We start from the raw sequence: 72,089 nt of genomic DNA on the forward strand, positions 1-72,089 counted from the left end.
TGTCTGACTGATAAAAGACTTTGAATAGAGGGAAAATCTTGTCTTTGATTACACAAAAAAATTGAAGTGAGGCACATTTTGTCTAGGTATAGACATAAAAGACTTGAAGTGAGGGACAATCACGTCTATGAATAGACATAAAAGACTTGAAGTGAGGGACAATCATGTCTATGAATAGACGTAAAAGATGAAGTGAGGAAGAATCGTGTCTATGAATAGTAATAAAAGACTTGAAGTGAAGGAAAATCGTGTCTATGAATAGAAATAAAAGGTTGGAAGTAAGGGTCGATCGTGTCTATGAATAGACATAATACAGTAGACTCAAAGTGAGGGACAGTTGTCTATGAATAGACAAAGACTTGAAGTGAGGGACTATCATGTCTATGAATAGACATAAAAGACTCAAAATGAGGGAAAATCGTGTCTATGAATAGAAATAAAAGGTTGTGAGTGTGGGTCAATCGTGTCTATGAATAGACTTAAAAGACTCAAAGTGAGGGACAATTGTCTATGAATAGACATAAAAGACTTGAAGTGAGGGTCAATCATGTCTATGAATAGACATAAAAGACTCAAAGTGAGGGACAATTGTCTATGAATAGATATAATAGAATCAAAGTGAGGGACAATTGTCTATGAATAGACATAAAAGACTTGAAGTGAGGGACAATCGTGTCTATGAATAAACATAAAAGACTTGATGTGAGGGACAATCGTGTCCATGAATAGACATACTGTACTGTACTATAATGAAGTTATGATGAAACAAATTAAACTGTTTTAGAATATTCATCTTAACCAAATTTAATAATCATGGAAAAGCTTAATGTTGATGGTAAGGTACATTTTATACATTAAGATTTGTTTAATAATTTAATTTTTTTTACAGGTTGATGATGAGACGTTTGAAGAAGTGTATAAGACAACAAGAAGAAACATCCCAATGTTGTTTGTCCGTGGAGACGGAGTGATTCTGGTTGCCCCGCCAATGAGAGGTGGTGGTATATAGGTTATGACAGTGCCCTAGTTTCCTATTATATCATAAAAAACCTCATTCATTATATGAATAATTAGTTGCATTATTTTTTTTCATGACAAGACCCCCATTTTATTGTATATTGTACAATTATGTACAAAAAGAGTAAGCTATAAGTAATCTTGGGTTGATTTTGTTTAAGCATTTGAAAAATGTCAGTAACTTAGAATTATTTAAATCCTCCATATTTAACTGAACTTATTTCACAAACTGAAATACATAAACAATAAAATTTTGATGATTTATAACTTTATTTTTTATATAATTCCTCTTGAGGCTCGGGTAAAGTAATCTTAACTTTTACAATGTTTTTACATACAATTCTACAAATATATATGTCTTTATTTAATTTTTCCAAGTGATTAGAACAGTAATAATGAATTATAAGTCACTTATAGTCCTTAATAGATAATCGAGTGTAGCATTACGGTACAATATAGGGTAAGTTGAAAGCATGTTTCGAGCAATAATGTGTGAATTTATCCAAAATGCCGACCTTAAGAAAAGAAGGTAAACAAATGTGAAAAAAAGAACTGGTTTTTCTACCTCATGCAGTGTACTGTTCTGTTTGCAGTGTTCTTTCGAACCCTATTTGTACATTATAACCCTGTAATTTACTTTATGTGTACTTCATAACCATCTAATTTTCAATATTAAACTTACCCGATAATCATGTAGCTGTCAACTCCGTTGCCCGACAGAATTCTATGGAGGGATACGCCAGCTATCACAATACTAGAAGGGGGTGTACTTACCAGCGCCACCTGTGGCCAGGTACTCAAGTACTTCTTGTTGACACCTCCTCAATTATTCCTCTGTCGTGCTTCTGACAAGACGTTCTGGGATACGCTTATGTTCTTGGAGTATTTTCACGACTTTGGTGAAGTATTTCTCTTTGATTTCGGCTGTCGCTTTACTGGAAACTTCTATTTTAGCTTAGTTAGCTTTTGGAATTAATTTGATTAATTTTGGTGACGAAGAGAGTATGAACTCTCGTTCACCTTTCAATGGCCGACCCTTCCCTTAGACGGAAGTGTTGGTGTCTAAGAGAGTATAGACTCTCTTTCTTAATTTTGCTTAACAAAAGTTATAGATTTATTTTATATCTCTCCGCCTCTTATAGGCCTCTTCGATTAACTTCCTTTTATTATAAACTTATTAAAATTAATTTTTATATTTGTTTATATTCGACCTTCCTAATAGTAGGCGGTCTTTTCTTGGTACCGAAGTTAATTTTCGTGAGCCCGTCATTTCGGTTTTACCTGTTAACATATTATGCTATTTTAAGGTCTTTGAAAGAATTTCTTTGATAGTCTCGTACTTTTTCAAAGTTGAACTAACGTTTTGTTTGTCTCGGCAGTTGTTGACGTTCAGAACGTTTCAACTTGCACTCTATCGTTACGATAGAGAAAGAATGTTCACGGTTTCACATTGCAGTAAGAGTAACCGTGTCTAGCGTTTTGTTCATTCTTTCTTAACTTAATGGTTTTGATCCTAATAAGGAACTTTTCTTTTTGGGAAATATTTCAGTTTTTTCCTTTAACAATAATATGTTTTAACGATATATATGATTGGGCTCTTCTCTCAGGTTCTAAGTCAAGAGAGAGAGAGAGAGAGATAGAGACGGAGGGAGAAAGAGGATAAACGTTTCCCTCAAGCCTGCCAGGCGTACGAGTAACGTCGTTATCGTTTTGCTCTTATCCCTAGTCTCTTTAGTGGAAGAAACTAAACGTTTCTAGAGTGATCTAGTGTTTAGTCTCTTTCCAGCCACTGAATTTTCTTTCATTAGATTTTTCTGTTACATTGTAATTCTGTTTTCGCAATTACTAACTTTTGAGAAGGATAGAATTGCGTGTTTCAGGTACAAACCACTTAAAGTTTCGAGTTCAGTGAAATAAGTGCAAACAGAAATCAAAGTGATAAGTGATTGATGTCAGTGTTATGCGTGAGGGTACTTTTGTGCGCGCCAGTCGTCCTCCCAGTCCGGGACCTCTTGCAAGCTCCCAAGCCCAGGGGAGAAGCAATGTCGAAGGGCAAAAGGGTTCGGCAGGCCTTGATCGGCGCACAGAAGTATCCTCGGTGGTTGTGGGCGTGTCTTACCGAGACCGTCACTCCCACCCGCAGACGATTGAGCCCTTATTTTGCTCGTCTGCAGAAGAGATTTAGAGGAGAAAATAAAGGCAGAGTAACGCTGGTCTCAGGTCTCTAGACCTCTTAAACGTAAAGTCCAGACCTATGCCAGACGTACGAAGTAAAGTTCAACAACCCGGATGCAGTCATTGGGTTAGCTCTGACTCTCCTCAGTCATCAGTTTGTCGGGCTGAGAGTGCGCCTACACTCCCCCCCGCCTATGCTTGCTCCGCCTGATCGCAGTACCACCTGCCAGGCGTACGATGTTGTGGACTCTTCTACAGTCCATGCAGCACAGCTTTCGGACCTGATGCGTGAGTGTCGTACTGAGAGTGTTGCACCTCCTCCTCCTCCTGCACCGGTGGTGCACCAACCGCCTGCACCCGTTCAGCCTGTGCTGCACCCGCCTGCACCGGTGGTGCACCAACCGGCTGCACCCGTTCAGCCTGTGCTGCACCCGCCTGCACTCGCTGCACCCAGTCGCAGCACCATCTGCCAGGCGTACGATGTTGTGGACTCTACTACAGTCCATGCAAGCACAGCTTTCGGACCTGTTGCGTGAGTATCGGGCTGAGAGTGTTGCACCTCCACCTGCACCCTTTCAGCCTGTGCTCAACCCGCCTGCACTCGCTGCACCCAGTCGCAGCACCATCTGCCAGGCGTACGATGTTGTGGACTCTACTACAGTCCATGCAAGCACAGCTTTCGGACCTGTTGCGTGAGTGTCGGGCTGAGAGTGTTGCACCTCCACCTGCACCCGTTCAGCCTGTGCTCAACCCGCCTGCACTCGCTGCACCCAGTCACAGCACCTTCTGCCAGGCGTACGTTGTTGAACCTCTTTCTGTGTTCGCTGTTCCCAGTGTTGTTCAGCCTCAGCCTTCTTTAAGGCAACCTTCGGTTTGGGATCAGGAGGATTACTCCACTCTTCCTCCTCCTCCCCTGGCTGCTCCACCGGTGGTGCAACTCTCGGTGGAGGTACAACCTCTTCCACCTGTGAGTCAGTCTCCTCAGCTGCTGCACCGAGCTCAACCCGTGCACCCTGTTCCTGCGCCTCAGACACCTCTGCTTGCTGGAACTTTACCTTGTTCTGCGCAACCTCGGTCTCTTCACGCTCCACTCATACCACAGGAACAGGAACTTTCTGCACCTTCCACTGTTGTTGTTCCAGCTCGTTCTGACTCTGCTGTTCAGCATACCTTACCTCCATTTTCAAACCATGGCAAAAATATGAATCATGAGTTATGAATGTAAGGTAAACATTATGTTGATTTTTAAACCCCATGCAAGCATGCATAAAGCACTCTAGCACTGGTCATGGAATTTCTAAGAATGTTAAACGCCATGCACACGCTCTGCTTTCCTTACAGCAGGCTCTGCTTACAGCAGGCTCTGCTTACTACATGCTCAGCATTCAGCATGCTCTGCATTCAGCATGCTCTGCATACAACATGCTCTGCATACAGCATGCTCTGCATTCACAACATGCTCTACATACAGCATGCTCTGCATACAGCATACTCTGCATTCATCATGCTCTGCATACCTTACCGCATGCTTCTCAACATATCTTGGGTTGTTGCCAACTCACTAGACTGTCAAGCAGTTTCATAACGTTGCCTTCTAGTCTGCTGCTTTTGCACCAGTGAACCCTCACTCAGAGAACTTAGCTTTTCTAGGATAAGGTCCCTGTAGATGAGAAAGTTCTTTTCTCCCTCCTTCTGATATTCCCTTGAGGACTCTGTCATTTGGAGGGAGCCTTTAGCTGCATAACCTCTTATGGACTTTTATTTAAGCATAACATGCTTACAGGGAAGGTAATGGTTCCACTTCAGCCGCTAATCCCGTCTGTTACCACACCTGCTCCCATAGACCTTGAGCTGTGTTGCATGACATGCAGTCCAAGCTTAGTCCTTGTTAGAGGATTTTTTGTTTACGGAGTCAATGTGTCACGGGGAAGACGTTCAACAACCAACAGAAGGGACTTGTTGTGACGCAGTGCGGCAACCTCAGCAACCCGTTAAGGAGTTGTCTGTACGACCCAGATAGTCTAGACAGATTCGGGTTGTCACTGTACTTCCTCGCTTGCCCATGATTGACAGTTTACAGACTGTGCAGCAGTATCATGATCTTGTGTCCGGCTCCGTCAGACGACTGGCTTTTAAGAGCTCCCACAAGTCGTCGCTGTCTGGAGATTTTCAAATGGACTATGGATCTGACCAAGGAACTGGGCCTCCTGGTCAATTTTGAGGAGTCTCAGCTCGTTCCATCCCAGACCATTGTTTCCTTGGGTATGGATCTTCAGAGTCGAGCTTTTCGGACTAGTCCGTCGGCCCCAAGGATCTTCCAAGCCCTAGAATGCATCCAGAGCATGCTGAGAAGGAACCGATGCTTAGTCAGGCAGGGGATGAGTCTAACAGGGACACTTTCATCGCTGGCCCTGTTCATCGAGTTAGGGAGACTCCTCCTCCGCCCCCTTCAGTATCATCTAGCTGCTCACTGGATTTAGGACATGACGCTAGAGACGGGCTCAGTTCCTGTTTCCGAAGAGATGAGGTCTACTCTAACGTGGTGGAAGAACAGCATTCTTCTCAAGGAAGGTCTACCTTTGGCTGTTCAGACCCCCGACCACCGTCTCTTCTCGGACGCATCGGACACGGGCTGGGGTGCGACACTGGACGGACAGGAATGCTCGGGAACATGGAATCAGGAGCAAAGGACACTTCACATCTATTGCAAGGAGTTGTTGGCAGTTCATCTGGCCTTGATAAACTTCAAGTCCCTCCAGCTTAACAAGGTGGTGGAGGTGAACTCCGACTACACCACAGCCTTGGCTTACATCTCCAAGCAGAGAGGGACTCATTCGAGGAAGTTGTTCAAGTTCGCAAGGGACCTCCTCATTTGGTCAAAGATCGAAAGCTCACGCTGGTAACGAGGCTCATTCAGGGCGATATGAATGTCATGGCAGATCGCCTCAGCCGTAAGGGTCAGGCCTTCCCCACAGAGTGGACCCTTCACAAGATTGTTTGCAGCAGACTTTGGGCCCTGTGGGGTCAGCCAACCATAGTTCTATTCGCTACCTCGATGACCAAGAAGCTCCTCTTGTATTGTTCTCCGATTCCAGACCCAGCAGCAGTTCGCGTGGATGCCTTTCTGCTGGATTGGTCCCATCTCAACCTGTATGCATTCCCGCCGTTCAAGATTGTCAACAGGGTACTTCAGAAGTTCGCCTCTCACAAAGGGACACGGTTGACGTTGGTTGCTCCCCTCTGACCCGCGAGAGAAGGGTTCACCGAGGTACTGCAATGGCTGGTCGACGTTCCCAGGACTCTTCCTCATAGAGTGGACCCTCTGCGTCAACCTCACGTAAAGAAGGTACACCCAAACCTCCACGCTCTTCGTCTGACTGCCTTCAGACTATCGAAAGTCTCTCAAGAACTAGAGGCTTTTCGAAGGAGGCAGCCAGAACGATTGCCAGAGCAAGGACGACATCCACTCTCAGAGTCTATCAGTCTTAATGGGAAGTCTTCCGAAGCTGGTGCAAGGCCAATGCAGTTTTCCTCAACCAGTACCACTGTAACCCAGATTGCTGACTTCCTGTTACATCTAAGGAACGTAAAATCCCTATCAGCTCCTACGATCAAGGGTTACAGAAGTATGTTGGCAGCGGTTTTCCGCCACAGAGGCTTGGATCTTTCCTCCAACAAAGATCTACAGGACCTCCTTAGGTCTTTTGAGACCTCAAAGGAACGTCGGTTGTCCACTCCAGGCTGGAATCTAGACGTGGTCCTAAGGTTCCTAATGTCATCAGGATTTGAACCGTTCCAATCAGCCTCTTTTAAGGACCTCACATTAGAAACTCTTTTCCTCGTGTGCTTAGCAACAGGTAAAAGAGTAAGTGAGATCCACGCCTTCAGCAGGAACATAGGTTTCACATCTGAAACGGCTACATGTTCCTTGCGGCTCGGTTTTTTTTGGCTAAAACGAGCTTCCTTCCCGTCCTTACCCTAAGTCGTTCGAGATCCCAAGCCTGTCCAACATGGTGGGGAACGAACTAGAGAGAGTACTTTGCCCTGTTAGAGCTCTTAAGTACTATCTAAGAAGGTCAAAACCATTACGAGGACAATCAGAAGCCTTATGGTGTGCTATCAAGAAGCCTTCTCTACCAATGTCTAAGAACTCAGTTTCTTTCTACATCAGGCTTCTGATTAGAGAAGCAAATTCTCATCTGAAGGAAGAAGACCTTGCTTTGCTGAAGGTAAGGACACATGAAGTGAGAGCTGTGGCTACTTCAGTGGCCTTCAAACAAAACCGTTCTCTGCAGAGTGTTATGGATGCAACCTATTGGAGAAGCAAGTCATGTTCGCATCATTCTATCTCAAAGATGTCCAGTCTCTTTACGAGTACTGCTACACCCTGGGTCCATTCGTAGCAACGAATGCAGTAGTAGGCGAGGGCTCAGCCACTACATTCCCATAATTCCATAACTTTTTAACCTTTCTCTTGAATACTTTTTATGGGTTGTTCGGTCGGCTAAGAAGCCTTCCACATCCTTGTTGATTTGGCGGGTGGTCAATTCTTTCTTGAGAAGCGCCGAGGTTAAAGGTTGTGATGAGGTCCTTTAGTATGGGTTGCAGCCCTGTATACTTTAGCACCTTTGGGTTGATTCAGCCTCCAAGAGGAACGCTGCGCTCAGTAAGGAAGACGAACTTAAAAAAGAGACAAAGTAACGGTTCAATTCGACTTCCTTACCAGGTACTTATTATTTCATTGTTATTTGAGATAACTGTTATATGAAATATGGGATACTTAGCTATCCTTTAATCTTGTACACTGGTTTTCACCCACCCCCCTGGGTGTGAATCAGCTACATGATTATCGGGTAAGTTTAATATTGAAAAATGTTATTTTCATTAGTAAAATAAATTTTTGAATATACTTACCCGATAATCATGATTTAATTGACCCTCCCTTCCTCCCCATAGAGAACCAGTGGGACCGAGGAATAATTGAGGAGGTGTCAACAAGAAGTACTTGAGTACCTGGCCACAGGTGGCGCTGGTAAGTACACCCCCTTCTAGTATTGTGATAGCTGGCGTATCCCTCCATAGAATTCTGTCGGGCAACGGAGTTGACAGCTACATGATTATCGGGTAAGTATATTCAAAAATTTATTTTACTAATGAAAATAACATTTTACCTTCGTTCCCACTTCCTGTCTTCCTTCTTGTTGTCCATCCCCTTCGAACTTTTTCATCATGGTGTAATTAGTGTTTTCCCTCAATTTCTCAGGTAGTAAATAGCTAAACAGTCCCCAACACTGGTCAGTATAGCCCAAAATCATAAACTCAATCCAGTGTCCATTGTAACATGAAAAACAAGGGAGACATCCACCTTGAGAAGTGTTTAAGTATGCATGTGGGTGTTGGTTTTCAGGATTTAGAGTAGGTTCAAGTGACTTATGGTGGTTCGATGAGGTAATGAATTGTAAAGACAAGTCTGAGATGGTGTAAGGAAGGCAATTGCTGTAGCTAGGCACTTACTTTACAATAGCAATTGTGGCAAAAATAGTTGTAAAATTAGAGTTAAATGCTATAAATTTAATTGAACCTTGCCTTAAGTCTGGCTTTTTTTTTCTTATGCTAATTGGCTGTCTGTAATGCAGTAAGTTTGATGAAATGATGTACATATATATGTTAACCCTTTTACCCCCAGGCTCTTTGGAAATTTCCAACCCTTAACCCCCAGGGGTTATTTTTTTTTCAAGCACATTTTGCAGTAATGTATATATTTTTTAAATTGCTCTAACCACCTTAATTTTTGTCATAGAGAGGTCAGGTTGGTCTCATTCTCTTGGAAAATGCCTGAAGTTTCTCAAAAAATTATCAAAAATATGCAATAAAAATTGTAAATAGCAGTTTTTTGCAAGGACGTACCGGTATGTCCATGTGGGTAAAGGGATGTGTTTTGTGAAACGTACCAGTACGTCCTTTGGGGGTAAAAGGGGTAAGATATGAGGATGGTTGCATAGTATTTTAGTAATGGTGAGGGATTAATAAAGGCAAGCCAGATGTAAAGTCTGTTTGGCATACTGCATTGTGACCCAGGTCCCAGTGCTGAAATTCATGAATCCAATTCAATCCGTTCTATTTACTCTGGCATTAAAGTAGTAGCAGGCGACACCGAAAAATGCGTTGTCGCTGGGAGCAGTACTTGCACGTAAAATTAACACGGTTCAGTCAGATGAAGGGATTCTAAATAGCCCTACACCTCGAGAGAAAATTGTCAAAAATATGACGATGCAGCGGGATAGAAGGATCCTATTCATAGAAGTATTTTGTGACCAAAAAAGATGAGTATAAAAGGAATATTGATTGTTTTCTTAGTCTTACTATAATGATGTGATTGTGATGGAAGCTATTACTAATGTAGTAGATTCCTCAGATATGTGAATTGTTTGAAAAGATGTTTGTTCCTACACAAATGCAAACTTGGGTCCTTTAATAGATTATTTCAAGAGCAGTTAAAACCTATAACGAGGTGTCGGCTTTAGACTCTATTGTCCTTTAATAGGAGATTAATTTAAGGGCAGTTAAAATCCTTAACGAGGTGTCGGCTTTAGACTCTATTGTCCTTTAATAGGAGATTATTTCAAGGGCAGTTAAAATCCTTAACGAGGTGTCGGCTTTCGACTATTGTCCTTTAATAGGAGATAAATTCAAGGGCAGTTAAAATCCTTAACGAGGTGTCGGCTTTAGACTCTATTGTCCTTTGATAGGAGATTAATTTGAGGGCAGTTAAAATCCTTAACGAGGTGTCGGCTTTAGACTCTATTGTCCTTTAATGGGAGATTATTTCAAGGGCAGTTAAAATCCTTAACGAGGTGTCGGCTTTAGACTCTATTGTCCTTTGATGGGAGATTATTTCAAGGGCAGTTAAAATCCTTAACGAGGTGTCGGCTTTAGACTCTATTGTCCTTTGATGGGAGATTATTTCAAGGGCAGTTAAAATCCTTAACGAGGTGTCGGCTTTAGACTCTATTGTCCTTTGATGGGAGATTAATTTAAGGGCAGTTAAAATCCTTAACGAGGTGTCGGCTTTAGACTCTATTGTCCTTTGATGGGAGATAAATTCAAGGGCAGTTAAAATCCTTAACGAGGTGTCGGCTTTAGACTCTATTGTCCTTTGATGGGAGATAAATTCAAGGGCAGTTAAAATCCTTAACGAGGTGTCGGCTTTAGACTCTATTGTCCTTTGATGGGAGATTAATTCAAGGGCAGTTAAAATCCTTAACGAGGTGTCGGCTTTCGACTCTATTGTCCTTTAATAGCAGATTAATTCAAGGGCAGTTAAAATCCTTAACGAGGTGTCGGCTTTCGACTCTATTGTCCTTTAATAGCAGATTAATTCAAGGGCAGTTAAAATCCTTAACGAGGTGTCGGCTTTCGACTCTATTGTCCTTTAATAGCAGATTAATTCAAGGGCAGTTAAAATCCTTAACGAGGTGTCGGCTTTAGACTCTATTGCCTTTTAATAGGAGATTAATTTAAGGGCTGTTAAAATCCTTAACGAGGTGTCGGCTTTAGACTCTATTGTCCTTTAGTAGCAGATTAATTCAAGGGCAGTTAAAATCCTTAACGAGGTGTCGGCTTTAGACTCTATTGCCTTTTAATAGGAGATTAATTTAAGGGCTGTTAAAATCCTTAACGATGTGTCGGCTTTAGACTCTATTGTCCTTTAGTAGCAGATTAATTCAAGGGCAGTTAAAATCCTTAACGAGGTGTCGGCTTTAGACTCTATTGTCCTTTAATAGCAGATTAATTCAAGGGCAGTTAAAATCCTTAACGAGGTGTCGGCACACCTCGGCTTTAGGCTAATTATCGGGCAACTAAATTAATCCTGTAATAAAATAGAAAAGATGTGTAAAGATAAATCGTGAAGAGTTATGGGGTCTTTTGACTGGCCAGACAGTACTACATTGGATCCTCCTCTCTGGTTACGGTTCATTTTCCCTTTGCCTACATACACACTGAATAGTCTGGCATATTCTTTACATATTCTCCTCTATCCTCATACACCTGACAACACAGATTACCAAACAATTCTTCATCACCCAAGGGGTTACTGCACTGTAATTGTTCAGTGCCACTTTCCTCTTGGTAAGGGTAGAAGAGACTCTTTAGCTATAGTAAGCAGCTCTTCTAGGAGAAGGACACTCCAAAATCAAACCACTGTTCTCTAGTCTTGGGTAGTGCCATAGCCTCTGTACCATGGCCTTTCACTGTCTTGGGTTAGAGTTCTCTTGCTTGAGGGTACACTCGAGCACACTCTCCTATCTTATTTCTCTTCCTCTTGTTTTGTTAAAGTTTTTATAGTTTATTTAGGAGATATTTATTGTTGTTACTCTTCTTAGAATATTTTATTTTCCTTTTTTCCTTTCCGCACTGAGCTATTTTCCCTGTTGGAGCCCCTGGGCTTATAGCATACTGCTTTTCCAACTAGGGTTGTAGCTTAGTAAGTAATAATAATAATAATAATAATACAGTATAGTAAGAGTGCTAATGTAAGTATACTAAATATCTTAATATACACATATTTAAAATAACCAGTATGAGAGTACAAGAAGTTTAGGTTGAAAACCTATATTTATAGATGATACATGACCCTTTACATCTAAATTCACGAGATGTTTTTTCTTAAACCTAGGTCAGGTCAGTCGAATGTGATCGACGACTATTGCAAAAGTATTAAGCAATACAATTTGAAGTTGCTATTTTCCCTGTTTCCTTTTTCCATTTTTAGTATGACCCCTTAACTTTAACTTTATGGCACAACTCTAAGGTTTCCCTGAGTTTCACATCAACCCTGAATAGAATTGGTAAATGCAATGTGAAGGCTGTTGAGAATGTATGGAACAGATGATAAGTTGTTGAAAGCAGTTGAAAGTTTTATAATAGAGATGAACTGAGTATTGATAATGTAGACAGAAGAGTTCCTTACCATAGTTAAAAAGTCTCTTCTTCCCTTACCAAGAGGACATTAACCACTGAATAATTATGGTACATTAGTAAACCTATCAAGTGTAGAATATTTTTTTTTATCTTATTATTCTCATCATTATTATTATCATTACTGCTATTATTATTATTAGCTAAGCTACAAAGCAAGATGCTATAAGCCCAAGGGCTCCAACAGTGAAAAAATAACCCAGTGAGGAAAGGAAATAAACTGTATGAGAAGTAAATAAAATATTTAAGAACAGTAACAATATTGAAACATCTTTCATATATAAACTATATAAAAGAGACTTACATATTAGTCCAAACGTCTACATATATTTAGGTTGTCTTTGGTATGTTTAAAGAAATGAGGCAGTATTTTTATTCTTCATCTATATATAATAGTTATTTGTTTTTCTTATCCTTCTAAATATTTTATTTTGCTTTCTCTTTGGTAAACTAACAATGTTATAATCGAAGACAATTAAATATTGAACCAGAATGGAAACCCAGGAAAGACAAGGAAAATGAGATATCCAGAATTCAGATATACTTTCTCATGGATCCTGGTTCATGGTTCCTAAGTTTGCGGCCATTCTATTGTATCATGATATAGTTGCAAAGCTTCTAAGAATTTACTTATAAGGGCAGTTAATGAAACTAGACACAAGTATGGGTATATTGCAAAATCCTAGTAGGGATCTGGTTGCATACAGTAGGGCAATGCGAATGCAAGAAGAATTTAAATTGCATACACAAGTAGGGCAATGCGAATGCAAGAAGAATTTAAATTGCATACATAAGTAGGGCAATGTGAATGCAAGAAGAATTTAAATTGCATACATAAGTAGGGCAATGCGAATGCAAGAAGAATTTAAATTGCATACATAAGTAGGGCAATGCGAATGCAAGAAGAATTTAAATTGCATACATAAGTAGGGCAATGCGAATGCAAGAGGAATTTAAATTGCATACATAAGTAGGGCAATGCGAATGCAAGAAGAATTTAAATTGCATACATAAGTAGGGCAATGCGAATGCAAGAAGAATTTAAATTGCATACATAAGTAGCAATGCGAATGCAAGAAGAATTTAAATTGCATACATAAGTAGGGCAATGCGAATGCAAGAAGAATTTAAATTGCATACATAAGTAGGGCAATGCGAATGCAAGAAGAATTTAAATTGCCTACATAAGTAGGGCAATGCGAATGCAAGAAGAATTTAAATTGCATACATAAGTAGGGCAATGCGAATGCAAGAAGAATTTAAATTGCATACATAAGTAGGGCAATGCGAATGCAAGAAGAATTTAAATTGCATACATAAGTAGGGCAATGCGAATGCAAGAAGAATTTAAATTGCATACATAAGTAGGGCAATGCGAATGCAAGAGGAATTTAAATTGCATACATAAGTAGGGCAATGCGAATGCAAGAAGAATTTAAATTGCATACATAAGTAGCAATGCGAATGCAAGAAGAATTTAAATTGCATACATAAGTAGGGCAATGCGAATGCAAGAAGAATTTAAATTGCATACATAAGTAGGGCAATGCGAATGCAAGAAGAATTTAAATTGCATACATAAGTAGGGCAATGCGAATGCAAGAAGAATTTAAATTGCATACATAAGTAGGGCAATGCGAATGCAAGAGGAATTTAAATTGCATACACAAGTAGGGCAATGCGAATGCAAGAAGAATTTAAATTGCATACATAAGTAGGGCAATGTGAATGCAAGAAGAATTTAAATTGCATACATAAGTAGGGCAATGCGAATGCAAGAAGAATTTAAATTGCATACATAAGTAGGGCAATGCGAATGCAAGAAGAATTTAAATTGCATACATAAGTAGGGCAATGCGAATGCAAGAGGAATTTAAATTGCATACATAAGTAGGGCAATGCGAATGCAAGAAGAATTTAAATTGCATACATAAGTAGCAATGCGAATGCAAGAAGAATTTAAATTGCATACATAAGTAGGGCAATGCGAATGCAAGAAGAATTTAAATTGCATACATAAGTAGGGCAATGCGAATGCAAGAAGAATTTAAATTGCATACATAAGTAGCAATGCGAATGCAAGAGGAATTTAAATTGCATACATAAGTAGGGCAATGCGAATGCAAGAAGAATTTAAATTGCATACATAAGTAGCAATGCGAATGCAAGAAGAATTTAAATTGCATACATAAGTAGGGCAATGCGAATGCAAGAAGAATTTAAATTGCATACATAAGTAGGGCAATGCGAATGCAAGAGGAATTTAAATTGCATACATAAGTAGGGCAATGCGAATGCAAGAAGAATTTAAATTGCATACATAAGTAGGGCAATGCGAATGCAAGAGGAATTTAAATTGCATACATAAGTAGGGCAATGCGAATGCAAGAAGAATTTAAATTGCATACATAAGTAGGGCAATGCGAATGCAAGAAGAATTTAAATTGCATACATAAGTAGGGCAATGCGAATGCAAGAAGAATTTAAATTGCATACATAAGTAGGGCAATGCGAATGCAAGAAGAATTTAAATTGCATACATAAGTAGCAATGCGAATGCAAGAAGAATTTAAATTGCATACATAAGTAGGGCAATGCGAATGCAAGAAGAATTTAAATTGCATACATAAGTAGGGCAATGCGAATGCAAGAAGAATTTAAATTGCATACATAAGTAGGGCAATGCGAATGCAAGAAGAATTTAAATTGCATACATAAGTAGGGCAATGCGAATGCAAGAGGAATTTAAATTGCATACATAAGTAGGGCAATGCGAATGCAAGAAGAATTTAAATTGCATACATAAGTAGGGCAATGCGAATGCAAGAAGAATTTAAATTGCATACATAAGTAGGGCAATGCGAATGCAAGAAGAATTTAAATTGCATACATAAGTAGGGCAATGCGAATGCAAGAAGAATTTAAATTGCATACATAAGTAGGGCAATGCGAATGCAAGAAGAATTTAAATTGCATACACAAGTAGGGCAATGCGAATGCAAGATGAATTTAAATTGCATACACAAGTAGGGCAATGCGAATGCAAGATGAATTTAAATTGCATACACAAGTAGGGCAATGCGAATGCAAGAAGAATTTAAAAAGTCCAAACTAACCACAATAGGTTGCCAAAACTGACAATAGCAAGGTGTTATCATAGCTAATTTTAAAGTAGAATTAGTTAAAGGTAAAGATTGAGAATATTATTATTGATTTAATTATGATAAAGGTAAACTAAGCTTAATTACAGCAAGAATAAGCTTAGAAGCTTTGCACCTATCTATGATGCAATAGAGAGCAATTGCGAACCAGGTAATTAAGTTTATTTTACCTGTACCATAAAGAGCATTAATTAAAGATTAAAAATATCATTAGTAATTTATTTATATAAGTAAAATAAGCTTAATTACAATAAGAATAAGCACAGAGGCTTTGCATTATCTATAATCTGATAGTGCCTGCAAACTTATTTTGCGGAGTGATTAAGTTCATTTTACCTATACCATAAATAAAATTATTAATGAAATTCTTAATTATTAATTTTTCCTCATTCTACCTTTAAATCAATTGGATATTAATTAGAATTATACGATCATTGAAGCTGGAAGACAATTATAAGCTCTCCTTAATGAATATGATGTTCCAAACACTTATTTTGAACAAATTTCCAGATTTAAGACGAAAAATAATTCAGGAACAATCAGTTCATCCATATGGAACAAGAAATTCAAACTTAACTCTCCCTTTCATACGTATTAATAGATGCGAGCAATCGTATCTATACCAAGGTATTAAACTTTGGAATACTCTGCCCGCTTATCTAAAGGCACTGCTTAGCGTTCGGTCTTTTAAGAAATCATATACAAATCTCCTGTTATCTGGGTATTAAGCTTTATTAATAAATATTTATACTTGCCTACCTAACCACAACGCAAGTATGTTTCATTGTTTAGAATATTTTTTTATTTGTAAAACTAGTTCTTTTACTGAGTTTTTTGCTTAATATCTACAATTTTTTCAATGTATATACCATTAGCTTTCATATACCATCTTTCCTTATCATATAAATATGCATTTCCATTTGTTTTTAGGCTAAGATTCTCATTTATATGTATCTATTTGTATACATATGATTATGTATATGTATGCGTACATTTTGTATATCTATATCCATATTTACTTTATTTTTTATTTTTACTTAATTGATGATATTATTTTGTTGTATTATTGCCCGAAGAGCTCTGCTCCACATGGGCTTGGACTGAGTCTTTTTTTCTTTTTGTAAATCTTTGAATGTAAATATTTTTTGTCCAATAAACATTATTATTATTATTATTATTATTATTATTATTATTATTATTATTATTATTATTATTATTATTATTATTATTATTATTATAAAGAAAGAAGAAGAAGCCGGTCAGGACTGGCCATTGTGATTGGTGATGCCAGATTATGGGAATTTATCCCTAGATCTAGAGATTTATTCCTAGATTTTGGGATTTTTGGAAGCCTGATGGGGATATTCTGTACCAATTTCTATAAAGAAGAAACAAAGAAAGTAATCCTTTATATTCTCGTAATTAATTTGATTGTTCTTATATGCAGTATAATGAATAATTTTTATATTACTAAACTCTACGTGACTAGAAGAAAATATATTTGAGGAAATGGGGATTTTTGGTGTTGTTTTGGATGTCATGTGGAGATTCTGTGACAATTTTCTATAAAGAAACAAAGATAAGTAAACCTTTATATTGTTGCAATTAATTTGCTTGTACTTATATGCAGCATAATGAATAATTTCTATATTACTAAACACCACGTGACTAGAAGAAAATATATATTTGTGAAAATGGGGATTTTTGTTGTTGTTTTGGGGATTTCTTATCATGAGGTTTAGGGATTTTTACACGAACAACACATTCTGAAGTTGACAGACCATCACGCCTTTGCAATTGCAATATAACTCGTTAATTATCTTCCCTAAGTAAGTATATTACTTTTGCAATATTTCAGTGCAAATTTAAAACAAAACTGATGATAAAATATTAACTAATAGCGAATTGATAGCGTTACTAGGAGTATACATAGTATACTAAGAACAGGTGATTCATTCATGATTACTAGTAGTAGTGTGGGACGTAGTAGGATATCGTAGGAGTGTTTTATCTGTTTTGTGAAGTTGAATCATCATTTTCATCATCATTCTGCATATAGAAAACTGTAAGTAAGGCTTATTTGTGTATATATATTACAGTATACCTTAAAAGTTATCTTAAATTAAGGGTGAGGTGTATTTTTTTGTGTAGATTTATAGATCGATAATTGTCGAAAAAGCATAATTTTTCAAAGTTCTTTAGAGGATTAAAACAGAAACATATTAAAAAAGAAGGTATTTTATGATAGAATTACAATCTAACCTTAAACCTCCCCACCTAACCTAACCAACCCTAAAACAGCCTGACTTTACTTAGCCTACCGGTACGTATATGATTTGGTAAATTTTTACATTAAAACAATAGTATTTTCGTATGATTTGTAGGCTATGACTCCCCATTAACATGCCAGGATTTCGTGTTATTTTAAACTAAATTTCTTTTGTTAATTTGTATCGGGGTGTGTGTACGATAGCGGCCACCTTTATGTATTATTGTGTCTAACTTAGAATATGGCAGTGTAAGGGGGGTCACAGGCCGTTAGGTAAGTAGATGATGACATGGCTTGTAGGTTAGGTTAGGGGGGATAGTTAAGGTTAGTTGATGTCCATTTTTAATGAACGCGTGAGGAACTGGCCGTTGTTATACAAAGGCTCTCTAATTTCTTTTATGGTAAGTTGTATCTATGTCTGTCACCCTTATGAAATAGGGTTCGGGGCAAATGTAGTTCATTAGGACAGGGTAATCTAGGGGGGTTGTCACAAGGTGTGTAGCTCTGTGGTAGGTAAGGATACGACTCCTAGGTAAGGTTAGATGATGTTTTTGTTTCTATTTCCCTTTTGAAATGTGGTTTTCTAGTCTGTCCCAACAAACTACGGAGCTTTTGTACATCAGCGGCCAGTTCCTCCAGCGAGCATAAAATGTGGACACCAGCTAAACCAAACTTTCTCCCTAACCAAAGCTACAAGCCGTGTCCTTACCTACTTACCTAACGGGGGGGGCTAACACCCCCTGCGACCCCCTTATGCTGCTGTATTCTTAGTCAGCTGTCATCATACATATAGGTGGCCGCTATCACACATACACCCCTAAACTACAAAGGTTCCCCCATGAAACTGTAATTGCGAGCAAAGAGAGCCAGAGTGTAGTAAAAACTATTTGAGGGGACATGATTTAGATTATAGCAAATTATGATACTTTAATGAACCATACAGTATATACCATTTTTCCACCTGGTTATCTTGTGTTTATTATGCAACTCTGACCAGTGCTATTTCTGCAAATCATTTTTTGGTGTTTTATCCTCTCAAAAACACTGGTTTCCTACTGGGGCCCCCCATTAATTGTATTTTATATAGGGGAGCATAGGAAAACTCAAACTGGTGGTTTGCTTATATATCCATGGTCAGAAATGGATAAAAAACAATAATAAATGGAAAAACATGGTGCATGTATTTGTTAGAAATTTAAGGTATTACATATTTACAGGGTTAAGTATCTAAGATATTTGGGCACACTATTTTATCTTATTTCTAATCTTGTTTTTTTTCAAGTTTTATAGTTTATATATGAAAGATCTAATGTGATGTTGTTATAGTTTTTAAAATATTGTTCATTACTTCTCTTGTATAGCTGTATATTGATTTTTTTGTTTTTCCTCACTGGGCTATTTTTCCTGTTGGAGCCCTTGGGCTTACAGCATCCTGCTTTTCCAACTAGGGTTGTAGCTTAGCTAGTAATAATTATAATAATATTATTAGTCATTGTGCTTAGATTATGGGGTGCAAAATATTGTGTCTGAAGAGATTTCATACATTCTATCAGTGCCGAACGCCTGACCAATATTGTACTCTTATGCGTTTGTTCTTACACATATACAAATCTTTCGTCCTTTAAAATTGTGAATGTTAGCACCTGAGCTAGAATGGCCACTGACCTCTGTAACGAGGTACTGTACAGTAGTTAACAGTAGATGGTGCGTGTTGGCCAGAGACTCTTCGCTTTAGTTTTCAGCCGCAATATTTGTAGACTTCCCATTGCGACCTATCCAAAGGTTTTGATCTAGGAGCAAGAATTAAGCACAAATGGCTAGAGACAGGGAGAGGTGGAAGCGAGTGACTGTCAATGTCTTAGGCACGACACTTCAGTAAGTAAGTAATGAACGCATGCTAGTCTCGTGGTAAGGATATATGATATCATGCTCAGGTCGTTAGGATGTTAAGTAATCACTTTTGCTCCTGTACAGGACCAAATATCCTTGACATTTCCAGGTTTAGTAGACCATCCGGTAGTGCCATAGCCTCTGTACCATGGTCTTCCACTGTCTTGAGTTAGAGTTCTCTGTCTTGAGTTAGAGGTCTCTGTCTTGAGGGCCCCCTGTTGGAGCCCCTGGGCTTATAGCATCCTGCCTTTCCAACTAGGGTTGTAGCTTAGCAAGTAATAATGATAATAATATTAAAGGACGAGGTCAGAGTGACAGTGGTTCAACCTCCTTGTTAAAGATTTAAACTGCTCTTTCTTTGTGATTTTAAAAGCTCAAGTTAATTAAAATTCATTAGTGTTGATTGTAATAAGAACATTTGGTGTAGCTCATCACACAATTTAAATTGTTGGTTTTTTCTTTCAGAATAATGGCAGGAATGAATCCCGAGGCTTTGGTGGAACAACAGTTGATAGCTGCCACACAAATTATTGAACGGCAGCTCGACAGCGAAATTGAAAGGCTCGATAACCTCGATTCCGAGGATTTGGATGCCATAAGGAGAGATAGATTAGTTGCGCTGAAAAAGCGACAGAAAATGAAAGAAGAATGGATAGCTAATGTAAGTCCATACCTTTTTTGAGTGTCCTTTATGTGTGCTCTAATTTATGTTTATATTTGGTAAGAATTCATATTTTTTGCTCCTTGCTATAATTTAATTTACAAGTTATGCTTTATATAAATTACATAAAGATTATTAGATTGTGGAAGGAAAACGGCATTAAGTATAAAAAGTATAGTGCAGTCGTACTTTTCCAATTTAAATCTTGAAAGTTCTGATAATTTCCTTAGCATTATTCACTTGTATGGCAGTCTCTGATCATTATTCATTATTATTCACCCAATGATTAATATAATACTTTTGCTTGTTAACTGATTACAAGGTATTCAAATTTCTTTCGCTGGTTTTTGTATATTCATCTGACTAGAATAAGACCTAAAACTGATAAAACAGGCTAAATCTAAAGCCATAGTTAGTGGATGTTTACTGAAGTATTATCATTGCAAATTGATGTTTGAAATTACCTTAATTTGTTCCTACACAGATGCAAACCTTCGTCTTTTAATGGGAGTATGATTTCGGCAAAGCTTGAAACTCTGCTGTTAAAATTTATAACGTGGTGTCGGTAGTTACTGGCTAGTAGCGGGGGAAGCCCCGCCTCCCAGCTATCTTACCGAGAAGCCACTTTGACTTTAGCCTCCAAGTAGTACAGATGTACTCTCAGTCAACAAACTTGGCTTGATAATCCATTTTCTTTTTTGTAGTTTGATTGTGTGTGTTCCTGTAATAGAAAAACCATGGGGGCATGCCGTCCAGCCCTGGAATTCCTGGAAGACTTTGGACTTTCATGAGGAAGCCTAATGTGGATCGCCATGGTTTATGCCTTGCTTGCAGCTTGCATGACTTTTTTACAGTCTTCCCCTTGCGAGGAGTGTAGGGAGTGGTTGGTCTTCCATTGGGAGGAATTTGACAAGAAGAAAAAGAAGACCAAATGAGATTTTTCTCCTTCCAGTTCAACACTAAGCCAAAGAAATTCGCTTCTACGAGGGTACCACCTCGGACGCAATCACCCTAGCCTTCAGGAAGAACCTGTCAGTGATGCAAGTGTTAAAGGCTATAGTCTGGAAGAGCCAGGCAACCTTTACAGCCCATTATCCATAGGGGTATGTCCACAGGTCTTTATATACACGTTTTCATTGGGACCTGTGGTAGCTGGTCAGCAGGTTATCTAGTTTACCTAGCTCCATACGTGACAATAAGCATCTCATCTGAGATAACGGTTGCATCATTAGTCTAGGATAAAAGATAGTGTCTAGCCCGTTGCCTCTCTTCCTTCCACTTTCTTGAGGTGCTGTGGTAGTTTCGTCATTTGCAGGATCGTATGTCAATGTGTGTAAGCTTCCATACTGAGCAACTTTTTTTTCATAGAAGTATTATTTTTTAGACCAAGTTATAGAAGTATCACCCCCATCCTCTTTGAGAAGAAGAGGATGGGTGGAATGTGGGATACGTTTTGCCTAATAGTTGGTCAAACATTGTGACAATATCCTGAGGATATGGGGTTTTTTCTCAACCGTCTGTCAGCGAACAGAATCCTATCCCAACCCATGTGAATTATCTAGTGTTGGGAGGGGATAGGAATCAATACTTCCACACCTCCATCAAGTTCGAGAGTACTGTATTGACATCACAGGATTTTGAGCCATCTATTATGGTTATAAGGTTGTGACGGAGCCGAGAGAGGGTTGTGAACTCAAAGGCAGGATGCAATCAACTGAGTTTTTTATTAAGGAACACTCTCCTTTATATACAAAACCTCAAGGCAACAGGACATAACATGTTCGAGAGACAGACAATGTTACAGAGCAAAACTGGAGACATGATCATTCAGGTTCTTTTTAGTGCGAGGGAAGAGCGCAGATACAAGCATAGTATATACAAAATAATTATGTACAATTGTGTGACACACGGTTGGTACAAGGTCTTCCTCCCCCTTAAGGATAAGTCTTCTATTAAAGGTTGAGGGTTTTTTTTATAATAATAATAATAATAATGATAAATAGGGACCTAGCGTAACTCATGCAACATCTTCGTGGTCAGATGATTAAGATGTTGAAAAGAATCATCACTACCGTTTCCCCACAGGACCATAGTGCTTTTACATTTCCCGGGTTAGAAACCAGCCAGTTTAGTTATAGGAATTTCTTTCCTCATAAGTGTAAATCTCCTATTAAAGAACTCACGGACTCAGGCTTGTATAGTTAAGTAAAAGGCAAATTGCTTTTAAAATTTGTGGTATCTCCTAGAATGTTTTATATACATTTACATTATGTAAATACCTTGTGCAGCACTATTTAGTTTTATGCAAGAAATGTGAACTTAGATTTTGAACTTTACAAGAAGTTTTTGACATTGTTAATAGTTTATATAGGCCATATCTGTTTTGACGTTGTTACTGTTTTTTTAATTTATTGTTAATTTATACTCATCATTTATTTATTTTCTTATTTCCTTTCCTCACTGGGCTATTTTTCCTTATTGGAGCCCTTGGGCTTATAGCATCTTGCTTTTCCAACTAGGGGTGTAGCTTGGCTAGTAATAATAATAATAATAATGCCAAATGCTGACTATTCACTATGTTTCACTTTCATATTTTTCTACCATCAGGGTCATAGCGAATATTCAGAACTGAGCGACGAGAAAGAGTTCTTTGAGGTAACGAAGAAATCCGGTAATGTGGTGTGTCACTTCTACAGGGACCAGTTTGAACGTTGCAAGATAGTCGATAAGCATTTGAAGATTCTTGCCAAAAATCATATCGAAACAAAATTCTGCAAGATAAATGGAGAGAAAGCACCTTTCCTAGCAGGTGAGGCATTTTAACGTTAAGCAACAATGAAATTGCAATATATTATCCCTTTTACCCCCAAGGTAAGGTTAAATTTCGAGCACATTTTGCTATATATATTTTTTAAATTGCTCTAACAGCCTTAATTTTTGTCATAGAGAGGTCAGGATGGTCTCATTCTCTTGGAAAATGTCTGAATTTTCTCAAAAAATTATAAAAAATATGAAAAAAAAAATTTTATAGCATTTTTTTTGCAAGGACGTACCGGTACGTCCATGGGGGTAAAGGGATGGCTTTTGTGAAACGTACCAGTATGTCCTTTTGGGGGTTAAAGGGTTAAGCAACAATGAAATTGCAATATCTTATGATTTGTAAATTAATTGCTCCTACATAAATACAAACTATCTTCCTTAATAGGAGTATGATGTCAGCAAAGTTAGAATAGTTTGTTAAACTTTTAACAAGGTAATTGGTGAAAGAGTAAAAGTGCTTATGTATACATCAATATTGAGACCAATTTTAATATACAGTTATGAATCATGGGCCTTCAAAATTGGAACCAAAAGCAAATTGCAATTAGCAGAAATTAAGAAATGATAACAGAAATTAATTTGGTATTGAGAGCATATTAGATTTGATAGAAGAGGGCCAGCTTCGAATGTAAGATCAGATACCCAAAACAATTTCTAGAATGGGTACCAGATGGTAAAAGGCCCGTAGGAAGACCTAAGAGTTAGATGGAGGGACAATATTAAGATGGCAATTGAGAAATGGGGATCATCTGTTCAAGAGATTGAGGGACAGCAAATGTATTTGGACCACTTGGAATGGAGAAGGTTCTGCAAACTGGGTCCTGACGACTGACAAGCCTATGGCTTACCGGGTGTCTGGTGAGATGTAGTTGGTAGTTGCTGGCGTGTGGAGGGTATACCCATTTACCTGGTGTACAGATTTCTTCACAGATGGAGTGAAGAAAGCTCTGGGTGATAGGAGGATAGATGTGAGAGAGGCAAGAGAGCGTGCTAGAAATAGGAATGAATGGCGAGCGATTGTAACGCAGTTCCGGTAGGCCCTGCTGCTTCCTCCGGTGCCTTAGATGACCGCGGAGGTAGCAGCAGTAGGGGATTCAGCATTATGGAGCTTCATCTGTGGTGGATAACGGGGGAGGGTGGGCTGTGGCACCCTAGCAGTACCAGCCGAACTCGGTTGAGTCCCTTGTCAGGCTGGGAGGAACATAGAGAGGAGAGGTCCCCTTTTTTGTTTCATTTGTTTGATGTCGGCTACCCCCCAAAATTGGGGGAAGTGCCTTGGTATATGTATGTGACAGATTACTCAACAGTATGTTGACGATATCGGCCTTAAGGTAACCCAGGTGTTTCCCAAGTGCCACACGCCAGGTGGTGTCCGGAGTTGCTGATGCTCCTCTTCTAGGTACTGGTAGAACTAGCCATGTTTTGTTTGTAGCATTGTAGAGGGGATACTTCTCCAATCAGAGCTTCTGTGCAATGGATTGCTGTTCTTACTTTGTCGAGAGAGCTCCTCTCAGCCTTTATAGTAATGCAAAGGCTATCACTCATCCTTTAATCAGATCTTTGACTGAACAGCTCGGACCCTTCCCCTTCTGTGGATCAACCTAGGCCCAAGAGTAGCTCCAAACGATGTTCCCTCTCCAGGAACTTGAGCCCATTTTGAAACATAACTCGAGTCTAGAACCTGTCATAGTATCCCCTATGCTAAGATAGTGTACTAGCAGACAACACGTCGCATGAGAAGCACTACTAATTCCGAGGTAGATAGCAATGCTACCTATTCATTTGTCTTCCATAGGAGGGTGGGCTGTGGCACCATAGCAGTACCAGCTGAATTCGGTTGAGTCCCTTGTCAGGCTGGGAGGAACGTAGAGAGGAAATGTCCCCTTTTTTTCATTAGTTTGATGCCAGCTACTCCCCAAAATTGGGGGAAGTGCCTTTGTAGATGATGTATGTAGGAATCCATCTTTTAGCTGACTGTGTCAAATGTTAACCTAGCTTCAATGGATTAGGGTCTGTGATTTTTTAGAGTTAAGCGTGTGCATGCCTTTTGTTTTCTTTGTTTGATAAGCTAAAATGATGTGACGTGTGGCAGCTATTACTTAGGCTAGCTCCCATTATCTGTCCATTTTTAAATTTTTGGGGGGATAAATATCAAGCTGAGAGATAGTTTGGTTGGTTTCTTATTAGCTCAATATTATTTTAAAATTGCTTAGTGGTATATTGAATGTTATAGTCCTGAAGCATATGTTTATTATTATAATGAATTACTTTTGTATAGGCAAAGAAACATCAATGCAGAGATCTGGATATTGAGGAGCCACTGTCCTCGACCTACTTACAATCATACTTTGAGTTTTGTTAGGATTCTGCTTCATGCCCCATAATTTGCACCATGCACTAGTTTTAGCTAAATTACTATTACTGGATTTAGCAACCTAAGATCTACATTTAGGAGATAGAATTGACCCAAAGAAAGCAGCACCATTAGCATATGCAACAAGCTTGTTTTCTAGGCCAAATCCTATATGGGGTGTGTATAGTATGAGAAGTAATGGGCCTAGAACACTATTCTAGGGAACGCTAGATATATATCTATACTCTCTAAGGTGCCCATCAATAACTCATTGCAATCTATTACTTGAAAATTCAATAATATAAGGATGCATAATTGTGGTGCAGCACAACATACTGTATTATGTTTTTAATACAAAATTCACCTGATGTATTATTAGTGTAGGGTACTGTATAATGTTTTGTTGCCTCAAACTTTAACTGACAAAACAGTAAAATCAGTGGAGTAGTTTAGTATACTTAATCCTTAGTAAAAAGTTCCGGTAGGCCCTGCTGCTTCCTCCGATGCCTTAGATGACCGCGGAGGTAGCAGCAGTAGGGGATTCAGCATTATGAAGCTTCATCTGTGGTGGATAATGTGGGAGGGTGGTCTGTGGCACCCTAGCAGTACCAGCTAAACTCGGTTGAGTCCCTGGTTAGGCTAGGAGGAACGTAGAGAGTACAGGTCCCCTTTTTTGTTTTTGTTTCATTTGTTGATGTCGGCTACCCCCCAAAATTTGGGGAAGTGCCTTGGTATATGTATGTATGTAAAAAGAAAATTCAGATATGTATGTGCTAAAGTACTCTTTATAAATCATTACTAACCAGTACTGTATCAACATTTTTCTTTATGGAAAAGCGCATCTGTTTACGAGACGTGGCGGAATAATGAAATACGTTATCTTTACAGACCGACTTAAAATCCGAGTCCTGCCAACCATCTGCTTGGTAAAGAACGGCAAAACAAAGGACTTCATCGTGGGATTCACCGATCTAGGAAACTGCGATGATTTCACAACCGAGGTGATGGAATGGAGAATTGCTCGTGCCGACGTCATCGAGTATAACGGAGATCTTTTATCCCCGCCGTCGTTCAATTCGAAAGGAGGACAGAATATGGACGTCCAGCGGAAAAAGACAATCCGCGGAGGAAGGAGGAATGATGATAGTGATAGTGACTCGGACTATTGAAGTGGTTTAGTAGAGAATTCTCGTAATTTACTGCGTAAACTGAGAGTGCCCGAGCTCTCCGCTTTGTTTTATAAGTTAATCAGATCCGTTTTATTGTAAGTTAAAAGCTGACATATAACATTCCATCTTTAATTTCATCTCATATGTTTCTTAGTTGGAAGCTTTTATTTCATGGCATTGCATATCATCAGCTCTCGCCACAGTATCCCGGTTTTTTTGTCTAGATTTTTGTTCAATGTTCACAAAAAGAAATGAGTTGCTGAAGAAATTGTTGCACTTGAATCGATTATTGTTAATTGTAATGAAGGAACTCCTTGCCATGAAGATTTGCTTGAAACTGAGACAGAGTTCATTATAGATAAGAGCAATTGTTAGACAATATATTAAGAAATTAATTCACAGGGAATAAATTATACTTGCCTTGAGTGGATATGAATTGTTTTGAGACTACATAGAAAAAATAATTGATGGAATGTCCTCCCATAAACAGTGATTGAAGTCCCCTTAAGAATTTTGAAGGTATACATACACAAGCGAATCTTATGAGGTTTTTGGAAGGCAGATGATCATTTAGTAATTAATATTCAAACACTGTCAATTTGATATGAAAAATATAGTGGATAAAAAGAGGAAATTTAAATCTCCGTCCTAAATTAACACTGTTTGTATTATCTAATAGCATTTGACATTGTTTATAAAGTACTGTATTTCAAATTTTACAAATAGGTGTGCTAACATTTTGACTGATAGGTGTGTGTTTTCTTTTGCTATATAATTATTCCAATGAATTATCAGTCATTTCAATACCTCAGAGTTATTACTATTCATAAAGTTGGTTCTTAGGTTCTGTTCTTAAGTGAGGTTCAAGAATGGGTGCTAGAAAAAGTTATTAAAGTTCCCATCAAGGATTTTAAGGTTGAAGGGACACTGTGAGTTGGCATAGGCAGGAATTCGCTGTACCGTATTTATGGTATTGTATAGTATACCTTCGTTTACATTATGATTTCATCACTGTTATTAAATGCTTTTTACATCCATTGATATTTTGAATGTTAAATGTTCACAAAGAACTGCGCAATATCTATAGTTTAGGTGGGTTGTTCGTACTGCGAATAAGTGGCTATTGATCTGCATTATTGATTGCAATGTATAATATATAATCCCTACTGACTCTATGCACTCTTTTAGGCAAATAACTCTCCTTATAGTTATGTGAATATTACACTGCCTTTGCTTAAAGTCATTCTTTACTTGAGTGAAATAGGAGCATTTTTATGTGGATGCATCTTTTTATTAGTGATACCTCAGGATACGAAATTGATTCGTTCCGCTGTGGCTTTCGTAACATGATTTTTTCGTGTAATGAAATAGAACCATTTACATTTGAATCATTCAATAACCGCGCGAATGCCGTTTCGTATCCTGAGTATTTTTTCGTAATATGAGGTGTAAAAATCTTGGTATGTCGTTTCGTAAAATTAGTTTTTTTGTCTACAGAAACTTTCGTATCCAAAGGTTTCACTGTATTTATATTTAAGCTTTTTTTTTTATAAGTGATCGTGCGTGTCTATCGGTTGGTAAATATATTTAAGAAGTACAATTTATTTGATATTTGAACTGCAAAACAAAGATAAGACGTTATATTCTTCAAATTAATTTTCAGAGTACTTTTCTCTATAGCAAATATTAGATTGAATCTTAATTTGTGACTGTCCTTATTTAAGAAATTATATTTTTGCATATTTTTTTGTGCAGACTTCAAGGTCAAACAATAATGTTTTAAATGTGCCTTAAGAAGTACAGTAAGTGTATTTTGTTGAATAAGAATCCAAAGTACTCATTATGGTAATGTAGATATCAAATTGCAATAAAATATGTTGTTTTGTAATAATTTGCCACATCACTGTACTGAAAATAGGAAATTTCCAAATATGGTTTATTTGCAGTATACTGTACTCTTCACTGGATTCAGGTTGGCTTTAAAATAAAATTAAATTCATTCAAGACAAGAATTTTTATATACAATACATATTGGCCATGTTGAGAGAATGGAAAATGGCTGCCTGCTAAAGAAGGTGATGAATGCAAGAGTTGATGGGAGAAGTACAAGGGGAAGGCCAAGGTTTGGGTGGATGGATGGAGTGAAGGAAGCTCTGGGTGATAGGAGGATAGATGTGAGAGAGGCAAGAGAGCGTGCTAGAAATAGGAATGAATGGCGAGCGATTGTGACGCCGTTCCGGTAGGCCCTGTTGCTTCCTCCGGTGACTTTGTTGACCGCGAAGGTAGCAACAGTAGGAGATTCAGCGTTATGAAGCTTCATCTGTGGTGGATAACAGGGGAGGGTGGGGTGTGGCACCCTAGCAGTACCAGCCGAACTCAGTTGAGTCCCTTGTCAAGCTGGGAGGAACGTAGAGAGGAGAGGTCCCCTTATTTTTGTTTCATTTGTTTGATGTCGGCTACCCCCCCAAATTGGGGGAAATGCCTTGGTATATGTATGTATATATATTAAGGCCTCAGATGAATGAGCAACCAGGTGGAAGATAAGTTTTATATTTTTTTGCCAAGCTTTACATTTGAAAAATAGATAGTATGTGAGTTTTAGGTTGTAATGAAATTGTTTAATTTAGTTTAAAAATCAAATTTCCACGAAACTTATTTTCAAATGATGATATACTATTAATTTCAAAGTGTAGACTTCCCAGGCTTAAAGTAAAATAAAGTTTTTCTCACTGCCGTGAACCCATATCTGCGAGATCACCATGCCCCCACACCAACTTGCTATGTCCCTGGCGGTAAGTAGAGAAAAGCTGATTCCGGAGAACACCAACCATGGGCATGATTCAGATTATATTTTGCGGTGCAGTTCTACTTTCAGATTATGCATATTAATGATACTGTTCCTTCAATATCAAATTACAATCTCTCATCTAGTTCGGTTAAGTAGATCGTTCTATATTGGATTTGTCGATACCAATACCAACTCAGTGTTCGGGACAATATTTATGTTAAGATAATATTATATGAGCGCGATAGAGAGAACTATTCTATGGCTAAACTATTTTAAGAATTGCCTAAGGATCTTACCTTAGATAGAGAATTGTTCACTTCAGCAGCACAAAAAATAAAAGTGGTAAGAGTCGCTTGAATTGTATGTACAAACAACGATCAGGAATTCAGTTTTTTAACTCAAAAATCTCCTGTACAAAAGAGCTTGAGATATGTAGATATTTGAGTTACCCCTAAGGAAGGGATCCAAATTAATATATAATTAATATTAGAGGTTTACTTGATAATTCAACTTAGATTCTCATAACATTTTGTGGATTAGATAAAATTGAAAAGGGATTTAGTTAAAATTGATTATCACTTTAACATATTCTATGCATTATTCACAAGATTTGCAATTCTTGTAAGACCATCCTAACAGGATGTGCAAAGCTAAATTATGAAACGCCATAGCTCGTAAGCAAAGGTTTAATAGGTACATAAGGTAAAGATTTAAAGGAACTTTTACATGAATAGTTCATAAAAACTTGAACTTCCTTATTCTGAGACTAATATGGTCAGTCAAATCATAAAGTAATGAATACTCAAAATGTCCTCAGAGTAAAACTAAATTATCCTTTGGGTACCAGACAACCATTAAGGTTATTGAAAAGAATATATATGCGTGTAACTTGACAAAAAAATGTCAAGTTATTGAAGCCCGTCTTCGACACCAAAGTTTAGGTCGTAGGGTCTTTGGAGCCTATCCTCAAGACCAATCTTGCTCCTTGATAGAGATGTCAAAAGTCCTGCTGCTTTGTTGGTTCAAGGGGTTCCTTTGTCGGCTGAAAACATGATGTATATATCACCGAGGAAAGCCTATATGGGTTAATGACTATTCTTCCAAATGAGTGTTAACATATCAATCATTCAGCATGGTAGCTGAAGCTTGAATGGATAGTTTGAAAGGAAGAAACTGCACATATGTCCATTCAGACGACTGAAACTTTTAAGTGGTCTTATGGTAAAGCCAAGAACTTAAACTCTTTAAGACTATTAAAGGACAACCGTGCCATCCCTGCATTCTCACAGGATTCGACTTTATCCCCAAAGGATAGCATTGCAGCCAGGTCGATTTCTAGGATGAAGAAGGATAACTCGATGGAAAGGGGAACATTCCGAATGCAACCCAGGTTTGGTTGTGGGTCAAGAAATAGGTTCCGCCGGACAGCAATGCTCTCCAGAACAGTTATATATCTCCAACCAGACAAGAGAATTCGATTGACACTGGTCCCTTCAGCCCTCTGCATAATCTTAACAACAATAAGGGCTTTACTGCCTGAACTAATATTATTATTACTAGCTATGCAGCCTACAACCTTAGTTTGAAAAACAGGATGCTATAAGCCCAAGGGCTCCAACGGGAAAAATAACCTCGTGAGAAAAGGAAATAAGGACACATGGAATAGTGTGCCCAAGTGCACCCTCAAATAAGAGATTCTCTAACCTAAGACAGCGGAAGACCATGGTAGAGAGGCTATGATACTACCCAAGACTAGACAAGGGTTGTGGTGGCCGATGCGGTAAAATCCCTGACTGGTGAACGCCAGATTGGGGTTCGAGTCCTGCTCAAACTTGTTAGTTCCTTTGGTTGCTGCAACCTCAGCATCCTTGTGAGCTAATGAAGGGGATTTTGGGGGAGCCTACAGGTCTATCTGCTGAGTCATCGGCAGCCATTGCCTGGCCCTCCTTGGTCCTAGCTTGGGTGGAGAGGTGGCTTTGGCGTTGATAATACATATATATGGCCAGTCTCTAGAACATTGTCCTGCTTGATAGGGCAATGTCACTGTCCCTTGCCTCTGCCATTCATTAGTGGATTTTAAACCTTTAAATGGTTTGATCTAAGAGAGAGAGAGAGAGAGAGAGAGAGAGTGTGTGTGTATGGATGAAAATCGACACAATATCGTGCTCAAATAGAAATAGATTTTAACCTCATACTGGGATTGAACCCCAGTCCCTTAATTAGTCATTATCCTAATATTTAAGGATCTCTGAAATTTGAAAAATTTCCATTATCCATTTTCTTCTATAGAATATTTAAAAATCGTTAATTACATTTCATTTAAACCTCAAATATTAAAGGAATTATAAAGTTATATTAACTAGTAATAACTTGATAAACACAGTTTTGTGAGTATATATATATATATATATATATATATATATATATATATATATATATATATATATATATATATATATATATATATATATATATATATATATATATATATATATATATATATATGTATATATATTTATATATATATATATATATATATATATATATATATATATATATATATATATATATATATATATATATATATATATATATAGTAAATGTATAATATACATATATGGAACTATCTTATTAAATTTCTCGAGAAGGTTCTATACATATATAGGCTTCGATGGCTACATATCTTCCTTACATAGGCCTATAGATCATGGTGTTGATAGGCCTAATACAGAAAAATTACCATATATGAGAGAACTGGAAATAGTTACTTGTTGGTAATACCAAACATTTTTTATATTAGTTTAATTATATTAGAAAAAATAATCTATTTCTTAAATCAATATAGTCCAGGAATATAATAAACCTTGAATATCTATTAAACAGTTTAAAGTAGGGTTAAAATAAGTATAGGCCTATACATCAGAATAGCCAACATTTGGGAGTTCATAATTTTCTTTATAAAGAGGAAAAATAGTAAATTCTTTTCTGAATAATAAAATAGATAAAAATTTATATATTTATCTATCATTTTAACAATTATATATTAATGCAAAATTAATATATAATAAAATCTGACTATAATCTGTTTATATACATCAGGATAGCCAACATTTGGGAATTCATAATTTTCTATATAAAGAGAAAAATAGTAAATTATTCTTGGCATAAGAAAATAGATAAAATTTATATATTTATCTATCATTTTAACAATTCTATATTCATGCAAAACTAATATATGGTAAAATCTGACTATAATCTGTTTATATACATCAGAATAGCCAACATTTGGGAGTTCATAATTTTCTATATAAAGAGGAAAATAGAAAATTCTTCTTGTTATAACAAAATCGATACAAATTTATATATTTATCTATCATTTTAACAATTATATATTCACGAAAAATTAATATATGGTAAAATCTGACTATAATCTGTTTATATACATCAGAATAGCCAACATTTGGTAGTTAATAATTTTCTTTATATAGAGGAAAATGGTAAATTCTTTTCGAAATAACATAATAAATAAAAATTTATGTATTTATATATCATTTTAACAATTATATATTCATGCAAAATTAATATATGGTAAAATCTGACTATAATCTGTTTATATACATCAGAATAGCCAACATTTGAGAGTTCATAATTTTCTATATAAAGAAGAAAATAGTAACTTATCCTTAGCATAATACAATAGATAGAATTTATATATATATATCTATCATTTTAACAATTATATATTCACGCAAAATTGATATATTATAAAATCTGACTATAATCGCTTCAAGGAAATGTTGGCAAACCTGACCGAAGTAAACAACCAAAACAAGCTTCTTGTTGACAAGATTTGACATTGGCCGAGAAGAACCAAGATGATGATGGGAAGCAGAGAGAAGAACTACGAAGATCTTATCTTCCCCTTTTGCGACGAAGTCACAAAATACGAGAAGCTCGATAAGATAGGACAAGGCACATTTGGGTAAGCTGTCATGAGGTTATTAAGGCGATCCTGTCAGATGGAACTTGTGTGGACCCAAACCTGGGTCGTAAAAGTCGTATTTTTTCTTTCTGATTTAGCTAAATTTAGGTTGTAATTTACGTTGATACTTCATATTCCAACTAAATATTTAGTTTAGCTAGGTGTCATATGCTTTTAGGCAGGTTAGAGTAAGCTTAGGCTTAGTGTTGTGCGTAGTGCGAAGAGTAGGTCGAAGATATCCTATATAGGGTATATCGAGTATAAATCAATTTCCAATTGAGTCCTGCGTGAGATTTATGACACTTTAATTAAATTTTCTGGATTAACTCTCCTATTTTCAACCGTAACGCAAAATTGTATGGGATAAAAAATGTTCGAAATATTCTAGAAATATATAGAATTATTTTGAAAATTATCAAAATTTCGAATCCAGTGTGAGATTTGCGACGCTTGAATTAAATGATCTTGATTAACTCGCCTATTTTCAACCCTATCGCAAACTTGTATAGGATTAAATTTTCGGAATGTTCCAGATAGATATAGAATTATTTTGAAAATCATCTAAATTTCAAGTCCAGTGTGATATTTGTGACGCCTGAATAAAATTTTCTTGATTAATGCTCCTATTTTCAACCCTATCGCAAACTTGTACGGGATAAACACTGTTCGGCATGTTCTAGAGAGATACAGAATTATTTTGAAAATCATCAAAATTTCAAGTCCAGTGTGAGATTTGCGACGTTGAATTACATTATCTTGATTAACTCGCCTATTTTCAACCCTGTCGCAAACTTGTATGCGATAAAAACAGTTCGGAATGTTCTAGATAGGTAAAGAATTATTTTGAAAATAAAAAATTTCCATTAAAGTTATTAGTCGAATGAGTTCTATACCCTGACACGCAGTTTCTAGGTCCCGTAGTTCCTAGAATTCCCTGTAGATGAGGTTTTCATCAATTCAGCAGTGCTTTTGCGGTGTGACGGTCTGAACGATACCCCGGTCTCAGAATTCTCCTTGACGTAGTATAATGGTTATTTTCCGCCATTAGCTCGCTTCGCTCGCATGAAAATAAAACATCAAGCTTGTATGTACTGGCAAGCGGTAATGTTGAGCTGCGCACGCTAACATTACAGGAAAATAAAACATCAACCTCGTATGCACTGGCAAACTGTAATGTTCGCGCATGCGCACATTATCAAGGAGAATTCTGAGACCGGGGGATCGTTCAGACCGTCACACCGGCTGACCATGAACTAATCGGCGGGCGCAATAATTTGAAACAGATTAATAGGGCCCTGCTTTACCCGGGGAAATTGCTGGAGAGCTTTTTTTATCCAATCAAAATTCAATATTTATAAGATTCAGAGTAATGGTAGCGTCAAGTGTGGGTCGGAGATGCCCTTTTCGTAGCCTTTGTATATCAGCGGCCAGTTCCTCCCATTTGGATTGAAAATTGACATCAACTAACCTAAATTTTCCCCCTTAACCTAACCTACAAGCCGTGTCCTTACATACTTACCTAACGGGGGGTTAACACCCCCCTGCGACCCTCTTCTACTGCCGTATTCTGAATTATTATTATTATTATTATTACTATCCAAGCTACAACCCTAATTGGAAAAGCAAGATGCTATAAGCCCAGGGGCTCCAATAGGGAAAAATAGCCCAGTGAGGAAAGGAAATAAATAACTGAAGAGAACAAATTAACAATAAACCATTCTAAAAAAAGTAATGTCAAAAGAGATATGTCATATATAAACTATTAACAACGTCAAAAACAAATATGTCATATATAAACTATAAAAAGACTCATGTCCGCCTGGTCAACAAAAAAGCATTTTCTCTAACTTTGAACTTTTGATGTTCTACTGATTCAACAACCCGATTAGGAAGATCATTCCACAACTTGGTAACAGCTGGAATAAAACTTCTAGAGTACTGCGTAGTATTGAGTCTTATGATGGAGAAGGCCAGGCTATTAGAATTAACTGCCTGCCTAGTATTACATAATCATACATACAGGTGGCCGCTATCATACATACATCCCCCTTTTCTTAGCCCCGAGGTGCGAAGATGACAATGCATCGCTCCAAGAGCGAAGAAACTAGTGATTCATTTTATAATATGATCAATCCAAAAATGTTGATGGTTGTGAAGTTTACTGAGCGTAAGGAGTTTACAACTTACTTATATAAGATAGGACTCCTGGGTAATTATTCTGGCATTTGTTTAAAGTGTATTGTTGGTGAAATTCGTTTAACTGTACCTATGATGGATAATTGCTAATTGCCAGTGCATCTCGTCTACCAATAGAAAAGATGGATATCACTCAAAAATTTCGACTTCAGTAACATGAAGTAAAGTACAGCTATACTTTATTTGCTTCTGTTATATGTTATGGGGTAAATGTTGTTTGTTGGAACAAGTGTTGACTCTTATTACTCGTAGATTACATTAACTTTACGAAATTTATTGTGTTACCATGCCGGGAGTGAAGCATTTTGTGAAGAATACGGCAGTCTAATGGAGGTTGCATGATGCTGTTAGTCCCCCCTCATTAGTTAAGTAGGGATGGACAAGGTTTGTAGGCTAGGTTAGGTGGGGAATCTTAGGGGAGGTGGTGTTCTTGTGTAGAGGCTTGGCAGAATGACAGACACAGGCTTTGTAGTACGATAGCCACATCTTATGAACGACTAGAAAATGCAAAGGAAATTACCATTTTCTATGCAGGCCTTTGTTATACAAAGGTTCCAAATTTTCCCCACATAAATAGTTCAAACGAATTTGACCTGCATTTCTGTTGGCGTGAGTACAGTAGTTTCATTGATACGAGTAAATGGTATACAAGAGGATACTTTCATCATATGCTTTTGCGCCCTTCTTACCAAATAACTTATTTATATGGAGCCTTTGTACATATATGGCCTGGGCCTCTTGCACACATAGAAGATAGAAGTTTCTTTCCAATTTTCTAGTTGTTCATAAGCCGTGGCCGTCGTACTATAAATCCTGTACACAAAAATGCTTCCTGACCAAGAGCCGTATCCTAACCTACGGGGACCTTACACCACCCCACGACCCCAACTTAGACTGCCGTATTCTTAGCTTACCCTGTGTTTGCATCCCAACCCGCTTCTCTTCTGATAAGGTAACACCAGATCATATTTCGTAAAGGAAATCGATTTTACAAGTGATAAGAAAGTTTATACTTGTCCAAATGAATTAAATTTACTAATTGTATCCCATAACATATATTAACAGAAACAAATATAGATGTACAGTACTTACATTACTCGAAGTCACTGAAGTCAGAGTCTTCAGATGGTGTCATCTTCTATCCACGGGACAGCTTATTTTTTAGTGGTGGAAATGGACCAGCAATTAGCAAAGTAAAAGGAATAGAATGTGGGTGACACACCAGGACTAACAGAATCACTATGTGGAAGGAATGATGTTACAGTTGTTGGACAGATATGGAGTGGGTAGATACGTTTGATTAATTCAAGGAATGCCTTCAGTTTACACCCCTTATCCTTCAAATGTTTATGGACAATGTACAAAGCAAAGTAACTGTCATACAAGTGTTTCTGTGTTTCGAATTTCAGTAGGACAGACCTTGTTAGGGCTCGCCACTGCATTTCGATCCTGTTGGTGTGTACGCTGGGATCATCTGGACTCACAAAATTAAGGCTATGGTTATCAGTGCAATGTCAAAGATACTGTTCCCTGATATTATAATAAGCCTTCCAATAGTCCAAAATTATAGTTCAGTAGTTTTGGGATGAACGAATTCTAATAATATAGGAACCAATGTCTTTGCCAAACAATCCTTGACAACCCTAAAAAAAGTCTCTCGTGTTTCCTGGTTTTAATCCCGCCAAACACCCCATTTACCTTGCTACGAAAACAGAAGGATGACCTGTAGAGCAGAAATAGTAGGTGTCGGTGGGGTAGTCCAACTGTATTCTCTAGGGCCTGTCACGGCCCTCCCCTTTGATGAAGGGATTATCTAAATGGAAGACAGCCTGTGAATAGTGGTTTACACACGCCCTTGTTAAATATACGACACCCACAAGGTGATCGCACGAGGGTTGTAACCTCTGCATTCCATGCTTTTATCTTTCTCTAGTATATTTATACAGTATTAGAAATGTGTAAAGAAGGACCCTTTTCACCGGGCATCACAGGTCTCTCCCCAGAAATAGATTTTTCCTTCGTCAAAATCCCTTTTATGTTTTCCAAACTTCCTCTCATCTATCTCGTCGATATATCCTGGTCTCCCAATCTTCTTGCTTTCCCTCGTTAAAATATCGACACGTCTTGGCAGTAGTTGTACCAGTCTATAAGCGTATGTGATGCAAAATCGTTGTATATAATGACCATCAGTTTGTGGTACACTATAGGTAAAAAAAGCAATGATAATAAAAAACATCTTCACAAGATAGTTTGGATCATTCAAATATGCTACCAGTTTTTGGGGCAATCTTTCTACGCCAAAAACTACAGTATTTGAAGACCACAAAAAACGTGGCTTGCCATTGGCTGGGAGGAACGTAGAGAGTATAGGCCCCTTTTTGTTTTTGTTTCATTTGTTGATGTCGGCTACCCCCCAAAATTGGGGGAAGTGCCTTGGTATATGTATGTATGTATGTGCCATTGTGTGTTGATTTTCCATAAAAAACATAGCGCATGTCTCCAACGCTACACTTAGAACAAGCGCCAGAATAATGCTTTCATTAGATCTGAAGGTCAAAGTGGTTTCCCAGTAATCTGTCAGTGGGGCAGGGCTTACGCCACTACCTGCCGGTAACTACTGACACCTTGTTATAGATTTTAACATCTGGGTGTCCAGCTTTGGTGAAATCATACTCCTGTTGAAGGAATCAGGTTTGCGAGGTTATTATAAATACAAATTAATTTGAAGAATTTTTGATTTTGCATAGCTACCGTACACAGTATTTACCCGAGTCCTTTAAGGGCTATTCTTACTGACTGAGAGGTGATCAGTGCCATTCTGGCTTTGCCGAAGCAGGAAGTACTCCTATTAAATAACTGTTTTGTTTAGTCAGGAAAAATAAACGTTTTCAATATCAGTGATGCTATTACAGTGCTGTAGGTGAGTATCTAAAACTTCATAGTATCTTCTATAAATGACAGAGAACTAGCAACCCATGGAATGCTGGGGCCACATTGTATGTGATCATCAAATTGTTCTGTAACTGGAATGCAAACCAATGCTATATATAGGGCTATCACTTTTGGCGAAGCTGGTAGGACGAGCCATTAGAATTTAGCAAGGGTTAACTTCCCATCCTGCTAGTTAGGGGGGTAGGGGTTAGCTAGCTACCTCTCTCACCCACACACCTGTGATTGTGCTTCTGGCTCGGATGAAGAACGGTTTTTACCGCTCTTCCTCGCCTATTTTGAACTGCCATTAATCTTTGTTTGTTCCGTAACTGAAATACAAACCACGCTATGTACATGGGGTAATTACTTCGGCGTAGCTGAATGACGAGCCGTAAAAGTTTTAACGAGGGTTTACTACCCCGCCGCTAGTTAGCGGGGGGTAGGTAGGGGTGGCTAGCTACCCCCCCCCCCATCACACACACCGGTGAATGCTTCACTTTACTTTTGGCTCGGGAAGAGAACAGACCTGTGCTCTCTCCCTCGCTTTGACTGCCATATTTAATCTGTTTTTGCTTTTTCTTTTTCAGTGTGTTTGAAGTTGGCCTCTACTACTATGCGTACTTGCCCTGGACTTCCCGGCCGCCCTTGTGGGACCTTTATGTCGGCGGTCGACACCGATCCCCACACCTTATGTCCTCACTGTAGGGGCCAGCGGTGTGATAGTGGTAACGTGTGTATAGAATGAAGGGAGTGGTCTACCTCCCAGTGGGAGACGTTTCCCCGGCGCCGGAAGAAAAAGTCCAAAAGGGATCTTTCTCCTTCAGAGGCTTCTTTGAAGAAAGAAAATTCCAGGACTTCTTCTTTCGTAGCCCTTTCCTCCCCCGAAACTCACCCTCGAGCGGCCTCTTCCGAGAGGCCGGCGAGTGGTAGCGTAGACCGCATTGCTGTAGACCGATCCCGGGGTGCGGGAGAGGTAGTCGCCTCCCATAGCGAGGCGGCTGCCCCTCCTCCCCCGGAGGAGGATTTGAATATGTCTAATCGTGATTTGTTTCAGCTTTGGGCTTCCTTGGGGCTGCAGGGTTCGCCCTCCAAGGAAGCCCCGTTTGACATGATCAAACTTGGTGCAGCTGTCAAACAATCGCCAACTACAGCAGGGATAGATCCTCTGTCTGTGGTTGACGTTGTTGTGACGGAGACATCTCGTGGGTCAAGTCAAACCCCCGTTCCTGTTGCTGAGGTAGCTGACGGCTTAGATTCCCCCTCCGAACACCTTTCGAGAGAGGATCTAAGGCTTATGGTCTCTCCTGCCGGTGATTCTCCCCCTCGGGGGAGTTCACTTACAGAAACTCCTCTTCGGAGGCCTCTTGATGGTCAGCCTGCTGATCCCACAGCCCCTCGTGGGCATATAAGGCGGAAGGTTCGTCCTCCCCTTCGCCGTAGAGGCCTTCCATCCCATCACAAGGGAGTTAGGAGGCGCCTCTTCGGCTCGTCGTCGCCACAGTCCTCCGCGGAGGAGACGACTCGCCGTTCGCCAATCCTGCCAGCTACCACCTTAGACCTCTCCGGGGATCGTTCGCGATCCCCTTCGGATGATGGTCATCCTTCGGGACACAGTGACCAGTCTCCCTCCAGACCTGCTGACTTGCCGTCACCCTCTGATGTTCCAGATGCGCGTGGGGCGCCACCTGATCCTGCCACTGCGCAGGCACCGGGCCCTTCGGGGCTGAAGGGTCTTGAGCGCAAAACCGCATCTCTTGCCCTCAAGCGCCAGGTTCTTCCTGCGCGCCCTCCTGCTGCTGCCGCTGTTCCTGTCTTAGCGCCACAGCGTTCACCTACGCGCATGCGTGCCCCTGCTCCTGCTACGCGCCAGGGTTCCCCTGCGCGCCCACATCCTTCTGCGCCTCGGCGCCCTCTGGCAGTTCCTGTGACAGCGCGCCAGCGCCCACCTGCGCCCCAGCGTTCCCCGGTTCCTTCCTCGTTGCGCGCAGTCCAAGAGGTTCCTTCGCTAGCGCACAGGCGCTCACAGGTTCCTCTGGACTCGCTACGCCTGTCTGGAGTTACGTGCGAAGCGCGCAAACGCGCGGTTCCAGTCCCAGCGCTCACGCGCTCGCCAACGCGCCAGCACGCTTCCACATCACAGCGCGCCGCCCAGGAGGCTCCTAAGCTAGCGCACGGGCGCTCACAGGCACCCCAGGGCTCTCCTTCCAGACCGCGCGATCCTGCACGCGTTCCAGCCGCGCGCGACGCTCCGGTTGCGTGACCCGTTCCTGTCATCAAGGCGCCTCATGCAACCCTCCAGCGCACACCTGTGCGGCCTCATCAAACCGCGCGTCCTGCTCGCCCACCGCAGCAGCGCACACCAGTGCATCCACATCCTGATGTGCGCCCACGATCGCCTGCGTGCCCAGTGCTCCCACAGGCGAGTATGCCTGTCCTGTCGGACCAGCGCCAACCTACGCGCCAACGTGCCATCCCTTCCTCGCGCTGTCCTGAACCGGCGCTCACGTACCCTCGCCCGGTTCTCCCGGATACGCGCTCAGGCGCCCCTGTTCTCTCGCGCCCTTCAGGGCCGCATCAGGATGCTGCGCGTCCTCGCATCCGGCCGCCTCCCTTTCCGGCTCCTGCGCGCCACACGCCCTTGCCATCTCCTACGCGCACCCGCTCCAGCTCCTTCGCGCTCCCGCGCCCACGCGCATGCACCAGATTCCTGTGTCACGCGATCCTTTCGCGCGCGACCCTGGCCAGGGCCCATCACGCGACCTCCAGCGCGAAATTCGCCAGGCGGACAGGTCTTCATCTCGTTCCCCTCCCCGCAAGCGCAGATCAGCGTGCTCGCCGGAGGAGGGGCGCTTCCCGGACAAGTCTAAGGACTCTTCCTTTTCAGCTTCACAGGCGAACCCGCATTTGTCGACTCCTCCAAGGGATCGAACGATCCCCTTCCCTCCAGAGGGAGTGTCTGACAGCGCAACTGTCAGCCGGCAGCCCTGGTTCGGTACCCTAGTCAGAGCTCTTGTGCAGGCGATGAAGCCCGCCCTCTCTGACATGGATCTCAAATCAGTGGCAACTTCCTCCCCCCTAAAGAGGAAAAGAGGAGTCTCTCTCGTGGAAACACCTCCAAGGCCTATTTTGTCTCCTCGTAGATCCTTGCACAAGGCTCCTTCTCCCCCCCCCCCAGACTTTCTCTCCCTCCCCTGCGGATGAGGACTACCCATCCTCAGGAGAGTCGGACGAGCCGGACCATTCCCCCATCACACCAATGGGGGAAGCTCCACCTCTCCCAGAGAAGTCTTCTCGTCCAGGGGTGGAAAGGAGCCTGCACCCTTCGTTACTCGAGTCCGGTATCCCTCCCAGGAGGGAACCAAAGGACTCTAAGACGATTCCTAAATCGTCAGCAAGGATCAGGCAGGAGCCATCTAGACCCTCCGAGGATGTCCATGTGGCCCCCCCAGGAAGAGCCACTAGTGACGGGAGACTTCGCTGCCAGTCCTTCAGGAGGAGAGCGCCAAGAGTCAGAACACGCATTCTGGCAAGTCCTGACCCTCATGAGGAACCTCAACGGAATCCTAGACCCTGAGATTCCTCCTCGTGAAGGTAATGACACGATCCTGGATCCCGTCTACGGCACCCAGAAACCCTCTGGGGCCAGTGCAGCCTTGCCCTGGTCTTAGGGGATGAAGAGTGCCAGGGACAAGGTCGAGGGCCAGCTCTCTGAGCTTGCCTCCTCCAGCAGATCCAGCGCCGGTAACAAGCTCCTCCCTCCTCCTGGAATCCATCAGAGGAGGTACTTTGAGATCCATGAGGAGTCTTGTTTTGGTCTTCCAATGCATCACTCTGTGGAAGAACTCACCGGGGGAGTCCCTCTTGAGAGACTCTCCAACCGGCACTTGTCCTTCTCGGCCACTGAGATCCTAAGCCAGGAGAAGGTCGCTAAGAGTGCCATGCAGGCAACTTCGTGTCTTGACATCTGGCTGGGGTCTCTGGGCATCCTGGTGCGGTCTGAGGACCTCTCCAAAGAAAGCACCAGGAAGGCACTGGAGACTTTCTTACTCTCAGGCACACGGGCCATTGAGTTTCTGGCCCACCAAGTCTCGAGCTTGTGGGCCAATACGATTCTCAAATGTCGGGACGCTGTGGCTGAGAGGTTCCACCAGAAGGTTCCCAGTTCGGAGGTTTGCAGGCTCAGACACTTCCATGTTCGGTAAGAGTTTGTTTGAGCCTAAGGACGTGGAGCTTACCGCTGAGAGGTGGAGGAAGTCCAACCAGGATTCCCTCATCCATAGGGCCCTGACATCGAGGCCCTACAAACCTCCAGCGGCTCAACAGCCCCGTCCAGCTAAGGACACGAAGAAGACCACTGCAGCGAAGCCGAAGGTGTCTTGGCCCTTTCCTGCCAAGAGCAGAAGGAGCAAGAAGTCCTCCAGGGGAGACAAGAACCCTAGAGGTAACAGCCGAGACCGTAAACGCTAGGGTTGGCAGTCCCCCTGCATGTCCACCAGTGGGGGGATGCCTACAAAGTTGCGCGACAAGGTGGCAGCAACTCAGGGAAGATGCCTGGACGATTTCCGTGATCGCTCTGGGTTATCGCGTCCCGTTCACAGCCTCTCTACCTCCCCTGACAGCGAATCCAGTGTCGTTGAGCTCTCTTGCCATGGGATCGGCAAGGGGGCAAGCCCTTTGGGCAGAAGTCCAAACCATGTTGAAGAAGGACGCTCTCCAGGAGGTTGTAGACGGGTCCCCAGGCTTCTACAGTCGACTCTTTCTTGTGAGAAAGGCGTCTGGAGGCTAGAGACCAGTCATCGACATCTCAACCCTGAATGGGTTTGTCAAGCAGACTCCGTTCAGTATGGAGACGGCAGACACGGTCAGACTCGCAGTGAGACCACAAGACTTCATGTGTACACTGGACCTGAAGGACGCATACTTCCAGATCCCAGTCCATCCGTCTTCAAGGAAGTACCTAAGATTTTGCCTAGACAACAAGATCTACCAGTTCAAGGTGCTGTGTTTCAGTCTATCCACAGCCCCTCAGGTGTTCACCAGAGTGTTCACCCTCATCTCTTCGTGGATCTTCTCGTCCTTCCCCCGGATTTGATGTTGTTCTCGGACGCATCAAAGAAAGGGTGGGGGGCCCACGTTCTGAACCACAGGACCTCAGGCCTATGGTCAGAATCAGAAAAGTACCTTTACATAAACCTGCTAGAAATGAAGGCCGTGTTCCTGGCACTTCAGAAGTTCCGCCAAGTCCTGGCGGGCCACTCCTTAGTGGTGATGAGCGACAACACCACGGTGGTGACTTATATCAACAAGCAGGGAGGTACCTTTTCGGAACAGCTATCCCATCTTGCAGTAGAGATCCTGAGATGGTCCGGTGTCCACTCGATCTCGCTAGCGGCTCGCTTCATTCCAGGCAAAAGGAATGTGCTCGCCGACAGTCTGAGCAGAGCGACGCAAATAGTGAGTACCGAGTGGTCTTTGGATCCTCAAGTAGCCAACAAAGTCCTGACTTTGTGGGGTTCCCCGACTGTGGACCTGTTTGCTACAGCGCTGAATTTCAAGCTCCCTCTGTACTGCTCCCCGGCCCCGGACCCCAAGACTCTCTGGCAGGATGCCTTCCAACAACGGTGGGACAACGTCGATGTGTACGCCTTTCCCCGTTCTGTCTGATGAGGAGGGTGCTCAACAAGACCAGAATACCGGTCAATCTTTCAATGACCCTGATAGCTCCGCTATGGCATCACACAGAATGGTTCCCGGACCTTCTGCAACTCCTCACGGAGGTTCCGAGAGAACTCCCTCCACGTCACGAGCTACTCAAACAACCACACGCCAACATCTACCACAAAGCCGTAGCCAAGCGAGTCAGTGAGCTACATGGTCTCTCGTACGACATCGCCCATTCAAGGGGATGGGGGGAGGTAACGTTCAGCTTCGTCCCTGAGTTTGTTGCCAAGACTCAGAATCCGGGAGTGCCGGACCCTAGGTTCGACTCTTTCCAGACCAGACCATCTCCTACTGTGCTCAGTGAGGAGTCTGAGGTTATATCTTAAAAGAACAGCTGCAGTTCGTCCCCAGGTGCAACCCCTGTTCGTGAGCACCGGGAGGACGAAGAAGAGGGTCACCAGGAATACCATCTCGGCCTGGATTCGCAAGGTGATACATCTGGCCTTGAATCCTGACCCTCCTCCATCACGTCGCCCTAGAGCGCATGATGTCAGGGGCATCGCTACGTCCCTGGCCTTCAAGAAGAATTATTCAGTAACGCAGGTCCTTCAAGCTGGGGTGTGGAAGCGTCAGACCACCTTTACGGCCCACTACCTGCAAGACGTGACACACAGGAGGCTCGATACGTTCTCTATCGGCCCTGTGGTGGCTGCACAACAGCTGGTCTAACCTGAGGCTCCTTAATGGACAAGTAGCAGAAGGTTGAGGGCATTGATACCCGGTTTTAGTCTGCGTGAATGAAAAGATCTGTCTGGCCCTTATTCTTTTCTTCATCCTCTCCTCCCTTGGAGAAAGCAGCATCCTGGGTTCTCTGCACAGCTGACCTCGAACCTCTGCAGGTAAGCCATGCTCCCTTGTGTTCCTAGTATTAAAATGTAATACTGTCATGTCCCCATACCCTGACGAGGTGGTATTGGGAGAGTCCTAGCCTAGATTTCCATCTGAAGAACTCCAGGTCAACTTCCTAGGACGAGTCACTTCTCACCTTCACACACAGCTTATGTAGGCCGCAGCAGTTTCACAGCGGCCAGCGAGGAGCAGGGACCCCTTATTTCTTGAGTACTTACACGCTCGAATCTGGGGTCCCCGGGCAAGCCAAAGCCAGTATGGCAGGGGACTTACCGCCCTTCCTAAGGGTTGAGTCACCCCATGTAAAAAGCGTGGTTTGTATTTCAGTTACGGAACAAATGACAAATTTGTAGATAATTTGTATTTTTCCTAACTATACAAACCTTAGCTATTTACACATATGTGCCCGCCGGCCCTGTCCCCCGGGATAAGTCTTACCTCTAAGCAAAGTGAAGCATTCACCGGTGTGTGTGAGGGGGGGGGGTAGCTAGCTACCCCTCCCTACCCCCCACTAACTAGCGGCGGGGTAGTAAACCGTCGTTAAAACTTTTATGGCTCGTCATTCAGCTACGCCGAAGTAATTACCCCATGTAAATAGCTAAGGTTTGTATAGTTAGGAAAAATACAAATTATCTATGAATTTGTCATCTTTTTAACTTATGTTTTTTCTTCTATATATACACTGTATATGAAAACATTATAAATATTTTTGTATATATGTTGTAATTTCAGTAAACAATTTATTATCTTACGAAGAGAATTGTCATTTTACAATTTAACCTTTATATTTTTTCAGAGAGGTTTTCAAGGCACGACACAAAAAAACCAAGAAGGTTGTGGCCCTCAAGAAAGTTTTGATGGACAATGAAAAAGAGGGTGTAAGTATTTTTATGCTGTATTTTGTATTCATTTATTTATATATGTGATACTGTATATGTTTTTATGTAGCGTTTTTGTAAATTTTTTAACTAAATCTTGTAGTTATACAGTAATATTGTTTAGTATGTCTTCTGATTTTAAAGAGGTAGAAATAGGAAAGTAGAATAATACTCTCAAGTTATCTGCCTTAGTAACTGTACAATACTTCATATTCTAATTATCTTTTTGTTTTTTATGATCTCCATGGTAACTGTTAACCCTTCTACCCCCAAAGGAGGTACTGGTACGTTTCACAAAACTAATCCCTTTACCCCCATGGACGTACTAGTACGTCCTTGCAAAAGACTGATATTTACATTTTTTTTTTGCATATTTTTAATAACTTTTCGAGAAACTTCAGGCATTTTCCAAAAGAATGAGACCAACCTGACCTCTCTATGACAAAAATTAAGGCTGTTAGAGAAATTTAAAAAATATATATAGCAAAATGTGCTTGAAAAAAAAACTGGGGGTTAAAGGTTGAAAAGTTCCAATTAGCCTGGGGGTACATACATACATATACCAAGGCAATTCCCCCAATTTTGGGGGTTAGCCGACATCAACAAATGAAACAAAACAAAAAAGGGGACCTCTACTCTCTACGTTCCTCCAGCCTAACAAGGGACTCAATCGATTGAAGCCTGGGGGTAAAAGGGTTAAAGTAACCGTGAGTTATTGTGTTAAAACAAATTAGATATGCAGTATGTGTTAGGGCCATTTGATACACAGGATGAGCTATTGTAGGTAGATAGAGAAGTAAAAATAATTTTTAAAATTTTAAATTTTAATTTTTCTTCCAGTTCCCCATTACTGCTTTGAGGGAAATCAAGATTCTACAACAGTTGAAACATGACAATGTCGTAAAACTCAATGAAATTTGTCGTACAAAGCGTAAGTACTGAATTTTTCATTTTTACTGCATTGCTGAAAATGTTATATGACATTTTTGCTTCAATGTATCAGAATTGTATGTGATTTTTTTATGTTTCTAATTAGGTGTGAATTAAGAATTGCCTTCGAAGGATTTAATATTGTATTTATCATAATCCATTTTCAGTTATTAGTCATTAAATTACACACCTTTTATATGGAAATATTACCCTGGACTTCACTCTCTCAGGTAACTGAATTTAACCCTTGAGAAATGTATTACACCCTTTTTCATCATGCAAATTATTAGCCATAGGGAATGGACCAACTTCTCATAAGGCTTGGGGAGTATTATAGAAGTTTTATTTTGCAAATTCCTCAATAAAGGTTATCTATATTATTCTGGTAAAGATTTCAGAGCAGGTTTCTTGGAAGGAAACACAAATGTTGGAATTAACTTTTCTTGAGTGCACAGGCAGTACATTAGATGCAGAACCAGTGAAACAGTCAATGATTTCCTTTACTTTATAATCGTCGTTTGAGAATATTTGTATTCATATTTAGATAAGTTGGTGACAAAATCATAAAAGCCCAAAAAATTTATTCTCCATCATTAAGTTCTCGACTAGTTTCAACCAGACTAAGGCAGATTTTGGAGTAGGTCTTCGATAAGGGACAATTTGACCTTGCCTAGACCTCTCAGAACTCTTTCAGTAAACCTTTGGCCAGTTATGTTCCAACGACGATGACCCCTTTCCTGTCAACTCGTAAGAATGTCAGTACCTTTATAGGCCGAGTTATTTTATACGTTTCTTGTACGAACAGAGACGAGGAGTAGGGAAGACAATTCTAGAGTTACTAATATAGATTATAATTATCTTCACCTATTAGACCCTGTTGGGGAAAGTGGGTCTGCCTTTTGAGAAAGAACAAATTTAGAAACAAGTAGAAAGTCTAAAAGGCAAGGAGGCCTTCGAAGAGTTAACCATTTCTCCTTGACTGCATAACATGCTAGTCATGATTCCCTGCCCATGAGGGGAATGGACAACAGTTCTTCATATATCTAAACTAAAATCTTAAAGGTTACAAGGTTTGCCATAGATACCACCTATTCCTGAGGACAGATGGAGGGTCTTTATATTTCTTTCAGATGCTTATTTTCGCGTCCCAGTGAAGCAAGTGTCGAGAAGTTTTCTGAGGGTTGTGTTCAAGGGAAAGACTTATCGGTTTAGGTGCAATTTTTATTTAGTCTTAACTCAGTCCTGTAAGTCTTCTATCATATGATGTCTTCATTCTCCAAGTGGCTAATTCTGCTAGCTGTCCAGATTCTTCTGGACATAGACTCCTGGATACTCCTGGCAAACTGTCTTCAAGGCATCTTGTTGCAAATCAATTATTCTGTCTCTTCAAATTGAGAGGACTTAAAGTCTCTGACTGCTGCCTTGATTTTTAGAGGGGATGCTGGGCAGAAATGGAGCATCCATCTCTATATAAGATAAAGTAGATTGCAGATTAGAAGTGCAAATAACTTATGGGTCACCTCAGTTTTCTTATAATTAAGCTTCAGTCCTTTACCTTCCATATAATCCTAAATAAAAGATATGTAAATACAAATGTTGTAGGAGACACTGAATCCTTAGTTTGATCTAAAGTATTATTTCTGATGCCTGTTATGTCTTTCTAGAGGTATGTTTTGGTGTACATACTGTACATACCCTTCAGGAAGTGACTAACGTAACATACGTTCCATAAGAATTTATATTAGGTACTCGAAGGTTTGTTTGAGTCATGCTATCTCTCTAGATTGATTTGTACAGAATTTGTTTAATTTGTTCAAACTAAACATATTATAGAATACCTTTGAACAGTACAAAGTTGGGAAAATACCGCCCAGTCTTAAAAAAAGACGTATGTATTATACCGATTTCTTTTTTCAGCATCTGCATACAACCGATGGCATTCTACTTTCTACTTGGTGTTTGACTTTTGTGAACATGACCTGGCAGGGTTACTGTCTAACTACAATGTCAAATTCAGCCTTGGTGAAATCAAGAAAGTGATGCAACAACTTCTGGAAGGCCTGTTCTATATCCACAGTAGTAAGGTTAGTGGGCTGTGGATGCTTTGTATATTAAGTACGTATGGTGTATCTCGAGTAGATAGGGTTAGGAACGAAGTGGTGAGGGCGAGAACGGGTGTAAGAAATGATTTACGGGCTAGAGTGGATATGAATGTGTTGAGGTGGTTTGGCCATGTTGAGAGAATGGAAAATGGCTGTCTGCTAAAGAAGGTAATGAATGCAAGAGTTGATGGGAGAAGTACAAGAGGAAGGCCAAGGTTTGGGTGGATGGATGGAGTGAAGAAAGCCCTGGGTGATAGGAGGATAGATGTGAGAGAGGCAAGAGAGCGTGCTAGAAATAGGAATGAATGGCGAGCGATTGTGATACAGTTCCAGTAGGCCCTGCTGCTTCCTCCGGTGCCTTAGATGACCGCGGAGGTAGCAGCAGTAGGGGATTCAGCGTTATGAAGCTTCATCTGTGGTAGATAATGGGGTAGGCTGGGCTGTGGCACCCTAGCAGTACCAGCCAAACTCGGTTGAGTCCCTTGTTAGGCTGGAAGGAACGTTGAGAAGAGAGGTCCCCTTTTTTGTTTCATTTCTTTGATGTCGGCTACCCCCCAAAATTGGGGGAAGTGGAAGCGCCTTGGTAAATGTATGTATATATGTGTTACAGATTAATCTCGACTGCTTAAAGGTCTTCCCCAGTTATACAGAAGGTCCTCTACTCACAAAAATTCGGAGATACGAACACAAATCCAACTAAAGATAACAAAGATAAGACAAGGAATACTGTAATAAAACAATATTATATCATTTAATACAGTAAGTAAAATGACATTTGTAATACATGATATCTATTTCATGTGAAACCATACTATTTGTTGACTTTTGTTGCTGGAAGTCACAGGCATAGATTCCATGTTGGGCCTACCTTGGCCAAAATATAACAAAACTCTACTTATAAACAATTTGATTTAAAAAACAGCTTCTTGGAACCAATCAAGTATGTAAGTTGAGGGCCTTCTGTAGTAGAATTTTTTATTTCCAATCATTTACCAGTTATAAAACAAACATGTTGCTGTCTCACAGGATTTTTTATACAGGAGAGGGGGTTCCCAGCCCCCTCGTCCCGTCCCTTTTAGTCGCCTCTTACGACACGCAGGGATAACGTTGGCGCTATTCTAATTGTTTTATGCCCCCGCGGCCACAGGCTGGAGGAACGTAGAGAGTAGAGGTCCCCTTTTTTGTTTTGTTTCTTGTTGATGTCGGCTACCCCCCAAAATTGGGGGAAGTGCCTTGGTATATGGATGGATGGAAAACAAACATAATAGGGGAGGTAAAGATATGTCCTTATTTCCTTTCCTGGCTTGGTCATTATCCCCTGTTAGAGCCCTTGGGCTTGTAGCTTCCTTCTTTTCCAACTAAGGTTGTAGCGTAGGTAGTAATAATAACAAAATGCTAATTTAATGTGACATGACTTAGTCATTTCATGATTCCATTTCAGATACTTCATCGAGATATGAAAGCAGCTAATGTTTTGATCACAAAGACTGGAACATTGAAGTTAGCTGATTTTGGCTTGGCAAGGGCATTTTCACAAAGAAATGGTCAACCTAACAGGTATGTTATTATTAGTTTTTATTAGCTTCCAGTAGGCCCTGCTGCTCCCTCCGGTCGTCTTTATGAATGTGGAGGTAGTAGCAGTAGGGGATTCAGCCTTATGAAGCTTCATCTGTGGTGAATAACGGGGGAGGGTGGGTAATGGCACCCTAGCAGTAACAGCCAAACTCGGTTGAGTCCCTCGTGAGGCTGGGAGGAGCGTAGAGAGTAAAGGTCCCCTTTTTTTTCATTTGCTTGATGTCGGCTACCCCAAAAATTGGGGGAAGTGCCTTGGTATATAGATAGGTATAGATTAGCTTGCATATGATGAAAGCTGAAGTGAACCTTTCTGATCCAAATTTTTTCAGCATCTTATTTATGTTCTGTATGTGACTGGTGGAAACTGCTTGCATTTTTAACTGCCCCAGAACCGATGTATTAAATCCAGTCAAAGTTGTCGCTAAGCATCTTACGGATTATTATTATCATTATTACTTGCTAAGCTACAACCCTAGTAAGAAAAGCAGGATGCTATAAGTCCAGGGGCTCCAACAGGGAACAATAGCTCAGTGAGGAAAGGAAACAAGGAAAAATAAAATATTTTAAGACCAGTAACAACATTAAATTAAATTAGAATTGAAATGGACAAAAATCATCCTTTGGCTAAGGAGAATCATATTCAAATGATGGACCTAAATCACCATCTTAAGGGTTGGCATGGTGTTTGCAGCCCTATACCCTTAATATTTTAAAATATTCTTAAAATATTTTATTTTAGTTGTTCATTGCTTCTTATATAGTTTATTTATTGCCATATTTCCTTTCCTCACTGGGCTTTTTATTCCTGTTGGAGCCTTTGGGCTTATAGCATCTTGCTTTTCCATCTAGGGTTGTAGCTTCATAATAATAATAATTATTAATAATAATAATCACATATACCAAGGCACTTCCCCCAATTTTGGGGGGTAGCCGACATCAACAAATGAAACAAAACAAAAAGGGGACCTCTACTCTCTACGTTCCTCCCAGCCTGACAAGGGACTCAACCGAGTTCAGCTGGTACTGCTAGGGTGCCACAGCCCACCCTCCCCTGTTATCCTGTATATGATCCTGCGAGACATCATAATAATAATAATAATGATAATAATAATAATAATAATAATTATGCCCTTCCCAAACCTTTCTCTACAGTATCTGTGTATGACAGGATTAGGAATGTTATCCTGGTTTCTTTATCAGTACTATCCTGGGTGTTGATAACAACATAAACAGGAGAGGCAATTTCCTTATCAAATATAGCACAACTTCCCTGAATGATGCTGGAATCTAATACCTTAAATTATGAAAATTCATTCATAATCTCTTCTGCAAGAAGTTTTGCATAAATGTTCCTTATGTTTGATAGCTGCAAACATCTTACTCAAAGTGCATAGCCTGTTCTATTTGATTAGTACGGGATGGAAGTATATACAAAATTTGAAAAAATCCATGCAATTTATCACCAACCGTAATATTTTGCTCAAGGTGCTTGGGTCACATTTCATCGAATTGGTTATCTGGGTGGCTCCTTGCAATATTAGAATTGTCACTCATCGTCTAACTGTTTCATTATGCATTTTAACAGTTACACTTCCATTCCTATCTGAGAAATGTTATCACTGAAGACCCAGGCTCGTTTTGGGGACATTTATTTAACTCATAACCACAAAAACTATTAGTTCTAAGAATTTAAAACTTATTTTTGTATACCTGGATAAATTTCCTTTCTATTGATATGTAGTTTTCATTATTTTCTTGATTTTTTTATGCATCAATTGTAGAAGAAATTTCTTTTGGATATTACTTGACGCTGTATGTATCATATGCCGCTGAAAGAAGTAGAAATCGCTGGACGTAAAATATGTCTTATGAAATTCAAAGAGTTAAGCCATTGTTCTGTACTTGTTTCATATCCCAAACTGATTAGTTAGATTAAGGAAAATAAGTTGTCTCCAAGATACACCTAGATTTTTGTTGTAAAAAGAATATACTGTATTGTATTTTAAAAAAATACTTTCTACACCCTCCAAGATAGGAGTGTGTAAGATCCACAGGTGTTAACCCTTTTACCCTCAAGCTATTTGGAACTTTCCAACCCTTAACGCCCAGGCGTTTTTTTTTTTTTTTTTTTTTTTTTTCAAGCACATTTTGCAATATATTTTTTTTTAAATTTCTCTAACAGCCTTTATTTTTGTCATAGAGAGGTCAGGTTGGTCTCATTATTTTGGAAAATGCTTGAAGTTTCTCATAAAGTTATAAGAAATATACAAAAAAATGTAAATAGCAGTTTTTTGCAAGGACGTACCGGTATGCCCAGGGGGGTAAAGGGATGAGTTTTGTGAGACGTACGAGTACGTCCATTAGGGGTAAAAGGGCTAACAGAAAAGTGGGATAATACAGGCATAAATATGTTATTGAATCTTTAGTAATTATATCTTTCTCTTTAAAGGTACACCAACCGTGTTGTTACTCTTTGGTATCGTCCCCCAGAACTTCTACTAGGGGAGAGAAATTATGGACCACCAATTGATTTATGGGGAGCTGGATGTATCATGGCCGAGATGTGGACGAGAACCCCAATTATGCAGGTAAGTTGTATTTTTACTAGAAGTTTTATTCCAGCTGTGACCAAGTTTTGAAGTGTTCTTCCTAATCGGGTAGTTGAATCGATAGAACTTCAAAAGTTCAAAGTTGCAGCAAATGTTTTTATGTTGAACAGGCGGACATAAGTCTCTATAGTTTATATATGGCATATCTGTTTTGGATGGAGTGAAGGAAGCTCTGGGTGATAGGAGGATAGATGTGAGAGAGGCAAGAGAGCGTGCTAGAAATAGGAATGAATGGCGAACGATTGTGACGCAGTTCCGGTAGGCCCTGCTGCTTCCTCCGATGCCTTAGATGACCGCGGAGGTAGCAGCAGTAGGGGATTCAGCATTATGAAGCTTCATCTGTGGTGGATAACGGGGGAGGGTGGGCTGTGGCACCCTAGCAGTACCAGCTGAACTCGGTTGAGTCCCTTGTTAGGCTGGGAGGAACGTAGGGAGTAGAGGTCCCCTTTTTTGTTTTGTTTCATTTGTTGGTGTCGGCTATTATTATTATTATTATTATTACTATCCAAGCTACAACCCTAGTTGGAAAAGCAACTAGGGAAAAATAGCCCAGTGAGGAAGGGAAATAAGGAAATAAATAAACGATATAAGAAGTGATGAAAATTGAAATGAAATATTTTAAAAACAATAACAACATTAAAACAGATATTTGATATAAAAACTATAAAAGGACTTATGTAAGCCTGTTATACTTAAAAACATTTGATGCGAGTTTGAACTTTTAAAGTTCCACTGATTCAACTATCCGATTAAGGAGATCATTCCACAACTTGGTCCCAGCTGGAATAAAACTTCTAGAATACTGTGTAGTATTGAGCCTCATGATGGAAAAGGCTTGACTATTAGAATTAACTGCATACGTATGGAGTAGAATGTAGGGAAGTATTTCCTATTCAGTATTTGAAAGTATGAAAGTTTCCTGATTGTTAATTGGCCAAGTCCTGACAGCAAGAGGAGTAGCTTTGAGCAACGGGTTCTTATTTCACATCCTTTGGTGTGTTTTGAATAGCGTTAGAGGGAATGTATCGTTTACTTATCCCTTTTACCCCCAAAGTACGTACTGGTACGTTTCACAAAACCCATCCCTTTACCCCCATGGACGTACTGGTACGTCCTTGCAAAAATATGCTATAAAATTTTTTTTCTTCATATTTTTGATAATTTTTTGAAAAAATTCAGGCATTTTTCAAGAGAATGAGACCAACCTGACCTCTCTATGACAAAAATTAAGGCTGTTAGAGCAATTTAAAAAAAAAAATATACTGCAAAATGTGCTGGGAAAAAAATAACCCCTTGGGGGTTAAGGGTTGGAAATTTCCAAAGAGCCTGGGGGTAAAAGGGTTATATTCCATGTTGGATGCAGATTTCTTGATTTTATGTAATGAAAAAATCAATGAAGGTGTTTCCTTAAGGTCAGTGAAATGAAAGATGTGATCTTCCTAATCGGGTAGTTGAATCAGTAGAACTTCAAAAGTTCAAAGTTGGAGCAAATGTTTTTATGTTGACCAGGCTGACATGAGTCTTTTTATTGTTTATATATGACATATCTGTTTTTGACGTTGTTAATAGTTTATATAGGACATATCTGTTTTTGACGTTGTTAATAGTTTATATAGGACATATCTGTTTTTGACGTTGTTAATAGTTTATAGAGGACATATCTGTTTTGACGGTGTTACTGTTTTTAGAATGATATACAATATTGTGAATTTATTGTCATCATTTATTTATTTCCTTATTTCATTTCCTCACTGGGCTATTTTTCCCTGTCGGAGCCCTTGGGCTTATAGCATATTGCTTTTCCAACTAGGGTTGTAGCTTGGCTAGTAATGATAATAATAATAATAATAATAATAATAATAATAATAATAATAATAATAATAATAATTAATCTATCTATTTACCAAGGCACTTTCCCCAGTTTTGGGGGGTTAGCCGACAAAAAAAAGAAGACAAAAGGAGACTTCTCTTCATTCTTCTCATATACTTCTTTCCAAATAATTAAATCCTGTATCAAAAGTAAATTACAACAGCTTTCTGAAACTAATTAAAGAATAACTTTCCCATATCCTCCTTCATCATCTCCTCCTACACCTACGCAAAGGGCCTCAGTTAGATTTCGCCAGGCGTCTCTATCTTGAGTTTTTAAATCAATACTTCTCCATTCATCATCTCCCACTTCACGCTTCATAGTCATCATTTCCCACTTCACGCTTCATAGTCCTCAGCTATGTAGGGCTGGGTCTTCCAACTCTTCTAGTGACTTGTGGAGCCCAGTTGAAAGTTTTGTGAACTAATCTCTCTTGGGGAGTGCGAAGAGCATGCCCAAACTTACACAATATTTCCTCCATATAAGTTGTAATACTTGAAGAATTTTCTCATAATCCTCTTTATGTTGTTTTCTTTATGGATTTTTACCTGTCCTGGGAAAGGAATGAAATATGATACAGGAAACATAATAGCGAGTTCCTACTTTTTTTTTTTTTTTTTTGTGAGAGGTCTCACATTGTCGCACCTCTATCTTAAATACAGTACCGTACTGCTTATTTTTTATCTTAACTATTAAGTAAATGCCAAGTCTAGTTATCAATCAAAAAGATATCAGTGTGAAGATTTAGTTTTAAAAATAATTATTTACAGAAGGTCCTTAACTTGCAAATTTAATTGGTTTCAAGAAGCTGTTTGTATGTCTAATTTTGGCCTAGGGTAGGCTTAACCTGAACTCCATGCCTATGATTTTCAGCCACAAAAGTCAACAAATAATTAGGTTTCATATGAAATAGATATCGGGTTATTACCAATGTCGTTTTGCTTTCTGTATTAACCCTTTTACCCCCAAAGGACGTACTGGTACGTTTCACAAAACTCATCCCTTTACCCCCATGGACGTACCGGTACGTCCTTGCAAAAAAATGCTATAAAAATTTTTTTTTTCATATTTTTGATAATTTTTTTTAGAAAATTCAGGCATTTTCCAAGAGAATGAGACCAACCTGACCTCTCTATGACAAAAATTAAGGCTGTTAGAGCAATTTAAAAAAAAATATACTGCAAAATGTGCTGGGGAAAAAATAACCCTTTGGGGGTTAAGGGTTGGAAATTTCCAAAGAGCCTGGGGGTAAAAGGGTTAAATGATATATTGTTTTCAGTTGAATTTTTTTTGTATCTCCAAATGATGTAAGTTGAAGACCTTCTGTATTCCATATTTAGATCTTAAAGTTTAACAAGAGCATTCTTTTACAGGGAAGCACAGAACAGCACCAGCTTAACTTAATATCACAGCTGTGTGGTTCAATAACTCCAGAGGTGTGGCCAGGAGTTGAAAACTTGCCTCTGTACTCCACCATGGAACTGGCCAAAAACCACAAGAGAAAGGTCAAGGAACGGCTGAAGCCGTATGTCAGGGATCCTCACGCGTGCGACCTGATTGACAAAATGCTTACTTTGGATGCAACAAAGAGAATAGGTAAGATGTTGTATGATGTAGCTTTTGGCAATGTATTTTGGGAATTATAGTATTTAAGTACTGTATTTTAGTTGCTAGACCTGTTATACTTTGGATGCAACGAAGAGAATAGGTAAGAAGTTGTATGATATAGCTTTTGTCAATGTATTTTGTGAATTATAGTATTTACGTAATGTATTTTAGTTAGCCGGCCTGTTTTATAGTAAAGTAAAGCCATTATGATGCAATATATATGTGTGACTATTCCATACCTATAATGCTGGTAATGTACTCTAAGATAACTTTTCGTAAAGAAATAAAGGAAATTCATTCTGTGCTTTCCACCAGTTCTTACTGTACTCTTTAAAACAATTTTTCTTAAAGAAATAAAGGAAATTCATTGTGTTCTTTCCACCAGTTCATAAATACACATTTAAATTTTTTTCGGTTTGTAATGGAATTTAGTGAACAAATTATAACCCTTGAAATTAAACTCGTAAAATGAGGTACTACATTTAAGAGAAGTTTCAGTGCTAAATTAAAATGCTGAGCATTATTGCCCTGATCTTTATGTCATTTATCAACCAATTCCATTGAAATATAGGTTATTGAAGGTGGTAGCTTTTCTAGATTTTCCATGATCAATATCATTTGATGTCAATAATTACATATTTTAACTTAGTCGTTTATATTGTTTCTGTTATTTTTCAGACGCTGACTGCTCCCTGAACCACGACTTTTTCTGGATGGATCCGCTTCCATGCGATTTAGGGAAAATGCTCTCCCACCACACTCACAGCATGTTCGAGTTTCTGGCGACCCCCCGCCGCGGCAAGCAGCAACAGCAGCCGCAGCCGCCTCCACCCTCGCAGCAGTCGCAGGCCAGCCATTCGTCGCAGCAGCTCCCCTCTTCTCAGTCTTCAAATCCGCCGCAGCCCGGGGCTTCGAGAAGATCCGGCCACAGACCCTCCGCATCAGCCAGTGTGGCCAGCATGTCGTCTTGTCCAGAGAGAATATTTTAATACGGTTGTTGTAGATTTGTACATATTTTACATTTTATAATCTGAATATCCAGAATTATTCCAAAGTTATATTTAGCAAAATTCATATTTTTTTTTTAAATATGCTTTGTTTAAATTTTGTTATATGACTCCAGTGTATTGCTGTCAGGATAGTTTTATATTTCCGTTTGAAATTTTATATCATATTTATTTCTAATTTATATTTTGTTTTAAATTTTTGGCTTTAAGATGCAAGTAACTTGAGTACAATTTTTGAATACTGGTCATACATTCTTATACAAATCATGTATATATGTAAATAATTGTACATATTTCTCTCTTCCCAGCAGAGGTAAGTACCTGTGTACATAAGTTATTTGATGCCGATTTCCGGTGTAAGTGTCTATGATTTCTCGATAGGCATCTAGATGTTCTAGATTTTTTAAACGCTTAAGTAATCTCAAATCGGCGCTGAAAAGTCGGTTCTTGTCAAGGTTGGAAGTCGAGGTCTTGATGATTGTAACGGCCAGAATGCCTTGTGTTGCATCACGTACCAAATAGTTGTTCTAGGTTATTTATTGTTTTGGTGTAATTGTTGACACTGCACACACACCATTTGGGATGATACTCTTTGAAGGGAGATGTTATTAAAGGTATGTTTCAACTCACCATTTGGATAATACTCTTTTTGAAGGGAGACGTTATTGAAAGTAATGTATGTTTCAACTCACCATTTGGGATGATACTCTTTTTGAAGGGAGACGTTATTGAAAGTAAGGTATGTTTCAACTCACCATTTGGGACGATACTCTTTTTGAAGGGAGACGTTACTGAAAGTAAGGTGTGTTTCAACTCACCATTTGGGATGATACATTTTTTGAAGGGAGACGTTATTGAAAGTAAGTTATGTTTTAACTCACCATTTGGGATGATACTCTTTTTGAAGGGAGACGTTATTGAAAGTAAGGTTTGTTTTAACTCACCATTTGGGGTGATACTCTTTTTGAAGGGAGATGTTATTGAAAGTAAGGTATGTTTCAACTCACCATTTGGGATGATACTCTTTTTAAAAGGGAGACGTTACTGAAAGTAAGGTGTGTTTCAACTCACCATTTGGGACGATACTCTTTTTGAAGGGAGACGTTATTGAAAGTAAGGTGTGTTTCAACTCACCATTTGGGATGATACTCTTTTTGAAGGGAGACGTTACTGAAAGTAAGGTGTGTTTCAACTCGCCATTTGGGCGATACTCTTTTTGAAGGGAGACGTTATTGAAAGTAAGGTATGTTTCAACTCACCATTTGGGATGATACTTTTTGTGAAGGTAGATGTTATTGAAAGTAAGGTATGTTTCAACTCACCATTTGGGATGATACTCTTTTTGAAGGGAGACGTTATTGAAAGTAAGGTATGTTTCAACTCGCCATTTGGGCGATACTCTTTTTGAAGGGAGACGTTATTGAAAGTAAGGTATGTTTCAACTCACCATTTGGGATGATACTCTTTTTGAAGGGAGACGTTATTGAAAGTAAGGTGTGTTTCAACTCACCATTTGGGACGATACTCTTTTTGAAGGGAGACGTTACTGAAAGTAAGGTGTGTTTCAACTCGCCATTTGGGCGATACTCTTTTTGAAGGGAGACGTTATTGAAAGTAAGGTATGTTTCAACTCACCATTTGGGATGATACTTTTTGTGAAGGTAGATGTTATTGAAAGTAAGGTATGTTTCAACTCACCATTTGACGTTACTGAAAGTAAGGTGTGTTTCAACTCACCATTTGGGATGATACTCTTTTTGAAGGGAGACGTTATTGAAAGTAAGGTATGTTTCAACTCACCATTTGGGATGATACTCTTTTTGAAGGGAGACGTTATTGAAAATAATGTATGTTTCAACTCACCATTTGGGATGATACTCTTTTTGAAGGGAGACGTTATTGAAAATAATGTATGTTTCAACTCACCATATGGGATGATACTCTTTTTGAAGGGAGACGTTATTGAAAGTAAGGTATGTTTCAACTCACCATTTGGGATGATACTTTTTGTGAAGGTAGATGTTATTGAAAGTAAGGTATGTTTCAACTCACCATTTGGGATGATACTCTTTTTGAAGGGAGACGTTATTGAAAGTAAGGTATGTTTCAACTCGCCATTTGGGCGATACTCTTTTTGAAGGGAGACGTTATTGAAAGTAAGGTATGTTTCAACTCACCATTTGGGATGATACTCTTTTTGAAGGGAGACGTTATTGAAAGTAAGGTATGTTTCAACTCACCATTTGGGAGGATACTCTTTTTGAAGGGAGACGTTATTGAAAGTAAGGTCTGTTTCAACTCACCATTTGGGAGGATACTCTTTTTGAAGGGAGACGTTATTGAAAGTAAGGTCTGTTTCAACTCACCATTTGGGAGGATACTCTTTTTGAAGGGAGACGTTATTGAAAGTAAGGTATGTTTCAACTCACCCTTTGGGATGATACTCTTTTTGAAGGGAGACGTTACTGAAAGTAAGGTATGTTTCAACTCACCGTTTGGGATGATACTCTTTTTGAAGGGAGACGTTACTGAAAGTAAGGTATGTTTCAAATCGCCATTTGGGATGATACTCTTTTTGAAGGGAGACGTTATTGAAATTAAGGTATGTTTCAACTCACCATTTGGGATGATACTCTTTTTGAAAGGAGACGTTATTGAAAGTAAGGTATGTTTCAACTCACCATTTGGGATGATACTCTTTTTGAAGGAAGACGTCATTGAACGTAAGATATGTTTTGGCCTTGAGCTTGTCTTTTAGTTTAGGAAATATTTATTTGGTAGGTTTTACCTCGGCCCTTATCAAATTGCGATTTGATGAGTATGTGAGGTATATTTTACTCACCAAATGTAAGGTGGTTGGGTGTCGTCAACCTCGAAATAGATCTCTTTAGTTAGAACTGTAAATGGTTTTATGTATAAGCACAAAAACTCCTATTTCATTTATGTTACTGTTATGCAAGAACATGTAAGTACTGTTAAATAAATGTAAAAATATGCCAGTATATAAAGAAGACAATATGCTTCACTTGCACACGTGTTCATTTCAATTTCTGAGTATTTTAATCACATTCTTGTGATTCTTAACATGTATTAAGGCAGTATTATAACTTGGGAATATTTTATCCATTACTTTTAACGACCTACAATTTGAAATATTGCTTTTAAAGTAAAATACTTATTCTGAGTATTGATACAAATTTAATAAAGTTCCAGGTTCATTTAAATGCTTTTAATGTTTTCTAATTAAATTGCTCTCGTCTTTTGAAAACTGTTGATTAATTAAAAAATCATTTTTATATTTAAGCTACTTCAGTGGTACTTTATGCATCTAATATATTCTATATTGTTATTACAAGCTAAGATATAACCCTAGTTGCAAAAGCAAGGTTCTATAAGCCCAAGGGCTCCAACGAAGAAAAATAGCCTAGTGAGGAAAGGAAACAAGGAAATAAACTACAAGAGAAGTGATAAGCAATCAAAATTAAGTATTTTAAGAACAGTAACAACATTAGATTAGATCTTTCATATATAAACTATAAAAACTTCAAAAAACATGAAGAGAAATAACAGAACAGTGTGCTCGACCGTACCCTCAAGCAAGAATAGATATCATTAACCCCTTTACCCCCAAGCTATTTGGAACTTTCCAACCCTTAACCCCCAGGCATTTTCTTTTTCAAGCACATTTTGCAATATATTTTTTTTCAATATTAAACTTACCCGATAATCATGTAGCTGTCAACTCTGTTGCCCGACAGAATTCTACGGGAGGGATACGCCAGCTATCACTATACTAGAAGGGGGTGTACTCACAAGCGCCACCTGTGGCCAGGTACTACAGTACTTGTTGTTGACGCCACCTCACTTTTTCCTCTGTCGTGCTTCCGGCAAGACGTTCTTGGATACGCTTATGATTTTGGAGTATTGTTCACGGTTTGGTGAAGTATTTCTCTAAAATTTGCAGCTATTCGCTATACTGGAAACTTCTATATTAGCTTAGTTAGCTTTTGGAATTAATTTGATTAATTATGGTGACGAAGAGAGTATGAACTCTCTTTCACCTTTAAATGGCCGACCCTTCCCTTAGACGGAAGTGTTGGTGTCTAAGAGAGTATAGACTCTCTTTCTTAATTTTGCTTAACAAAAGTTATAGTTTTATTTTATATCTCTCCGCCTCTTATAGGCCTCTTCGATTAACTTCCTTTTATTATAAACTTATTAAAATTAATTTTTATATTTGTTTATATTCGACCTTCCTAATAGTAGGCGGTCTTTTCTTGGTACCGAAGTTAATTAACATTGAGCCCGTCATTTCGGTTTTACCTGTTAACATATTATGCTATTTTAATGTCTTTGAAAGAATTTCTTTGATAGTCTCGTACTGTTTTCAAAGTTGAACTAACGTTTTGTTTTGTCTCTGCAGTTGTTGACGTTCAGAACGTTCAACTTGCGCTCTATCGTTACGATAGAGAAAGAATTTTCACGGTTTCACGTTGCAGTAAGAGTAACCGTGTCTAGCGTTTTGTTCATTCTTTCTTAGCTTAATGGTTTTAATCCTAATAAAGGAACTTTTCATTTTGGGAAATATTTCAGTTTTTTCCTTTAACAATAATATGTTTTAACGATATATATGATTGGGCTCTTCTCTCAGGTTCTAAGTCAAGAGAGAGAGAGAGAGAGAGAGAGATAGAGACGGAGGGAGAAAGAGGAGGATAAACGTTTCATTCAAGCGAGTAACGTTGTTATCGTTTTTGCTCTTCTCCCTAGTCTCTTTAGGGGAAGAAGGTAAACGTTTCTAGAGTGATCTAGTGTTTAGCCTCTTTCCAGCCACTGAATTATTTATCTTTCATTAGATTTTTCTGTTACATTGTAATTCTGTTTTCGCAATTACTAACTTTTGAGAAAGGATAGAATTGCGTGTTTCAGGTACAAACCACTTAAAGTTTCGAGTTCAGTGAAATAAGTGCAAACAGAAAATCAAAGTGATAAGTGATTAGCGCAAAGTGTGTCAGTGTTGTGCGTGAGGGTACTTCTGTGCGCGCCAGTCGTCCTCCCAGTCCGGGACCTCTTGCAAGCTCCCAAGCCCAGGGGAGAAGCAATGTCGAAGGGCAAAAGGGTTCAGCAGGCCTTGATCGGCGCACAGAAGTATCCTCGGTGGTTGCGGGCGTGTCTTACCGAGACCGTCACTCCCACCCGCAGACGATTGAGCCCTTATTTTGCTCGTCTGCAGAAGAAATTTAGGGGAGAAAACGCTGGTCTCAGGTCTCAAGACCTCTTAAACGTAAAGTCCAGACCTATGCCAGACGTACGAAGTTAGAGTTCAACAACCCGGATGCAGTCATTGGGTTAGCTCTGACTCTCCTCAGTCATCAGTTGAATGCACTCCGCCTAAGAGGAGTAAGGTTCTGCCGCAACAGATCTCTGCTGTTAAGGCTTTACCTCAGCAGACCTTAGTGTCTGCCGACCCCAAGTTGACTCTACTGCAGTCCATGCAGTCACAACTTTCGGTCTTGATGCGTGAGTGTCGGGCTGAGAAGGTTGCGCCTCCGCCTGCGCTCGCTCCGCCTGCGCTCCCTCCGCCTGCGCTCGCTCCGCCTGCGCTCGCTCCGCCTGACCGCAGTACCGCCTGCCAGGCGTACGATGTTGAGCCACGTTATGAGTTTACTGATCCCAGTGGTGTGCAGCTCCCTCCGCCTTCCTTAAGGCAACCTCAGCAATGGGAACAGGAGGCTTATACCTCTCTTCCTCCGCTTCCACTTGCTGTTCCACCAGTGAGGCAACACTCGCTTGAGGTACAACAACCTCTCCCATCCATGAGTCAGTCTCCTCAGCTCTCGCTGCAGCGAGCTCAACCCTCCTCAAGGCAAGCACCTCAACACCTTAGCCTTGCGACTCAGGAGCCTCAACTTGCGAGACTTTTACTGCGTTCTGCGCAGCCACTACCTTTTCGCTCTCAGCTCACACCGCAGGAACCTCAACTCGTTCCTCAGGAACTTGCTACTGCGCATCCGCCAACCACTCAGCAAGCGCAACCCTTGAGTTCAGCCACTCATGCCAGGAGTCAGCCTCCTCCACCCATGCGCCTACCTTCTGCTACTTCCTTTGATCAGCCTTTGCAGACTGAGCCTCAGGTGTTCCCTCAACAGAGTCTTGAAGAGGAAACCACAACTATTGTTGTTCCAGCTCGTTCTGACTCTGCTGTTCAGCATACCTTACCTCCATTTTCAAACATTATGATAATGGAGGTTATTTGTATTACTTATAAAAATATATTTGTATTCCTTGCAATATATTTTTAACAATATCGCAAAATATGGCAAAAATTTGAATCATGAGTTATGAATGTAAGGTAAATATTATGTTGATATTAAAACCCCATGCAAGCATGTATAAAGCACTCTAGCACTGGTCATGGAATGTTAAACGCCATGCACACGCTCTGCTTACCTTACAGCATGCTCTTCATACAGCATGCTCTGCTTACAGCATGCTCTGCATACAACATGCTCTGCATACAGCATGCTCTGCATTCAGCATGCTCTGCATACAACATGCTCTACATACAGCATGCTCTGCATACAGCATGCTCTGCATACAACATGCTCTGCATACAGCATGCTCTGCATTCAGCATGCTCTGCATACAACATGCTCTGCATACAGCATGCTCTGCATTCAGCATGCTCTGCATACAACATGCTCTACATACAGCATGCTCTGCATACAGCATACTCTGCATACAACATGCTCTGCATACCTTACCGCATGCTTCTCAGTCACACATCTTTGGTTGTTGCCAACTCACTAGACTGTCAAGCAGTTTCATAACGTTGCCTTCTAGTCTGCTGCTTTTGCACCAGTGAAACCCTCACTGAGAGAACTTAGCTTTTCTAGGATATGGTCCCTGTAGATGAGAAAGTTCTTTTCTCCCTCCTTCTGATATTCCCTTGAGGACTCTGTCATTTGGAGGGAGCCTTTAGCTGCGTAGCCTCCTATGGACTTTTATTTAAGCATAACATGCTTCCAGGGAAGGTAATGGTTCCACTTCAGTCGCTAATCCCGTCTGTTACCACACCTGCTCCCATAGACCTTGAGCTGTGTTGCAAGACATGCAGTCCAAGCTTAGTCCTTGTTAGAGGATTTTTTGTTTACGGAGTCAATGTGTCACGGGGAAGACGTTCAACAATCAGCAGAAGTGACTTGTTGTGACGCAGTGCGGCAACCTCAGCAACCCGATAAGGAGTTGTCTGTACGACCCAGACAGTCTAGACAGATTCGGGTTGTCACTGTACTTCCTCGCTTGCCCATGGTTGACAGTTCACAGACTGTGCAGCAGTACCATGATCTTGTGTCCGGCTCCGTCAGACGACTGGCTTTTAAGAGCTCCCACAAGTCGTCGCTGTCTGGAGATTTTCAAATGGACTATGGATCTGACCAAGGAACTGGGCCTCCTGGTCAATTTTGAGGAGTCTCAGCTCGTCCCATCCCAGACCATTGTCTCCTTGGGTATGGATCTTCAGAGTCGAGCTTTTCGGGCTTTTCCGTCGGCCCCAAGGATCTTCCAAGCCCTAGAATGCATCCAGAGCATGCTGAGAAGGAACCGATGCTCAGTCAGGTAGTGGATGAGTCTAACAGGGACACTTTCATCGCTGGCCCTGTTCATCGTGTTAGGGAGACTCCACCTCCCCCCCCTTCAGTATCATCTAGCTGCTCACTGGATAAAGGACATGACGCTAGAGACGGTCTCAGTTCCTGTTTCCGAAGAGAGGAGGTCTTCTCTCGCGTGGTGTAAGAACAGCTTTCTTCTCAAGGAAGTCTACCTTTGGCTGTTCAGAAACACGACCGCCGTCTCCTCTCGGACGCATCAGACACGGGCTGGGGTGCGACTTTGGACGGACAAGAATGCTCGGGAACATGGAATCAGGAGCAAAGGACACTTCACATCAATTGCAAGGAGTTGTTGGCGGTTATTCTGGCCTTGATAAACTTCAAGTCCCTCCAGCTTAACAAAGTGGTGGAGGTGGACTCTGACAACACCACAGCCCTGGCTTACATCTTCAAGCAGGGAGGGACTCTTTCGTGGAAGTTGTTCTAGATCGCAAGGGACCTACTCATCTGGTCTAAAGATCGAAAGCTAACTGGTAACGAGGTTCATTCAGGGCGGTATGAATGTCATGGCAGATCACCTCAGCCGGAAGGGTCAGGTCATCCCCACAGAGTGGACCCTTCTCAAGAATGTTTGCAGCAGACTTTGGGCCCTGTGGGGTCAGCCAACCATAGATCTGTTCGCTACCTCGATAACCTAGAGACTCCTGTTGTATTGTTCTCCGATTCCAGACCCAGCAGCAGTTCACGTGGATGCTTTTCTGCTGGATTGGTTCCATCTCGACCTGTATGCATTCCCGCCGTTCAAGATTGTCAACAGGGTACTTCAGAAGTTCTCCTCTCACAAAGGGACACGGCTGACGTTGGTTGGCTCCGCTCTGGCCCGCGAGAGAATGGTTCTTAGAGGTACTGCAATGGCTGGTCGACATTCCCAGGACTCTTCCTCTAGGAGTGAACCTTCTAAGTCTACCTCACGTAAAGAAGGTACACCCAATCCTCCACGCTCTTCGTCTGACTGCCTTCAGACTTTCGAAAGACTCTCAAGAGCTAGGGGCTTTTCGAAGGAGGCAGCCAGAGCGATTGCCAAAGCAAGGAGAACATCCACTCTCAGAATCTATCAGTCTCAAGGGGAAGTCTTCCGTAGCTGGTACAAGACCAATGCAGTTTCCTCAACCAGTACCACTGTAACCCAGATTGCTGACTTCCTGTTATATCTAAGGAAAGTAAGATCCCTTTCAGCTCCTACGATCAAGGGTTACAGAAGTATGTTGGCAGCGGTTTTCCGCCACAGAGGCTTGGATCTTTCCACCAACAAAAATCTACAGGACCTCCCTAGGTCTTTTGAGACCTCAAAGGAACGTCGGTTGTCCACTCCAGGCTGGAATCTAGACGTGGTCCTAAGGTTCCTTATGTCATCAAGATTTGAACCTCTCCAATCAGCCTCTTTTTAGGACCTCACATTAAAAACTCTTTTCCTCGTGTGCTTGACAACAGCTAAAAGAGTAAGTGAGATCCACGCCTTCAGCAGGATCATTGTTTTCACATCTGAAACGGCTACATGTTCCTTGCAGCTCGGTTTTTGCTAAACGAGCTTCCTTCACGTCCTTGGTCTAAGTCGTTCGAGATCCCAAGCCTGTCCAACTTGGTGGGGAATGAACTGAAGAGAGTACTTTGCCCAGTTAGAGCTCTTAGGTACTATCTAAAAAGGTCTTAACCTTTACAAGGACAATCAGAAGCCTTATAGTGTGCTATCAAGAAACCTTCTTTTCCAAGTTCTAAGAACTCAGTTTCTTACTATTCAGGCTTCTGATTAGAGAAACACATTCTCATCTGAAGGAAGAAGACCTTGCTTTGCTGAAGGTAAGGACACATGAAGTGGGAGCTGTGGCTACTTCAGTGGCCTTCAAACAGAGCCATTCTCTGCAGAGTGTTATGGATGCAACCTATTGGAGAAGCAAGTCAGTGTTCGCATCATTCTATCTCAAAGATGTCCAGTCTCTTTACGAGTACTGCTACACCCTGGGACCATTCGTAACAACGAATGCAGTAGTAGGCGAGGGCTCAGCCACTACATTCCCATAATCCCATAACCTTTTAACCTTTCTCTTGAATACTTTTTATGGGTTGTACGGTCGGCTAAGAAGCCTTCCACATCCTTGTTGATTTGGCGGGTGGTCAATTCTTTCTTGAGAAGCGCCGAGGTTAAAGGTTGTGATGAGGTCCTTTAGTATGGGTTGCAGCCCTGTATACTTTAGCACCTTTGAGTTGATTCAGCCTTCCAAGAGGAACGCTGCGCTCAGTAAGGAAGACGATCTTATTAAAGGCAGAGTAACGGTTCAAGTCGACTTCCTTACCAGGTACTTATTATTTCATTGTTATTGTGGATAACTGATTATATGAAATACGGGATACTTAGCTATCCTTTAGTCTTGTACACTGGTTTTTCACCCACCCCCCTGGGTGTGAATCAGCTACATGATTATCGGGTAAGTTTAATATTGAAAAATGTTATTTTCATTAGTAAAATAAATTTTTGAATATACTTACCCGATAATCATGATTTAATTGACCCACCCTTCCTCCCCATAGAGAACCAGTGGACCGAGGAAAAAGTGAGGTGGCGTCAACAAGAAGTACTTGAGTACCTGGCCACAGGTGGCGCTTGTGAGTACACCCCCTTCTAGTATAGTGATAGCTGGCGTATCCCTCCCGTAGAATTCTGTCGGGCAACGGAGTTGACAGCTACATGATTATCGGGTAAGTATATTCAAAAATTTATTTTACTAATGAAAATAACATTTTTAGATTGCTCTAACTGCCTTAATTTTCATCATAGAGAGGTCAGGTTGGTCTCATTCTTTTGGAAAAAGCCTGAAGTTTCTCAAAAAGTTATCAAAAATATGCAAAAAATGTATTTAGCCGTTTTTTGCAAGGACGTACCAGTACGTCCATGGGGGTAAAGGGATGAGTTTTGTGGAACGTACCAGTACGTCCATTGGAGGTAAAAGGGTTAAGGGAATGGTCCAATTGTATTAGCTAGAGAATATAAACATTCATAAAAGGGGGAAGGCTTTATCTTTTGGCGTGAGTTATTGCTAAGATTGGAGACTTTCATCTGAGGGGGAAGGCTTTATCTTTTGGCATGAGTTATTGCTAAGATTGGAGACTTTCATCTAAGGGGGAAGGCTTTATCTTTTGGCATGAGTTATTGCTAAGATTGGAGACTTTCATCTAAGGGGGAAGGCTTTAGTTATTGCTAAGATTGGAGACTTTCATCTAAGGGGGAAGGCTTTATCTTTTGGCATGAGTTATTGCTAAGATTGGAGACTTTCATCTAAGGGGGAAGGCTTTATATTTTGGCATGAGTTATTGCTAAGATTGGAGACTTTCATCTAAGGGGGAAGGCTTTAGTTATTGCTAAGATTGGAGACTTTCATCTAAGGGGGAAGGCTTTATCTTTTGGCATGAGTTATTGCTAAGATTGGAGACTTTCATCTAAGGGGGAAGGCTTTATCTTTTGGTATGAGTTATTGCTAAGATTGGAGACTTTCATCTGAGGGGGAAGGCTTTAACTTTTGGCATGAGTTATTGCTAAGATTGGAGACTTTCATCTAAGGGGGAAGGCTTTATCTTTTGGTATGAGTTATTGCTAAGATTGGAGACTTTCATCTGAGGGGGAAGGCTTTAACTTTTGGCATGAGTTATTGCTAAGATTGGAGACTTTCATCTAAGGGGGAAGGCTTTATCTTTTGGCATGAGTTATTGCTAAGATTGGAGACTTTCATCTAAGGGGAAAGGCTTTATCTTTTGGCATGAGTTATTGCTAAGATTGGAGACTTTCATCTGAATATAATTATGCAATTGCTCGTTAGACATTGTGGCTTAGTTTTATTAGAGAGTTTAGAGTTAACAAAAGCAAATTTAGTAATCTTTTTATCGTATTCATTTTCTTGTTACTTTATTGTATCGTAGATCTGAATGTTTTAAAGAACTGGTATTGTATATAAATAACTTTTGACAATTATTAGGTTGAGATCATATCTCCTGTTGAAACTGATGCTTTAAGAAATCTTTATTTAATGTTTTTTATAGATATCTTGTTTGTGGAAGGGACAGAGATTAAGGATTCAATACTTAAGAGTTTGTGGGAAATTAACGTAGATGTTACACCGAGGACAAATTAACTGAGATGTCACACTTTGATTGATTAACACCATGACAATAATTTAAGATTAAAGTTATAACTACAGGGGCACTTAGAGCTCAGACCTCCGCCGCGGCAGCGTATTTTTCGACCTTTTCCCTGATCTTGACCTTTGACCTTAACATGTATTAATTGGCGTGGATTTTCATACACTCAAATATGAACCCAGTTTGAAGTCTCTTCGACAACGATGTCCAAACTTTGGCTGATACCGTAAATTGGACATTTTGCTTGACCGTGACCTTGACCTTCCAAAATTTAATAATTTCCAAGTTTTTACGTAACAGTTAATCCCTGCAAGTTTCATTACTCCACGATTAAAACTGTGGCCAGGAAGCTGTTCACAAACAAACACAAAAACATAAACATGGGTAAAACATAACCTCCTTCCAACATCGTTGGCAGGGGTAATTATTCATTCGCAGTGGTGTGTGTGCGCTGTTAATTACGGTGTATAAGGCAGCAGTTGGTAAGAGTTAAGAGAAGCTGTTACGGTATGAATCGAGCGTTTGCGAGTGTCTTTTTTATTGTGCATGTTTGAGGAAAGGTAAATTCATTGCTGGGAAACAGAAGTGTAGGCTCCTACAGGAATCATCTGTTACTCAGTCATGAGAATTATTTTCCGCAGTGCTAAGTCATTCATCGTATGGTTGCCCATTAATATGCAATATTTATAATTGTTTTACGAATATGAAAGGTATGAATATTATCAGAGATGAATTGTACGCACTGAATGGACTGTGTTGTATAAGGATATTGACAAACAAAATGGAGAATCAATTTGCTTAGTGGTTTGTTCCTACATGCAAATAAATCTCGTGTTCTTTGAAATAAGGAACGTCACCGTCGGAACTGGAACAGTCGTTGAAATCGTAAATGAGTAGCGGACGACATTTTGATGAGCATGGGCAAGTAGCTCCGCTAACCCACCTGTCACAGACCCTCCAATTTTGACCCTCAGCTCAGAGCAGAGAGTTGATTATTATTATTATTATTATTATTATTATTATTATTATTATAAGGTAGGCTATAACCCTAGTTGGAAAAGCAAGATGCTTTAAGCCGAAGGGCTCCAACAGGAAAATATTGCCCAGTGAGGATAGGAAACAAGGAAGTAAATAAACTACAAGAGAAGAATAAACAATCAAAATAGAATATTTGAAAAACAGTAACCACATTAAATTAAATCCTTCACACAAACTATAAAAACTTGAGGTGTTAAATTTAACTCTTAAGGAATCAGGAAAAATACAAACTACTTTTAAAACTGTTACTGGATAGATTCTTATAAACAGTACTAAGTCCAAAACAGAAGGATGTCCTAGAGGGTGCGCGTGTTAGGTGTCGGTAGCGTGGTCCAACTGTGTTCTCTAGGGCCTGTTACGGCCCTTCCCTTTGATGAAGGAATTATCTAAATGGAAGACAGCCTGTGAATAGTGGTTTTCACACACCCCTGTTGTATACACGACACCCACAAGGTGCTCGCGCGAGGGTAGTAACCTCTGCATTCCATGCTTTTATCTTTCTCTGGTATATTTGGAAGATTTATATCAGAAAAGTGTAAAGAAGGACTTCTTTCACCGGCCGTCACAGGTCGCCCCAGAAATAGATTTTTTCCTTCGTCAAAATCCCTTTATCCTTTAAAATAAGAAGGCTGACTTATTGGTAGGTAGTACGTCCCCATAGATTATTTGTCTTCCCTGGAAAAGGCTTATCTCCCTGGTCTTGTGTAGTAGCGGAGGAGGTAACACTAGGAAGTCGCTATCTGCTTAGCAGAGATGAGTAGACGGCTCATCACATGTCATTGACTACCTCACTAAGGATTTTAACAGCTGTTCCAACTCCACTGAAGACATATCCTATCTTAAAGGATCCAGGTTTATATAGGAAGGAAATATACAAATTACTTTTGAAATTGATATATTAACCCTTTTACCCCCAGGCTATTTGGAACTTTCCAACCCTTAACCTCCCAGGGGTTATTTTTTTTTCAAGCACATTTTGCAGTATATTTTTTTCAAATTCCTCTAACAGCCTTAATTTTCACCATAGAGAGGTCAGGTTGGTCTCATTCTCTTGGAAAATGCCTGAAGTTTCTCAAAAAATTATCCAAAAAATGCAAAAAATATTGTGAATAGCAGTTTTTTGCAAGGACGTACCGGTACGTCCATGGGGGTAAAGGGATGTGTTTTGTGAAACGTACCAGTGCGTCCTTTGGGGGTAAAAGGGTTATGGCCCAACCATTTGCATTGCTATTTGGTATGAAAAGATGAATTTCATGTAAGGAAAATAATTGTAATCTCAAATTAGAAGCTGATTTCAATCAATTTATGTCATGAATCTAAATATGATAATTGAGTTTGATTCTTCGTGAAATTCATAAACACTCATCTATCTACTAATATAGTTGTCAGTTACAAATTTACAATATGAGACCTTGAAAAACATACCTGGTGTATCTCAGAGTAAGAATAGCATCGAGGGAATCCAGTTTTATTTTTTATAAGTTTAAAACAAAGAATTAAAAAGTGAAATCTTTAACCCTTATGGCTTATGGCATTGGAACTAGTTTATGTTTTATAAGTTTAAAACAAAGAATTAAAAAGGAAGTCTTTAACCATTATGGCATTGGAAGTAATTAAAATAATTTGTATTTCATATGTAATTAGTTACAATGATAGAATTATAAATATGGGATGTAAATTTATAGGTAAAATATAATCAAGTAACTCGCCTGTCGT

At 39.9% G+C, this 72,089-nt stretch overlaps 3 protein-coding genes across 4 annotated transcripts in view; all 3 read left to right on the plus strand.

Annotated features, from left to right (window-relative positions):
* LSm3 (U6 snRNA-associated Sm-like protein LSm3) overlaps positions 1–1,284 on the plus strand; it is a 26,828-nt gene extending 25,544 nt beyond the window's left edge. The window contains exon 3 of the mRNA XM_068372329.1: positions 890–1,284. Within this exon, the coding sequence (XP_068228430.1) occupies positions 890–1,009 (120 nt within the window). The 3' untranslated portion in view covers positions 1,010–1,284. The remainder of the gene's footprint in view (positions 1–889) is intronic.
* A 15,789-nt stretch (positions 1,285–17,073) lies between these two features.
* LOC137639991 (thioredoxin domain-containing protein 9) lies at positions 17,074–26,614 on the plus strand. Of its 2 annotated transcripts, none has more exons than XM_068372331.1 (4): positions 17,074–17,161; positions 19,957–20,152; positions 22,760–22,961; positions 26,214–26,614. In XM_068372331.1, the coding sequence occupies exons 2-4, from the start codon at positions 19,961–19,963 to the stop codon at positions 26,492–26,494; spliced, it is 675 nt and encodes a 224-aa protein (XP_068228432.1). In that variant the 5' UTR covers positions 17,074–17,161; positions 19,957–19,960; the 3' UTR covers positions 26,495–26,614. The 2 variants fall into 2 exon arrangements, with proteins under 2 accessions (XP_068228432.1, XP_068228433.1); XM_068372332.1 differs by lacking the exon at positions 17,074–17,161 and adding an exon at positions 17,263–17,397.
* A 6,497-nt stretch (positions 26,615–33,111) lies between these two features.
* LOC137639104 (cyclin-dependent kinase 9-like) lies at positions 33,112–58,376 on the plus strand. The gene is made up of 8 exons (XM_068371423.1): positions 33,112–33,264; positions 45,758–45,839; positions 46,680–46,770; positions 48,687–48,853; positions 50,313–50,428; positions 52,896–53,034; positions 56,299–56,521; positions 57,212–58,376. The coding sequence occupies exons 1-8, from the start codon at positions 33,158–33,160 to the stop codon at positions 57,520–57,522; spliced, it is 1,236 nt and encodes a 411-aa protein (XP_068227524.1). The 5' UTR covers positions 33,112–33,157; the 3' UTR covers positions 57,523–58,376.
* The last annotated feature ends 13,713 nt before the right edge of the window (positions 58,377–72,089 follow it).

The sequence above is a fragment of the Palaemon carinicauda genome, chromosome 4 (genome assembly GCF_036898095.1).
Source record: "Palaemon carinicauda isolate YSFRI2023 chromosome 4, ASM3689809v2, whole genome shotgun sequence".
NCBI classification, from domain to species: Eukaryota; Metazoa; Arthropoda; class Malacostraca; order Decapoda; family Palaemonidae; genus Palaemon; species Palaemon carinicauda.

What these genes read in the sequence shown, in the direction of transcription:
- LOC137639991 (XM_068372331.1), top strand. Translation starts at nt 19,961, where the DNA reads ATGGCAGGAATGAATCCCGAGGCTTTGGTGGAACAACAGTTGATAGCT. An exon ending in AAGAAGAATGGATAGCTAAT is followed by an intron (nt 20,153 to 22,759) that starts GTAAGTCCATAC and finishes TTCTACCATCAG; the next exon opens with GGTCATAGCGAATATTCAGA. An exon ending in GAAAGCACCTTTCCTAGCAG is followed by an intron (nt 22,962 to 26,213) that starts GTGAGGCATTTT and finishes TTATCTTTACAG; the next exon opens with ACCGACTTAAAATCCGAGTC.
- LOC137639104 (XM_068371423.1), top strand. Translation starts at nt 33,158, where the DNA reads ATGATGATGGGAAGCAGAGAGAAGAACTACGAAGATCTTATCTTCCCC. An exon ending in TGAAATTTGTCGTACAAAGC is followed by an intron (nt 46,771 to 48,686) that starts GTAAGTACTGAA and finishes TTCTTTTTTCAG; the next exon opens with CATCTGCATACAACCGATGG. An exon ending in AGAAATGGTCAACCTAACAG is followed by an intron (nt 50,429 to 52,895) that starts GTATGTTATTAT and finishes TTCTCTTTAAAG; the next exon opens with GTACACCAACCGTGTTGTTA.